Here is a 57,893-nt window from a genome sequence, read left to right as displayed (position 1 = left end):
ATATGGGCATAACTACTGTGAGGGGGCAAATATCTGTCCATAACTACTATGAGGGGGCACATATTTGGGCATAACTACTGTGAGGGGGCAAATATCTGGTCATAACTACTGTGAGGGGGCACATATCTGGCCATAACTACTGTTAGGGGGCACATATCTGGACATAACGACTGTGAGGGGTACATATCTGGACATTACTGTGAGGGGGCACATATCAGGACATATTACTGTGAGGGGGCACATCTGGGAATAGCTACTGTCAGGGGCACATATCTGGACATAACTACAGTGAGGGGGCACATATCTGGGCATAACTACCCTGAGGGGGCGCATATCTGCCCATAACTACTCTGAGGGGGCACATATCTAGGCATAACTACTGTCAGGGGGCACATATCTGGGCATAACTACTTTGAAAAGGGCACATATCTGGGCATAACGACTGTAAAAAGGGCACATATCTTGGCATAACTACTGTGAGGGGCACAAAGAGGGAATAATTACTATGTAGGGTGTGAAAAATACCATGCCTCGTGCCCGCTTGACGTCACCTACGTCGAGCTCACGAGACGCAGTATGGTCACTTGTTACCAAAGCGTGACGTTACGCCCTCCAGAGGAGCAGGTAAGGTCAGATTGGTACAGTTTACACAGACACCTCCTGTCCACGCGGGCACAGAGAGGCAACAAGCTGAGAGAGCCTTTTCATTGCCACAGTGAAAACAGCGCCTCCTCAGCCCGGGAAATCTGCCCCTGCTTCTTGTTTGATATAACCCCGGTCCACTAACTGGATTATATAGGGTGAGAAACCAACCCGCTGTAGCTTATAACTAGGCCGAAGCACGGACATGGGGATTCGTGATCGAGATACAAGATAGCACAAGATGAAATTATATATTTAATCGCCTAAAGGGCACTCTAGATATAACACAATACACACAGAGAATATATACAGTGGTCTGAGGTTACAAATACAGGCGATATAGGTACAACAGGGTTAAGCAGAGCAAGAGTCAGTTACCGGGTAAGATGAAAGTTCCTTTGGGTTATAATGGTGGAATAGTCCTTGGCTGCAGTCACATTGGTGTAATGAGGTCAGCTGGTTCCCGGTCTCTCCAAACACATTGGCACGATGTGACCCCCTTCAGAAAAGACACCGCCCACTGGCTTGTATGGGCTTATGACCTGTAGCCGGCCGCTCCCCTCCCCGCCTATGGATAGGGTCCACCCTTCCTTCTCTGGTGCTGGCAGCAAATGACCCATAAAATCCCTTAGGGCTCATAGCCCCAGACCAGAATGTCACTGGAAGATGGTTCCGGACCCAATTGATCTGCCTGGGTTACAGCTACAACTAGAGTCCAAACATGGTCCCGCTATGTGGTTTCTGTGGGGAGATATGTATATCTCCCCTCCCGGGCATCCTAGCCTCAAGCCAGGACTACGTGGATGTTTTTCAAGTATAGCAGGCATTCCTCATCTAGTTATATAATAAATATATGCATATAAAATTATTATATATTTATTCAACAATATAACATAAAAGCTATATAATAAAAGGTATAAAACTTTGATATAAAATTACAACATAAAATCCATTAGCAGCAGATAGTGGCAGTAATAACGGCAAATAGCGGTAACAATATAGCAGCAGATATAGTTCTAATACAGCAGATATATTAGCCGCAGTTAGTGGCAGCTGGAATACCCTTAAGAAAACAGGTATATTATATGGCAGCAGTTCGGCAGTAACAATGTGGTAGCAGCTGAAAAATATGGTAGCAGCTGAAAAATTGTCATACGTGATATCCTTTTTCCATAGCAGAAGTATTATTGAGGTATCAGCAGTTAAGGTATAAAAACACTGTTAGTCTTGTTGAATAAATGATTCACAGCTTGAGGATGTAGTTTTTGCTACCATCCTTGTTTTAAAATACGTAAATGGCCCCAATGGATATATTGCAATATTAGCAATCACTGTTATTTCTATTCCACTCCCAGTGTTTAGCATCCAAATTCTAATGCATTTGTAGGAGATCTGATTTAAATATTTTAACAGGAGGTTTGGTTTTACTGTTAGTTGTGGTATTGTGTCGATTTGAGTGGCGTCCCACTCCAAATACAGAGCACTCCTTGATCGCGTTGACTTTAGTTGTTTTTTCAGTGGCGTTCACCTGTATGTTTCTGCCGTGACTCGGCCTCCCACGTGGTGACTTTTAGTCCCGTTGTATAATCTCGCGAGATTTCGAATGTTCGTTGAGAATTCGAATTGAATTCAATTTTTTGTCAGCAATATTCGTAATCATGCGATTGCTTATCCAAATACCGTCTGGACAATTTTCAATAATTTTGGTTAGTTTAGTCTTTTTCGGAATATCCTGCTAAACACGTTTTGAGGTTCACACCTCTTCCTCAGTAGCCATATTCGAAATGCCTCAAAATCGATCCATTTATACCAGTCTATATGCTACTTAGTCAGTACTGTGTTGCTCCAAAAACCCGTAAAAATATTATTTTGGAAAAGTATGATTTGCAAGTATAAATACCAGTTCAACAAATACAATTATTTCAATATGAACTTTCAGTAAAATAATCTATTTAGATCTTTTCATGAATTTGCATAACACCTTCCTATGCGATTTTCCTGCGATTTTTGTATATTTTTGTGCGTTTTTCCATAATTGTAACATAGTGTAAATGATAAAATTACACCTTAATACGTATAGTGACTCTAGATAGGACTTCAGTAATTATTGTAATTGTGTATGTACATTTGCTAAAAAAAAAAAATAATAATATGCGTTTTGCATGCTTTTTGCATGCGTTTTTTTCAAATTTAAAACTTCAATACTGGAATTTGATATCTCCGACCTCATTGATTGATATAGTAACACTTAAATTTCTAATATATAGAAAAAACGCATATGCGTTTTTTCTAAATTGCATGCGTTTTTTCTTATTTCAGGTGTAGTTTGCATAACCCTTATTGTTCCATAGATGGTTCGGCAAAATTTGTTTCATAATGTCTTAAATCAGTCATTTTAATGTGGATGTTTTGACGTCTTTAATATATAAATATTTTTGATGTATAGATGTTTTTTTTTAATCAAATCGTTTTTATTAAATCAATAAATGCAGGATATTACAAAAACAATACCTTGTCTTTTCTTACTTTATCCACCATGTGGAATCAGTGTACAGCTATATCCGTAGAAATATCAACATACAGTTATATCATGTATCCAAACATAACAAGTACACTTGTAAAAACAAATATTGAGACAAAAAATTGCATAAGACCTAACAATCTCAGATCCCCTCCCCCCCCACCCTTCCCTACCACCTCCCCACCCTGTAAACTAGTCTTGAACCTACCCGAGCCTATATAACCACATGAGTATGAGATAACCAATCACTCCACATTTTGTCAAACTTCTGAGGACACCCTCTCTTCACATACACCCCTTTTTCCAATATCAGCATGTCATGCACCTTCCGTTCAAACTCACCCAGTGTAGGCGGACTTCCCTGGATCCACCTCATAGCCACCAGCTTCCTGGCCACATACAACAACCTCCCCACAGCAACCTTGACCGATTCAGTCCCTCCAATCTCCGCCACATATCCCAATACACACACCTTGGGATCTTTTTGAATTTTCAACGTCATTTTACTATTAATCATATTCCTTACATCCTCCCAATAATTACCAATTACTGGACAAGACCACAGCATATGTAACAGATCCGCACCATCTTCCATACACTTTGGACACTTGTCATCAATTCTTACTCCAACCTTTTTTAGGAACACCGGTGTTTTGTACACTCTATGTATGATAAATAGTTGGGACAGTTTGCCCTGTTCACTCAAGGACACCTTGGGGACTCCTTCCAATATTTCATCCCACTTATCCTTAGACATTTCCCCCAAGTCAGCCTCCCATTTCTTCATTCTTGAGAGTGGAAACCCCTCCAAGAATTTATCAAGTAGAAGAGCGTACACCTGTGATATCAGCCCTCCCCCCCCCCCCCCCCGTCGGGAGAACAAGCTTATGAACCACCTCCATTTGGGCTATCACACATCCTTTCCGCAGCGTGACCTCAAGGGCATGCCTTATTCGAAGATATTTATAGAACCATCCCCTAGGGATATTGAATTCCTGCTGCAGATTCTGAAATGACTTACATATCTTATCCTCAATTAATTGGCCAATTCTCGTCACTCCATAAGTTTCCCAGTTCCGAAGTCCTGACATGGCAAAAAATTCAGGCAACAGGTGATTATTTCTAATAGGGGAAAGTTCACTGATTCCACCTACACCTCTTAGCTGCTTCACCTTTGCCCAAACCTTATTCATAAGTTCAATAAGAGGGAGTTTTTCCCTCCCAGCATGCATACCTGACCCTTCCAGAATTCCCATGAGATCACGACTGCCCAACCAATGCTGCAATATCTGTCCAGTCATATCCGGCCCTTGGAGACCAATCCACCCCTTGAAATGCTGACATTGGGAAGCCAAAAAATAGATCCATGCATTAGGAACAGCCAAGCCCCCTTCCGACTTAGGGTACTGCAATGTCTCCAGTTTAATCCTAGCCTGACCATATTTCCAAATAAGATCCCTAAATATAGAGTGAATTTTCTTAAATTTATCCAGGGGGATCCATACAGGAGCATTGTTCAATACATAGAGCAGCTGGGGCATCATAACCATTTTTAAGAGGTTCACTCTACCTACCACCGAAAGAAAGAGCCTACACCATGACCTCACCTTTAGCCTGAAAGTAGCCAGCAACGGAAACAAATTAAGGTCCTCAAATTCCGACAATCTAGGTGTTATATACAATCCCAAGTATTTAAATTTATCTACCCAAGGAACCCGACTATCTACTTGTCTGCCTGACAGAGCCTGCCCATCAATTGGCATCAAAGAGGATTTTTGCCAATTTATCTGAAGCCCAGAGAAGCCACCAAATCTGTCAATCAATGCCATGGCCGCATCCAGGGACGCACCAATATCGCCCATAAAAAGCAGAGTATCATCAGCGTACATAGCCACTTTGTTGTGCAGCCCACCGTATCTAAACCCTTCTATATTTGTTGATAAGCGGATATACGCCGCAAGTGGCTCTATTGCAAGGGCAAACAATAAGGGCGACAATGGGCATCCCTGTCTGGTGCCCCTGGCAAGGGCGAAACAATCTGACAACCCTCCATTAGCTCTAATTCTCGCCTTAGGACTAGAATACAGGACCTTTACCCACTGAATGAACCGCGCTCCAAAGCCCATGATTCTCAAGACCCCCCACAAGTAGCTCCACTCCACACTATCAAACGCCTTGGCGGCGTCGAGAGCAAGCAAAGCCCTGTCTCCACGATTATCCACCGGAATATTTAAACTAGCATATAGCCTACGGAGATTAATAGCCGTCGACTTCCCAGGCATAAAACCCGTCTGGTCCGGGTGTACTATGGTCAGAATCACCTTGGACAGCCTGTTCGCCAACACCTTCGCCAGGAGCTTAACATCAGCCGTGAGAAGCGAAATTGGTCTGTAGGAATCCGGTATTTTAGGATCCTTCCCAGGTTTAGGTATAACCACAATTATAGCTTCCTGCATCGAATGTGGTAGCGAACCTGCCTCCAATGAGTGCTCAAGCACCTTAAGTAATTCAGGAAGTAGTATCCCCTGCAGCTTTTTATACACCTCTACTGGGAGGCCATCAGCTCCAGGCGCCTTACCGTTCGCCATATCCCCAAGCGCAGCTTCCAGTTCTTCAAGTGAAATCGGCTCCTCCAGCCTTTCTCTATCCTCCTCTGACAACACCGATAACTGTGCTTCCACTAGGAAATCATTCAGAGCCTCCTCAGAACTAGAGCCAGTGGAAGCATATAGAGATACATAAAAACTTTTTAGAACATCTAATATTCCTTTCGTGTCCTGGCTACTATTCCCCATGTCATCTCTCAGTTCCTGAATACAAGAGGAGCCTCTCTGGGCCTGAGAAACCACCGACAACAGATGACCCACCTTCTCGCCTTCTTCAAAGGATCTCTGACGATAAAAACTTCTCTTTCTTTCTGCAGCCTGCACTAAATGACACCTCAGCTGCTCCTGAGCTACCGCCAGCGCCTCACTATTAATCAGAGTGGGGGATCTACCAAACCCTCTCTCCGCCTCAGCCACTAGGACATGCGCCTTAACATCCGCCTCCCTAGACCTAGATTTATGCTTGCCAATTTCTTTCATCAAGACTCCCCTCAGGAATGCTTTCATGGCGTCCCAGACAACTGGTATTGAAGCCGTCCCTGTATTGATAGCAAAAAATTCCTTAATCTCCAGAGAGATCCCAGATAAGTCACCCGACACATTCAGCCTATGTGAGTTACATTTCCACAGCCTCGGTCCCTGTCTGAGCACCCCCAGGCACAAGTCAATCTGCACCAGAGAACGGTCAGACAACGACCGAGGATGATAGACGACATCCCTGACCAGTGGCAGCATTATATCATTAACAAGGGCCAGATCAATACGCGATAGCGAATGGTGCGTGGCTGATCTGCACGAGAATTCACGCTTATCAGGGTTACGCAGTCTCCATACATCATGTACACCTATTTCACACATAATACTTCTGAGAGCTGCGCTCCCCGGTAAACCACCTGCTCCTTCCACCCGACATCTGTCTAGTGAGTCATTCAGTGCGCAATTGAAGTCTCCAACCAATAGCCACGGCAACCCAGGGAAGTCCGCCACAAAGTCCATAATCTCTCTTATCAATGGGGATGCAAAAGGTGGGGGCACGTACACAGACACCAGCACCACCTGTATTCAGCGTCCACACATTCCTGCATATGTTCATACCTAATACTACTATGCACAATCATGCTTACACCTCTAGAGTGAGAGGAATGAGTTGAATGTAATGCATGGATCACCCAATTTTTACTCATCCAGTGTAAATTATCTCCAATCAGATGCGTTTCCTGAAGGCAACATATAGCCGGCTGAAACCGCCCCAAGTATTGAAAAATACACTGTCTTTTCCGTGCATCTGCCATCCCGCTCACATTACAGCTTAAAACTCTAATCACCTGTGACATGATAAAACATCAAACCATACTTGAATCTCACGACCCACTCAGACACCATTTGCTCATAGTTCAAGACCTTATCCCTTCCCCCCAACTTCCTCCCTGCCCCCCCCACCCCCCTCCCTCTCATAATCAAGTTACTATAACAGGGGATCGCAGTCCCCTTAATATCAACCTCACACATTAAAACAGGGCAATCTGAGAGCAACCTGCCCCCCAACTTACAATAATCATAACAGATTATAACACATTTCCTCAGGTAGAGAATCCTCCCCACATCTGAGAAATACATTTTACTCTCTCAACCACCTACTCCCTCCTCAGGATCTACCATGTGGTAGCATTACATAATACACTCCTTAACTGGTGCAACATTTAAAGCAACCTTAGAGTGCAAATGCATATATAAAGTGAACATAAGAAACCATATCTTGTCTCCTTCAAGTGTCCAGGGCACCACTTCTCAATTGTCGCTCGTGGACGTCCAGCCACTGCGCCGCCTCCTCCGGATCTTCAAAAAATCTGGTGGATCCCAATGCCACCACACGCAGTTTAGCAGGAAACAGCATAGCGTACTGGACTTGTAGACCTCTCAGCCTTTTCTTTATATCCATAAATCTACTTCTCCTCCGCTGCACTTCGTTGGAATAATCCGGGAATATGGACACTTTAACCCCACTCAGGACCATCTCCTCATTGTCCCTTGATTGCCGCAGGATAGTGTCCCGGTCTTTAAAATGCAGGATCTTCGCCAATATAGGACGGGGAGGTCTGCCTGGCGGAAACGGCCGCATTGGCACTCTGTGCGCCCGCTCCACCGCATACAGGGAAGATAGACCTTTCTCATGAAACAATTGATGCAACCATTTTTCCACAAACTCTGTGGCATTATCCCCCTCCTTCTTTTCTGGCATTCCCACAATCCGCAGGTTATTCCTTCTGGACCTGTTCTCCAGATCATCTGTTTTGGCATATAAAGCAGCTATGTCCTTAGCAGTTGTTTTTGCCGCCATTTGCAAAGGCTGAATATCATCTTCTATCGTGGACACCCTCTTCTCCAATTCAGAGGTGCGCTCAGAGATCTTGTGCAGGTCGTGCCTAATTATAGACACATCTGACCTTAGGCTGCCGACTTGTACTGTGAGCACTTTCAGGGTGCTGTTGCAGCTGGCCACAGCGGCCATAATATCTTTCAGTGTGGGCTCTTCATTGGCCGCAGCCTTGGGGCCTACTGTATTTTTAGCTGGCTGTGCAGGGGTCAATGGCGGCCAATTCACCGCATCCAGGGCCTCACCGTCAAGGGATCCGTCCTCCTGTTCAGAGGAGGTATGTGCGTCCGTCTCTTTTCCCTCAGCCCAATCGCCCACACCGCTGTCAGCACGAGCAAACCTGCTCAGTTTTGCAGCCACACTCCGGCTCATCTTTTGCTGTAAGGCCGTCCCCCCTTCTTCCTCGGCGCCATGCTGGCTCACCTGGGGCCTGTCAGACCGCGGCCCTTTGCTGGACTTCCTCGGCATGTCGGAGCTCACCAAGTCACCACCGCACCCTCCGGTCACTTCACTACCACCAGGTAAGGTTGGATCGGTATTTCAAGGAGTGCTACCACTCGATTAAGCAGGATGCTGGCAGGAGCTACGAGCGGTGCGACTTACTCCATGCGCTCTTAGGCCACGCCCCCCGATGTATAGATGTTTTTGATGTGTAGATATTAGGCAGGTACCCTCCACCAAGGGGAGATCGGAGTGCTGGTAAACAGCCTGTCTCCGATCACCCATCGGCAAGGGGCCCCAGCCCAATCTTATAGGAAGCCGAACAATTCAAAATCCAAATTCAAACCGTCCGGTAGTAGAGTGTTGAAATCATAGATTCTTCTGACCTCCTGTCTAGACATTTCCGCAATCTGGTCTCCTCCCCTCCAATATACCTGTACCTTTTCAAAAGCAGCATATTTCATATTACTTGGATCTTTATTATGATGATGATATTTAAAATGTTTAGATAAAGAATGTTTTTTGTAACCATTTCGGATTTTGTTCATATGTTCCGAAATTCGTGTTTTTAGTAATCTTTTAGTTCTGCCTATATACTGCTTTTTGCATGGACATTCTATTACGTAGAGGACATTGGAGGTATTGCAGTAGAGAAAGGTGTCTATTTCATGTGTGAATAAATTACTGGTTGGGAAGATATTTGTTGTTTTTTTTTTTTAATTTTGTATTTTTACAATTATTGCATGTGTTACATCTATAGAACCCCTTTAGGTTAAATAGACTTTGAGTGGGAACTTTTTTTTGTTTGTTTTTCACTAGCGGGGCTATTTTGAGGGATAGATTTAGTGCCTTTTTACAATTTGTGGTAATTCAGTTAGTAATGGACCTATCAATCTATCCCTCAAAATATGGTGCCAGTGTTTTTTTTAAATTATTTTCTCTATTCTTTTGTGTTCCACATTATAGGGTAAAATTTTCCTAATTTTATCTTCATCTGCCTTCTTTTGATTTTTAATTATTGTGTTTTCGGGTTCAAAAAAGGTTTCCCTCTTCATTTTTCGGACATCTGCTAGGGACGACTCTACAAGTTGAGTGGGATATTCCTTTATTAAGAATTGCTCTTTCATAATGGTGTCTTCTTCCTCAAATTCCTTGTCTGTTGTACAATTCCTCCTTAATCTCCTAAATTGTCCTCTTGTACTTTAATGGTTAAATCTAAAAAATTTATTGGTACTTATATTTGAGGTAAATTTTAAGTTGTTCTGGTTTTGATTTATTTCTTCCAGGAACACCCTTAGTTCATTATCAGTTTTTTGCCATATAAAGTGGATGTTTGCCTTTGCCCCAGGATCACAAAAAGATAACCGATATATGCCTGGCATAGACGGACCATTCATAATTCTTTATAAAATATAGGTGCCAACATGTCTGTGAGGCATCATTGATAATGGGCAAGGGCTGAGACCTCCTGCTGGGGGTTTTCCTGCAGGATTAGCTTGCCTCCAAACTGGCTGGTTGAGGTGTGACTTTATCCACCTTGGGCCTCCTTGAAGCCTGGACCCCTGGGGCTTTCTCCCTTGCTAGCTGACAATTAGATGGCTGGGGGGTGGGAACATATTTTACATGTACACAGACTGTGTACATGCCAAAAGGTGAATCAAATGACAATCAGGCTGCCAATAAATGATAATCCATATTCCTCACATAGTGGTATTTAGGGGACTGGGTGGGATTAGGTGTTTTAGTTATGTTTTGGGTGGAGGTAGAGGCATGGCCTAGTGCAGAAAAAATAGCAGGCTCACTGTCCTGACTTGCCCAAACGCGTTTCAGGGTATACACCCCTTCCACACCACTGAGGAAGGGGTGTATACCCTGAAACGCGTTTGGGCAAGTCAGGACAGTGAGCCTTCTCTCTCCCCCAAGTATCGCAAGTGACCGAGCAGTGACTACGTCGGTTGGGGTGATTTGCAGAGCCAGTCTCGTATTGAGGTGTTTGCAAGCATAACAAGATACGCCACTACAGCTTCAGCTGGTGAGTCACGTGAGACGTCACGCTCTGACTCTATACTACGTGGGACGCCGCGTTCAGCTGTGTTTGGCTGTTACCTCACTTTACCATAACGAGCACACTGAAGGCATATGGTAAGAAGCATTCACTGCTATCATTTTTGCTACATTTGAAAAGCGCTACAATCTGCTACATTTGTGCTATATCTGCTAAGTGATTATCTCCAGGACTTGGTCTAACCATCTATTTTCCTGCCCTGGAGGTTTTTGAGGATGGACATTGTGTGGCAATTTATCTCCATTTGGTATAATTTATCCACATGCTCCTGGAACTGCATTACCTGCTGGGACTCATTCTCATTGTGGGCAGTGTCCCATGAACTTTTGAACTTTCATGTGCAACAGTTTTTCAGGATCCCACCCTTTTATCTTCATTGCTATTGATTTGATGTTTTTATGCATGACAATTGGATGTGATGTGTGTTATATGTAATAAATTTTAATTGTTAAATATTTTATCTTAATTACCGCCTTTTGTTCCCTTATCCGGAGTGCCCCTCATTTCTCTATTACTAATTTTAGTGCAGAAAAAAATTTGCGCCGCACATAGTGTTCCTCTTCCTTCTTTTAAAAAATTTGGAGGTATGCACAACCTATTTTGACCACTGCAAATACAGGTGCTGCCTCTCCTTTTTCATTTTGGCCATATTCTACGAGCCACAACATTTTTGTGTTGTATGAGGGCTCGTTTTTTGCAGGATGAGTTGACATTTTCATTGGCACCAATTTCAGATGAAGACATCTTTTGATTGGTTTTTATTCTGGGGTCTGGGGAGGCCAATCAACAAAAAAAAACTAGGGACGGTGATTTAGGAAAGCCTTTATTCACAAAACATTACTATTGAGCAGTTTGGGGACAGTTTAGAGATAGTGTAGGGCAGGCATGCTCAACCTGCGGCCCTCCAGCTGTTGCAAAACTACAACTCCCAGCATGCCCGAACAGCCTACAGCTATCAGCCTACAGCAGGGCATTGTGGGAGTTGTAGTTTTACAACAACTGGAGGGCCACAGATTGAGCATGTCTGGTGTAGGGATATAATAGGGAGGCTTTATCCACACTATAGGGAGAGAGAAGGGGCCAATAGAACAGTGTAAAGCTTGGCTAATAGGAGCTATTCTATTACACCTTGCTGCACTACAAATTTTAGGTTGTTTGGATTCTTTTATACATAAGCAATTCCATTAATCCTCGATTCAGTTATTGGGGTGAAATTGTGGTCTGATACTACAGATTTGGGGCATTCACGTTCTTTTATATATAAGTAAATCCATAAGTAAATTTATACATAAGTAAATCTGTGCACCACCAATCCTCCTGTGCTGACCCAGACTGATCCCTTATTGTACCTTCTCCAGGCTTGGCATCTCATCTAGGATTTGGGGAAGTATAATCATATCCTCCCCTTTCTGTCATAGCGATTATGTTTATTGGCCTATCCTGCTGCAATTTCGACTTTATTGAATGCCATACTTTATCAATATTTAAATGGTGTGTGGTAGAATTTTAAAAGGGTCTCAGTAGTAGTAGCAGCACTGTGGACATTTGGTATGTGATGCAGATGCATTATATTTGGTCCCAAATATGTGGGAATGGTCTTTCTTTATGGCCATGAGATTTACCATTATCATTTGGCATTACTACAAGAATATAATCTGATTCGCACACATATTATTGCATCCATTTCTGTATGGTTTGTTTATTTGGAGTCTTTTTTCTATATGTGGTCCCCTGATGAACTGACCCCAGAGAACGATTCAGAGAAACGCATTGGGACAAAGTTTGCATTCCTGGGACATATGGAATGGTATGTGTTCCTTTTTTCCCCACTGGTGATCAAAACCTGGTCGCCACTGGTTTACTTGGGAGCATATATGTATTATGTGCGATTATTTTTGTTGTAACTTCATTATTTTCTAATACATGCATTGACTTATGACATCACTACTGGACTTTAGTCATACTAGGTCTCTTCTCAGGTGGCAGTATCTATTCCTTGTCAGGGACATATAGGGCCTATCAGGAGGTTCCTGACACATGGGGCACTCATTCAGTTTTGCTAGGCAGGGCCTATAGTTTGATAGGGCAAGTGTGAGGGCGAGTCAATTTTCTCTTCCTTGTCCTGCCCAGTCTCATTGTTAAATGCTTTTTAATGGTACAAATTGGGTGAAACTGACTACATAGGATATCTCGATAGTAGTGGAGTTTATCCTTCTCAGCAGGTGGGGAAAAAAAGCCAGTAGTCCCCCTCTGCCAAATGGTGAGAATACGACGGTCACTCAGCATGCATCTGGCCATTTGCACAAAGGACTCGGAGGGACCTCCTGCCTCCATCTCCACTGCATACTGCCACGGTGTGTCAGGGTTATCTGCCTGGTCTTTCTCATCCTGTAGTCCTGGCAACTGACAAATAAAGTAGCCTTTTCAAAAACCCTGAGCAAACGGCAGGTGTCGCACATGAGCTGCCACTGGCTAACGCCAAAGTTACACTGGGGAGTGCTCCTGTCTGCCTGCATCATCAAAAAATCGTTTATAGCCTTCCACTGCTCATATAGTCGGTCCAACATGTGAAGGGTGGCGTTCCAACGGGTGAAAACATCACATATGAGGCCATTCTGCCTTTGAAGCTCAAGGAGGGCGTGTTTTGCATGCTAAGAGTGGCTGGAGTGCATGCACAGTTTCCTCGCCATTTTCAAGATGTCTTGCAGTTGGATGGAATTCTTTAAGAACTGTTTTACAACCAGGTTAAAGACCTGTGCTAAGCAGTGCAGACACAATGTTCTTCCTATTATTAGTGACCATGGTTCCGATCCATGGCGAGGAGGTAGCCAGGATTTGATTTCCTCTTGAAGGACGTGGAGCAGTTACTCCCCAAGCAAGCCAGGTGCAGAACAGCGTGACACCGCCATACTCTGCATAGGTGGTATGCTGGAGGAGCACTCCCAATTGTGCCTGCAGTGGAGGCTGAGGACAAGATTGAGGATGAAGAGGCAGAGAAGGACATTGGCGCAGGACTCACAGCTTGACGCGGAGGTGGCATTGCTGTCACCTAGCAAAGTTGTTGGTGTGCTTGGGAAAGAATAACATTTACCTAGTGGGCGGTAAAGGACATATATTGTCCTTTACCATAGTCACAGCTCCACACATAAGTGCTGCCGTTAACTTTACCATAGTCACAGCTCCACACATAAGTGCTGCCGTTAACTTTACCAGACACCGACAGGCTCAAGGACTGGCCCACCTTCTGCTCAACTTGCAGAGTCGGTACAGCCTTTTTGGAGAAGTAATGACACCTTGGGACACTCCATCTTGGCTCGGCACAAGCCATCAGTTCTCTGAAAAGTGCAGAGTCAACCACAAGGAAAGGGAGGGACTGTAGTACCAGCAACATGGCCAGGAGCACGTTCAGCTTCTGTGCTGTTGGATGAGTGTGCGCATACTGTTGTCTTTTTGCAATGGCATCAGTGATCGATTGCTGGCGAAATGCTTCAGAGGAGTAGGAGGAGGGGCATCATCAGGACCAGTAGATGATCGGAAGGAAACAGAGCTCCCTTCTGCTGAGGTGGTGGGGCCTTGACAGCTGGAAAAGGGTTGCAGGCCGCTAGAAGATGTCTCAACATTGGCACTCTGGCCACACTTCATCTTCTGCCACAGATTCTAAACACAGTTACGCTGACGTCCTCCTGCGACTTGATGAAAAACTCCCACACTGCTGAAAATGCCATTTTACCCCCACCACTGTCTGCTGCCTGCCTACCTTTTACAGAGTTCAGTAAAAGGTTTTTTATAGTAGAAACTAATTTCTGAAGTTATTACCCAAAGTCTTGCGAGACTTCGCGATGTAATAACTTCGGCTCATAGGAGCTAATGCATTCTAATACTGTATGGAGCGCTCGCTCCGTACAGTATTCTAATGAAGTTTTATGCAAATCGACTTTGGATGTTTCATCCAAAGTCGATTTGCTTATCCCTAATAAACGCCCCAAAAGTAGTATCAGGCCACAATTTCACCCCAGAAACAAGGCTTAATGGAATTATGTAAAAAAACAATGTGAACACCCTAAAATTAGTAGTATCAGACCGCAATTTCACCCCAATTACAGAATCAAGGGTTAATGGAATTCCTTATGTATAAAAGAATGTGATCAACCTAAAATCTGTAATATTAGAACACTTTTTAACCTCAATTAAGTGCAGCAAGGTGTAATAGAATGGCTTCTCTATTAGCCAAGCGTTACACTGTTCTATTGCCCCCTGCACTCTCCCTATAGTGTGGAAAAGTCTCCCTATTATGTCCCTACACTATCTCAGGGCTGTCCCTAAACACTTCCTATCAATTTTTTTTTTTACGAATAAAGTCTTTCCTAATCACTGTCCCTAGTCACATCTCTCCCTGCACTAAGTTCACTATAAAATGGCAGAGACCAGGCAGAATGAGACTTTTTATAGGGCTGTAACATCACAGGGGTTGGCTATCTGCTGATTGGCTGGCTGCATGGAATTATGGGTGATCCCTCGTTCCCAGGCTTCTTACTTTCATTGTGTAACATGTGCAGCAGCTATTTTAGAAAAAATCTGATTGCTAGAAAGCACAAGGAAATTCGGATTTGTGATGAATCGAAGTTTTCCTGAAATTCAGATCGAATTCCACTTTGTTAACTTTGATTCGCTCAACACTATTAGAGGAGCCCAAGCTGAATTCTTAAACCAGGGTCCATGAGCCTCAAGTTATGCCCCGGCAACTGAGGGTTGCTTTCTGTCACACTTACCACTGGATTGGTATCTCAAGGACTCATCCCTTTACCAGGAAATTAAAATGATACTCATTCTTGAGAAACCACCAAGCCCAAAACTTATAGCACAACAACAGAAATTGTTGACAAATTGTTACTTGACAAATAAAACCCCTTTATTGTTAAACAATCGTCGAGGACAAAAATATTCCAGTCTATGACAATTTACCGGTACGCTAAATGGTTAGTTACAGAGAACCTCGAGGAACTCGGAGTGTTCTTAATTTAAATTCTTCCTTCAACACATCTTCAGATGGGAGCACAAGGAACAAGTCCGAGCAGTAGATAGTCACACAGGATTTCACTTCAGGGCAATGCTACATAACCTTATCTTCAATATAATTAAAAAAACAACATTGTTTTATTTTAATTTCAGACAACCAAGATGTGGGTCCCAAGTTTGGGAACTGTATCTGTAAACAGCCAAAGTAGCTGTATTACTGTTTCAACCAAAATAAATGAATGGGAGTTGATGAAACAGAATAACAGTGAGCTTGGCTGTATCTGTACACCATGCCACCTCTCTCAGCCTATGCCATAAAGTTGCAAGATGAGAATACAGCTTTAACTGTAAGATTTAAAATATCATTAAAAATACATATCTTCCTATACAGGATTTACCAGATGTTTCCTAGAAACCATCATGTGGCATCGATGGACCTTTAATATCCAAATATACAACCTGAAAGGAAACCTGTGAATCGTCCATAGTTATATTGTTTGGCTTTACTGTATATAGCTGTATAACTGTATGAATTTTCTCATGTCTAACAAGACTTGATTGATCTATAAAACATTTGCCACATTGTGAACATGAATATGGTTTCTCTCCTGTGTGATATCTCTCATGTCTAACAAGATGTGATTTATTTGTAAAGCACTTTCCACACTCTGAACATGAATGTGGCTTCTCTCCTGTGTGAATTCTCTCATGTGTAACTAGACTTGATTTCTCTGTAAAACATTTCCCACATTCTAGACATGGATATGGTTTCTCTCCTGTGTGACTTTTCTTATGTCTAATAAGATGTGATGTATCTATAAAACATTTCCCACATTCTGAACATGAATATGGCTTCTCTCCGGTGTGAATCCTCACATGTGTAATAAGACTTGGTTTATCTGTAAAACATTTTCCACATTCTGAACATGTATATGGTTTCTCTCCGGTGTGAATTCTCACATGTGTAATCAGTCTTGATTTAAATATAAAACATTTCCCACATTCTGGACATGAATATGGTTTCTCTCCTGTGTGAATTCTCATATGTGTAACAAGACTTGATTTATCTATAAAATATTTCCCACAGTCTGAACATAAATATGGCTTCTCCCCAGTGTGACTTTTCTCATGTTTAACAAGATGTGATTTACTTGTATAACATTTCCCACATTCTGAACATGAATACGGTTTCTCTCCTGTGTGAGTTCTCTTATGTGTAACAAGAAGTGCTTTCTCTGTAAAACATTTCCCACATTCTGAACATGAATATGGCTTCTCCCCTGTGTGACTTCTCTTATGTGTAACAAGATGTGCTTTACTTGTATAACATTTTCCACATTCTGAACATGAATATGGCTTCTCTCCTGTGTGAGTTTTCTCATGTGTAATAAGATGTGATTTATTTGCATAAGATTTCCCACATTCTGAACATGAATATGGCTTCTCCCCTGTGTGAATTCTGTCATGTCTAATAAGACTTGTGTCATCTGCAAAACATTTCCCACATTTTGAACATGAATATGGTTTCTCTCCTGTATGGCGTCTCTGGTGTTTACCAAGATGTCCTTTCTGTTTAAAGCATTTCCCACAATCTGAACAGGAATATGGCTTCTCTCCTGTGTGAATTCTCTTATGTCTACCAATACTTGATTTACGTGTAAAACATTTCCCACATTCTGAACAGGGGTATATCTTCTCCCCTGTGTGAATTCCTCTGTATGTAGAAAGATCTAATCTGTTTGTGAACGCTTTACCACCTCTTTTACCCCCTTTTTGACTGGTACTTCTGGAAACAATCTGCGATTGGTCAGGAGAAGGTTCCTCATGATTAGGAGAATTGTATGACATATCTGTACTGTGAAGTCCTGGATGTACATTATGGTTTACTTTTGAGGAGCACTGCATGATATCTTCATCTTCTGCTTTATAATTTCTTGATAACATTAGTTTTTCCTCAAATTCCTTAATGGCATTCTCTGTGAAGAAATATTGGAATTTGTATTTTTTTTCTAGAGTTGACAAATTTATAAACATTCCTATTAGGCTGAAATAAGATCCAGCAGAACTTAAAAAGTATATGTTATTCATTTTGAACCCTCTCTTGGGTTTTATACAAAAAACTGCACCAAAACCGACGTCTGTGAATCCAACCCTAGCTTATAATACATTGATAAAGTTCAGAATTCTGGTCTACACCCAGTCACGTTTAATATACAAGCATAGCATAAAAATGTCTGGCAATCAAGCCCGCCTTCTGCCAACATTTTTGGTCCTTTAAGATCAAGTGTGCATCACATTAATGCAACAAGTTAATTTAAACAGGATCTGTCGCCACATTCCTCAACACAAACTGCATTCCTTAACTGGATCTCTTAGACCTGATGAAACTGATTGAATCACTAGAAAAATCTATGCTATAATATCCACTTAGACCTTAAATGACAAGCATTTTACCTCACCCCCCTGCTGCTGCTAAAATCTTGCATTTACAATACAAGCTGCAGTCTTCTTGGCTCTGTACTGAAAATTCCCTTTCATAAAGCAGCAGTTTCATCTTCTTATTGCTGCTTTCTTTTGCTGCAGCCTGTAGTGAGTGTGTGTGTGTGTGTGTGTGTGTGTGTGTGTGTGTGTGAGAGATAGCAGCAGAGTAGGAGGTACACTGAAGGACACAGGACTCTTGAGGACACTAACATTGTAGCTGGAGTCATAATATGCTCTTTTTTATATCGGACAAGAACATGTTCAAAAAGGATTGTACAGCCATTCTGACATGGAGCTTTAAAGTAAGTACACCGGCCTCATCAGGTCTAAGAGGTCTAACTAATACTACATGCAAGTTGTATTGTGAAATCTAGCAAGATACACTCTTTATACTGTTATGGACAATCTGGTCATGGCCAAAACCTACATTTAACAAGATAGTGAGCCATGAGGTAAGGCTCACGTCTCAGGATGAATTCATGGACATCACAATGACATCTGTATAGTCTAACTGCTGCACACCGATTGGAAGACTACACCAAAAGGAAGCCAAAACGGACAACAAACATCTTTAACCACTTAGCGAGCAGGCATGGGTGCCAATTATTCATATATATTATACTTTTAAATATAATACTTTTAAATCCTACAATAAACACATGTGTGCCCAGACAATTTGAAGTCCAAACTTAGTCATATAAAAAGGGGCAAGTTGAATCACCAGGGGGCAGGCCTGAATCCTTGGAGCACTACTTTTGTAAAACCCCCGTGCTCTCCACACTACCCACTCCCCTTGATTGACAGGGCTATACATCAGAATTCTGAGGGAAGAGCTGTGTCCTAGAGCATGCAAACTTCATATACACTACTTACTATAGCCTTACCATGCTGAGAATAGTTTTCTAAGTTTAGAAAGCTAATACATATTACTGGTTTATTCACAAACAGAATATTACAAAAAATAACGGAAAATAAAAAAATCTAGCAGTCTTTCCTAGGATTTGAACCCAAGACATCTACATGCAGTGCTGACCACTTACCCCTAGACTACAGCCTCATCATATTGAGAAGCTTGGTTATCTATACTTAGAATGCTAACACATATTACTGGTTTCTTTATAATCATATATTTTACCTGTGAATAAACCAGTAATATGGATTAGCTTTCTGAGCATAGAAAACCTATATTCTTAATAAGGTAAGGCTATAGTAAGTAATTTATATGATATGTACATGCTAAGACACAGCTCTGCACCCAGCATTGTGATGTGTAGTCCTGTCAATCAAGGGATGGTGGAGTGTGAACAGCACAGAGGTGTTACAAAAGCAGTGCTCCAAGGATTGAGCCCCATCCACTAGTGCTCCAACATGCTCATTTGCATATGAATAAAAAAAAGATATCTCTGTAGCTGTTTAACATACAGTCAAAAGAAATGTATTGTTTTAGTCGGCATGATCAAACCTACCAGGCAGTATATCTGGTTTAATAGTGGTGGGAAATTTTTTTATAGATGCAAGGTTAGGCAGAGACACACAGCATTATAAATCAATACCATGCAGTCCTGTGAAAGGAGCAGTGTGCATAAGGGAAAACTGGACATGTCGGACCGCAGAGGTGTTGCAGGGGAGGTGCCACTGAGTGAGTGCAGGTCTGAGACTGGCTGGAGAGTAAGCGTCATAAGGGTGTTAAAAAACTGTGGTTGAGTAGCAACTCACTACCTAAGAGACTAACCCACTGAGGGTGAATGAACCACAGCTCCAGGTTGGGAGGCCTAGAAGATTAAAGTAAGTCACCTGGTCATTCAGTAAAGGTAGAGACAGACGAAGGATCCTCCTATCCCCCTTCCCTAGTAACTGAGCCAAGGAAGTGATGAAGAGTTTAGCAATTATCTGCTGCATCAAAAAGGGGCATCTGCCTCCAGACATCCCAGCAGCTCCTGGAGGAGAATTACTCTAGCAGAAAATGTCCTTAGATCCTTCAGGTCAATGGAGCCCATCAATATGTCTGACTTATAAGGCAAATGCAGAGGCCTAACCTGATGTATAAAGAGTCTAACTTGACATCTCATCACCTGACAATGGCCCCCAGGTCTCTGATCTTAGCGCCAGGTCACTGGACTGACCCCAGCATGGAGTTACAGCGCAGTGATAATAGGTTCTGAGACCGAGCAGAACCCGAGCTTCTCCACACTCATGTAGAGAGGACCTGGCCGCTCCTTATAGAAGCCCCTGGACTGCCCCCTGCAGGTCACTGCTGAATAGCTGGGGGCTGTTACCATAGTAACACATGGCATCGGGGCTCTGTGCACCACGTGTTACTATAGGACTGTAGCACTGACACCTCTGTCTTCTCCAAGTACTGCAGATGCTGTGTATTATAGAGCAGCCATCTATTGTGGGGGTGGGGGAGGGCAGAGATCGTCAGTGTAAGGCCTTGTATACACTGCACATGACGGCTCTTACCTTGTGATATAAGAGGCTGGTGCTCCTCCATTACATGTCACTGCACACACGTGTATACACTGCACATGACGGCTCTTACCTTGTGATATAAGAGGCTGGTGCTCCTCCATTACATGTCACTGCACACACGTGTATACACTGCACATGACGGCTCTTACCCTGTGATATAAGAGGCTGGTGCTCCTCCATTACATGTCACTGCACACACGTGTATACACTGCACATGACGGCTCTTACCCTGTGATATAAGAGGTTGGTGCTCCTCCATCATGGCGTCTTTGTACACATCCTTGTGTCCTTCTATATACTCCGACTCCTCCATGGAGAAATAGACAGTGACATCCTGACACCTTACAGGAACCTGTCAACACAATGACACTGTCATCACCCAGACCCCTCCAGTGCTGTTACTGGAGAATTTACCAGCAGTGTCACCTCTCCAGTCAGCAGCTCCATCATCTTGTGGGTGAGTTCTAGGATCTTCTGCTCATGTATCAGGGGGTGAGGGGGAGGCTCTGTGATGGGGTGAGGGGTCCTGCTCAGCCCTCCTGACTCCTGGAGATGGATGATGGGAGTCACACAGTCCCCCGATGTCTTTTCCACTATTGTGTACTCCTGTGGATGGAGAGTGACAGTTAAGTGAAAAAGATGGATTACACCAATGGAGAGGACTGCCCCTGCTGAACAGGAAACCTACAACATAACAGGGTACAAGCCTCTCCAAAACTCAGTTTTGCAGGAGGAAAGAAAGTCAAGCACTAACATGGCTTCCCTGAAAATAAAGACATGGGAGAGAAGGAGATCCATAGCTTTGCATCTCACCAGTTTCTGCTTTGACAGGTGCAAAAACAAGGTCTAAGAGGAAGAATCCAAAAGTGCTTGAGGGAGTTAGGATTCACTTATTGTAATTTATGTTCCATCCTAGAGAGGAAATATTGTACTCACCACCAGAATTTGAGACTAGTCCTCACCTTGTACTCCATGGCCTTAAAATTCAGGTGGGGAGAAATCTGGCTTCTGGTAGGCGGCAAAATTCCAGGCAGAGCCCCTCTGTAATGGTAGACCAGATCCAGGGACTTGCTGAAATTTCCAACTCTTGAGAAAAGGAAAACAGAAGACCGCCCACCAGACATCTGGCGTCATAACTGAGACTCGTTATTGCAGGATCCACTTTGAGGGGGTGGAACAAAGAACCTTTGGATTTACTGGGGAACCAACAGAAATGAAGAACCGCCCTGACACAGACCGGCAAAACCCTTTTTACTAGCAGCAACCTTTTCTAATATAGAACCAAACAAAATATCTCCTGAGCTGAACCTGAAAAAGCAGCAGCCCTAGCTGAAACCTGACAGAGACAACCAAAACATCAGCCTTGGCCCGAGCTGGAAGGGAGGAGAGGATCTGGTCTCTAGGGGTCTTTTCTCTAAAATGGATGGTTGGCTGAGCAAACCAGAATTTGAGGGAAAGGAAAACACACATGGAATGCTTAAAATAACCTGTAGAAGACTCCCATACATTTCTAAGATATAGCTCAGGCTTGGTCCCGAGTCCTTGAAAGGAAGGGAACTATTTTAACAGTTTTAACAACAGGAGTGTCTACTATAGGGGCTCTATCCCATGTCTAAGTGTCTGCCAAGGGGTATTTTCTCTTAAAAATCCTGGGATTAAAAGATTTTCTGTCTGTGTTCTTCACTCCTTAGATAACACTAACTTGATACTTTTATAGATAGGAACAGAGTGCAGCTTCCTAGGACCTGGTCCCTCAAACCTGACATTCTGCACACTCATGAATTCTTTAATGTCATCAGGGCCCATTGTGGTTCTAACAGTTCTAACTGGTCCACATCTTCTGCTCCAACCAAATACCAACGCCTCAAATATCTTCAAGTTCTTAAAGGGTTTCTACCACCAGAAATACTGTTATGTAGCTGACTGATATAGCGATGCGCCAATGTCAGCACTACATAACAGTATGTTTATAACATTAGTCCCTGCAGCTGTTTTTGTAAAAAAAAGCACTTTTATTATATGCTAATGAGCCCCTAGGTGCTATGTGGGCGTAAAATCAGCACCTAGAGGCTCCATCCACTCACGCTTTATGCCGCCCAGGTCCCCTGTTCTGACCGCCCAGCTCCTCTTGATTAATGTCAGGGTCCGCCGCATCGCTGCCGAAATCCCGCGCCTGTGCCGTTCACTTCTGTCTTCGGCGCAGTGAGTGAATGATGCGATCCTGGTGCCGGATTCCTCACTGCGCCTGCGCCGACTACGTCACAGTGAGGAAGCCGGCATCAGGAGAGCGGCCTTCACTCACTGCGCCTGCGCTAAAGACAGAAGTGAACGGCGCAGGCGCGGGATTTCGCCAACGATGCAGGGAACAGTGGCATCAATCAAGAGGAGCGTGGCGGGCAGAACAGGGGACCTGGGCGGGATAATGGGTGAGTGGACGGAGCCTCTAGGTGCTGATTTTACGCCCACATAGCACCTAGAGGCTCATTAGCATATCATAAAAGTGATTTTTTTTTTAACAAAAACGTCTGCAGGGACTAATGTTAGAAACATACTGTTATGTAGTGATGACATTAGCGCATTGCTATATCAGTCAGCTACATAACGGTATTTCTGGTGGTAGAAACCCTTTAAGGGGAATCCTCCAGAGAAAAATATTCTCCTTTCTCCTGACCCATGTCATCATCACTGGAAAAATATGAGAGGCCCTTGTGATCCAAACATCATACATAGTTTTAAGGCAATGCTTAACTTCAGTCTTAATCATCTGTTTGATACTAGAGGCTAGCGATGAAGACCCCTCCACTATCATTGCAGGAGGAACATAAATTCTTGGGTTGCCTTGCTGCCTTTTTTTTTTTTTTTTACACAGCGTACATTTACTGTGGGATTTGGCAGAGACTTTACTGGGACCCCCCCCCCCTTAGGATTCTGCAACACAAACACCTCCCATTAGAGACCAGTGAAGCCATCCCCTACATGAAGTAGATTCACCAATGTGCCCCCCAAGGGCTGGAAGACCTTGTGTTGCTCCATTCAATTCATCCACCTACCTCTCCTGCGGTCAACGCAGTCTTTGTAGCAAGAGGAAGAATCGTTCAAGATTCCAGCCTAAAATAGGCTGTGGACTGGTGGAGGTGTCGGAAGTTAGTCACTACCACTGCACCCAGCTCTACGAGTTCCTCTGCAGAAAGCAAGGGAGGAATACATCTTTCTCCCTTCCCCTTCCAGTGGATTAAACACAGCCAACCACACTGATGAGGGACATGGAAGTCCAAAATTAGGAATAGACTCTTTGGTCCCTGGGAGAAGCAAGTCCGAGCAATCAAAAAGGTAACCTATCCGTTGGAAAGGAAACCAACACTGGTGGAGAGACATACCATATTTTTCGCCCTATAAGACGCACCAGCACATAAGACGCACCTAGGTTTTAGAGGAGGATAATAAGATTTTTTTTTTTTTCCATTACACCTTAGGTCAGAGCCCCAATGTTAATCAGACCTCAGCTCACAGACCCAATCAGACCCCCAAAGTTAATCAGACCTCAGATCAGCCCCCCAATTCCTCAGATCAGCCCCCCATGTCAGCCATCAGGTTCCCCCATGTCAGCCATCAGGTTCCCCCATGTCAGCCATCATGCCCCCCCATGTCAGCCATCATGCCCCCCCATGTCAGCCATCATGCCCCCCCCAGGTCAGCCATCATGCCCCCCCCAGGTCAGCCATCATGCCCCCCCCCAGGTCAGCCATCATGCCCCCCCCAGGTCAGCCATCATGCCCCCCCCAGGTCAGCCATCATGCCCCCCCCAGGTCAGCCATCATGCCCCCCCCCCAGGTCAGCCATCATGCCCCCCCCAGGTCAGCCATCATGCCCCCCCCCCCCCAGGTCAGCCATCAGCGCAAATAAAATAAATAAATAAATAACTTACCTCTCCTGCTCCTGACGCCGCCGCTCCTCACCACCAGCGCTCTCTCTCTTCTTCCAGGTTCTCGGCTGTCAGCTGTGAAGGCTGCGCACAGTGAGGTCCCATGGTGCGCAGCCCTTTACAGCAGACAGCCGAGCGGGGGACAAGGAAGCGGTGAGTACAGATCCTTCACCACTTCCCATTCCTCCGGTACTAATGAAGCGCTTCCAAAATAGAAGCGCTTAATTAGAATTCGCCCCATAAGACGCAGGGGCATTTCCCCCCCACTTTGGGGGGGAAAAAACTGCGTCTTATGGGGTGAAAAATACGGTATTTTGTTTTTATGTTGCAAGATTCCTGTACAGTAAAGGGAAAGTCACCTCCATGGGTGCTGTTATGAGCAAGAGGGAAAGATTCTTGAAGAACATCTGTCGGCAGGGTCAACCTTAATAATTCAGGAATACAACCTAGCAGGGTTGGTCCTGCAGATTAAAATGATGTATGGGTCAGCAATGGAAAGTGGAGGAGCATAGGGAATAATTTTTTTCCCTCAGGAATAGTGCAACCGATTTTCACAAGGCATACACCATTTTAATCAGCAGGATCAACCCTACCAGACAGTATGCCTCGTTTAATGAAGTTGATCTTGCTATCAGATGCTCCTTAAAAGGGCAGGCCGTTCTCCAGGACCCTGGACTCTTCCTATCACTTCCTATGATGGATTCTCCTTCCCGATATCTGACTTGTTACAGAATACAATAAAGAGGAGAGAAATCTAGAAAAGTTTACCTCTCTGCTCAGCAGGGAGATGATCTCCAAGGTGAGGTCTAATATTCTTCTGCTGATCTCCTTCCTGTCCATCCTTGGTGGCTCATTCAGGAGAAGGGTCGTATTGCTGGTTTTCTTCATGACGCCTCCAAAAAAAAGGAATAAAGGTTAATCAGTGAGTCCCATGTCCCCGATAATGAGGGCGAGAAAAAGTACAACTTATCCCGTAAAACTCAGACCCTCATAAAGCTGCACTGATGGGAAAAACCCTGAGCTCCGTGTGTATCTAAGCTCCTGGCAGTGCAGTGTGTATCTAAGCTCCTGGCAGTGCAGTGTGTATCTAAGCTCCTGGTAGTGCAGTGTGTATCTAAGCTCCTGGCAGTGCAGTGTGTATCTAAGCTCCTGGCAGTGCAGTGTGTGGAGGCAGGAGACTCTAAGCTCCATGTGTATCTAAGCTCCTGGCAGTGCAGTTTGTGGAGACAGGAGACTGAGCTTCATGTGTATCTAAGCTCCTGGCAGTACAGTGTGTATCTAAGCTCTTGGCAGTGCAGTGTGTGGAAGCAGGAGACTCTGATCTCCCTGTGTATCTAAGCTCCTGGCAGTGCAGTGTGTGAAGACAGGAGACTCTGAGCTCCATGTGTATGTAAGCTCCTGGCAGTGCAGTGTGTGGAGGCAGGAGACTCTGAGCTCCATGTGTATCTAAGCTCCTGGCAGTGCAGTGTGTGGAGACAGGAGACTGAGCTCCATGTGTATCTAAGCTCCTGGCAGTACAGTGTGTGGAAGCAGGAGACTCTGAGCTCCATGTGTAAGCTCCTGGCAGTGCAGTGTGTGAAGGCAGGAGACTCTGAGCTCCATGTGTATCTAAGCTCCTGGCAGTGCAGTGTGTGGAGGGAGGAGACTCTGAGCTCCGTGTGTATCTAAACTCCTGGCAGTGCAGTGTGTGGAGGCAGGAGACTCTAAGCGCTCAGTGGATCTAACGTTAAACAGATGGTTTTAAATATGAAGGAAGGTTGGTATACCACCCCTTCTGGAGAGAACAGCAAAGGGAAGTATGACGCAGCTGCAGCCAATCGCTAGTTGCAGTTACCTGCTCCCCTTGCGGCACACAATCATTTGACATGACCCAAGGGGAGCAGGTCACTGATCTGGCCAGAAATTGGTTGCAGTGGCATCAAATATAAACTACCTATCTAAAGAGCACAAGCCATTTAATGTCACTAACTTTTCACACAACTTCAAATCAATCAATAGTACAAGTGACCATAAGAAACTTTGAAATATATTTTATTACAGAGAAATGTCTAGTTCCCCTGTTTTCAGCTCTTCTTAAGTATCAGGTTACATACATGCCAATATAAGTCTATTAAAAGGGGAGGGGGAGGAGTGATCGGGAACAGAGTGACACGGGGCACCACGAGACACCAAAGATTCTTTATACAGTTATGTATTTGTACAGTAGAGGATTGCGTTTGGCTACAATGGATGTTTCAACTGGACTGTTGATTGGATTTGCAATGTTATGTTTAATTCCCTATGGTTCATTACTTGTAAGACAAAAAGTAATCAGTAACCTGCTGAGCATTCGTCTGGTTGTGCGGTAGAAACACAATGGCAACAATGTATGTCTCAACTGGACTGTTGATTGAATTACTTCTCAGGCTGAGGGGATGTGTGGGCTGTAACCAGTCTGTGATTGAAGAATGGATCATTTTCTGTAGGTGTCTCCCTTGCATGGGAGAGTGGCATAAAAGTAGGGTATGTGGCATTAAACAGGGTCCAGCTCCTGATACTGTGTGTCGTCAAGTTATTGGGAAGAGTGATGGGATATTCGTGGATGGTTTTATTTACTACTGATGCTGTGCTTCCTGTGCTAATAACCTGATCCTGAAGTAACCCTTGGAATACCGGCGGAGAAAGCCTATGTCGCACTAACGCTCCGCTACATTTGGTGGCAGCAGTGGGATCCAGAACTCACAAGGGAACAAGTAACAGGGAAGGCAGCAGTACCAATGGATTGCGGATGGAGATCGACTATTCTTCACCTAAGCGGTCCACGTTAAAGGATCTCCTGGAAGCAAAGGGTATTCCGGCCAGCAACAAGAAAAAGGCTGTTCTTGTTACAGAAGTGAGGGCGGAATACCGAATGGAGGGCGGTTTGGTTCCCGAACGGAGTGGTTCGGCTAACGAAGAGGAACAGTCTGAGTTCCAAAGGGAGCTACAATTCAGGCTGTCGTTTTATGGCGAAAACCCACCAACGGATATAATCTCCCGAACCATGACAGAAGTTCAGGAGTTTGTACTGAGACAGAGGAACCAGCAAACCCCAGAAAGAGGCCAAAACAGTGACAATGATACAGGAGGGTAAGCCTAACATACCTTACCAGGCTTTTAAAACATACAGTACAGACCAAAAGTTTGGACACACCTTCTCATTCAAAGAGTTTTCTTTATTTTCATGACTATGAAAATTGTAGATTCACACTGAAGGCATCAAAACTATGAATTAACACATGTGGAATTATATACATAACAAACAAGTGTGAAACAACTGAAAATATGTCATATTCTAGGTTCTTCAAAGTAGCCACCTTTTGCTTTGATTACTGCTTTGCACACTCTTGGCATTCTCTTGATGAGCTTCAAGAGGTAGTCCCCTGAAATGGTTTTCACTTCACAGGTGTGCCCTGTCAGGTTTAATAAGTGGGATTTCTTGCCTTATAAATGGGATTGGGACCATCAGTTGCGTTCAGGAGAAGTCAGGTGGATACACAGCTGATAGTCCTACTGAATAGACTGTTAGAATTTGTATTATGGCAAGAAAAAAGCAGCTAAGTAAAGAAAAACGAGTGGCCATCATTACTTTAAGAAATGAAGGTCAGTCAGTCAGCCGAAAAATTGGGAAAACTTTGAAAGTAAGGGCTATTTGACCATGAAGGAGAGTGATGGGGTGCTGAGCCAGATGACCTGGCCTCCACAGTCACCGGACCTGAACCCAATCGAGATGGTTTGGGGTGAGCTGGACCGCAGAGTGAAGGCAAAAGGGCCAACAAGTGCTAAGCATCTCTGGGAACTCCTTCAAGACTGTTGAAAGACCATTTCAGGGGACTACCTCTTGAAGCTCATCAAAAGAATGCCAAGAGTGTGCAAAGCAGTAATCAAAGCAAAAGGGGGCTACTTTGAAGAACCTAGAATATGACATATTTTCAGTTGTTTCACACTTGTTTGTTATGTATATAATTCCACATGTGTTAATTGATAGTTTTGATGCCTTCATAGTCATGAAAATAAAGAAAACTCTTTGAATGAGAAGGTGTGTCCAAACTTTTGGTCTGTACTGTATGTAGAGGCAGAGGAAGATATAGATGAATTCCTCCAGGAATTTGAGAGACTGTGTGCCCTACATAAAATAAATACGGAAGATTAGGTCCCCATCCTAGCAGGTCGGCTGTCAGAAAGAGCAGCGTAAGGTGTACCGCACAGTCCCCGACGAGGAAATCTGGAACTACAGCCGGATAAAGGAAGTAATACTTGCCCGGTATGCCATAACACCAGAGGCGTACCGGAGGCGGGTCAGAGAGCCTAAAAAGACCGAGAAGGACTCTCACGCTGAAAGGGCCTGCCGACTACACCGAGCGGTCCTGGGATGGGTACAAGCCCCCAAAGCGCGGTCCATGGAGGACCTACTACAGGTGCTGCTGCTGGAATAATTCTATGATGAGCTACCAACAGATATCCAAGAGTGGGTAAGGGACCGCAACCCTACGTCCCTTCCCGAAGCGAACAGGAAAGCAGACGAATATATGGATGCCTGCAGGCAATGGAAACCTGCACCAGCTAGGACAGTAGTAAGACCCATCGTGGGGACTACCTACCCCACCGGCCCAGAGGCACCACCTCGGCAGCTTCCAGCCCCAGCTTCCCCTACAACAGCGTTTCCGGCAACCCAACCCTGCACAGTGCCAGAAATGGGGGCACTACAAGAGAGACTGCCCGCAACTCCGAGACCGACCCCCATGGATCCAGCCAAGAAGTTAGGAAGTACCGCAATACCTGTGACACATGTCAGAGAGTGGGGAAGAGGGGGACTGCCGGAAAGCCAAGTTACACCCCTTACCCATAGCTGAGGACCAGTTCAGCCAAATAGCGGTGGATATAGTGGGTCCCTTAACCAAGCCTAGCCCCTCTGGCTCTGATATCCACGCTGAAACGGTAGCAGAGGCTCTCATGCCGATTTTCTCTAGGATGGGGTTACCCGAAGAGATAATCTCAGATCGGGGGTACTCAGTTCACCACGGAAGTGACCCAGCACCTCTGGAAATTCTGTGGCATTAAGCCAATAGTTAGTGCCCCCTACCATCCCCAGACCAATGGCCTATGCAAAACATTTAACGGAACGCTGAAATAGATGCTCCGAACCTTCGCCGAGACCCACCGGGACTGGGAGCGATTCCTGCCCCATCTCCTCTTTGCATACCGAGAGGTGCCGCAGGAATCCACAGGGTTTGCCCCGTTTGAGTTGTTATTTGGGAGGAGGGTGCAAGGTCCCCTAGATCTTATCAAGGAACATTGGGAGGGAGGCCATAGCACAGACGGTACCCCCGACTGGAGAAATTAACCAGGTCGGTAAGGGAAAACCTTGAGGTGGCCCAGACTCGTCAGCGCACATGGTATGATCGGGGAGCCAGGGACAGTGGCTTTCAGGTCCGGCAGAAAGTTTTAGTCTTAATACAGGTCCGACATGATAGGCTGCATGGCAAGGACCTTATAAAGTGTTGGAACAGAGATGTGACACCACCTACTGTATAAAATCGGTCCATGTGCAGGGTCAGGGGGGCGACACATGCTCCATGTGAACATGATGAAGCCCTACCAGGAGCGCTCCGAGGAGGTGACTGCTATATACATACCCACATCTGAGGAGTTTGACAGCCTTCCCCTTCCAGACCTCCTGGGGGACAGAAGTTTGTCTAGTGACATAGAGGAGGTAAAACTAGGAGATCGGTTGAGCACACAGGAGCGTATTGAGGTACAACAACTGTTAAGAGAGAAGCAAACCACCTTCTCGAATGCACCTGGCTACACTCCTCTGGTCACTCACCAAGTAGAGACACCAGGTCAACCCCCACTGCGGCAGACCCCTTACCGCATCCCTGAGGCGGTACAGGAAAACATGCGTAAGGAGATCAACGAGATGCTCCAACTGGGGGTGACTGAGCCGTCGGACAGCCCCTGGTCCTCCCCAGTAGTCCTCGTACCGAAGCAGGACGGTATGACCCGCTTCTGCGTGAACTACCGGAAGTTAATCGAAAAGACAGTGTCCGACGCCTACCCTATGCCGAGGATAGACAAACTGCTAGACCGGATGGCCAGGGGCCAATACCTCACTACCATTGATCTCTGTAAGGGGTATTGGCAGATTCCCTTGGCCCCAGATGCCATCCCTAAGTCCGCCTTTGACAGCCCATTCGGTTTATACCAATTTAAGGTAATGCCGTTTGGAATGAAAAATGCTACGGCTACCTTCCTAAGGATGGTGGACCGGCTCCTAGATGGGTTCCAGGGCTACACCTGCACCTACTTAGATGACATCGCCATCTTTAGCAATACCTGGCAGGAGCACCTGGCCCATACAGGAGAGGTTCTAGACAGGATTAGGGAAGCAGGCTTAACGCTGAAGCCTGGCAAATGCAACATAGGAATGGCCGAGGTCCAGTACCTCGGGCATCGAGTAGGCTGTGGGAAGCAGAAGCCTGAGCCCACTAAAGTAAAGGCTGTAGCCCAGTGGCCAACCCCCAGAACCAAGACACAGGTTTTAGCTTTTCTAGGGACGACTGGGTATTATAGAAAGTTTGTTCCCAACTATAGCGCCCTGGCCAAACCCCTTACTTATCTTACCCGGAAAAACCTTCCCCACCAAGTAACCTGGACCCCGGAGTGTGAGCAGGCATTCCAACAATTGAAAAATGCAACCAACCAAACGTTTTCTTGTTCACACAGACGCTTCTATGTTTGGATTGGGGGCAGAACTGAGCCAAGTCGGGGCCGATGGTGGAGAACATCACGTGGCTTACATAAGTCGGAAGCTGTTACCCAGAGAAGTAAGCTACGCCGCCATCGAGAAGGAGTGCCTGGCTGTGGTGTGGGCCCTGAAAAAGTTACAACCCTACTTGTATGGACAGCCCTTTTCTTTGCTCACGGATCACAACCCGCTGGTCTGGCTAAACCGGGTGGCTGGGGACATTTGACTTCAACATCCAGTACCGCCCGGGAAAACAAAACAGAAATGCTGACGGGTTGTCTAGACAAACTGACTTTGAAAAATGATCCGTGAGCAACCCAGACATCCCCAAGCCGATCCGTGATGGATCAGACTGTGTATGCCGGCTTGTGGGCAAGGGGGAGCAGTGTAACGGATTGTGTTTGGCTACAATGGATGTTTCAACTGGACTGTTGATTGGATTTGCAATGTTATGTTTAATTCCCTATGGTTCATTACTTGTAAGACAAAAAGTAATCAGTAACCTGCTGAACATTCGTCTGGTTGTGCGGTAGAAACACAATGGCAACAATGTATGTCTCAACTGGACTGTTGATTGAATTACTTCTCAGGCTGAGGGGAGGGGATGTGTGGGCTGTAACCAGTCTGTGATTGAAGAATGGATCATTTTCTGTAGGTGTCTCCCTTGCATGGGAGAGTGGCATAAAAGTAGGGTATGTGGCATTAAACAGGGTCCTGCTCCTGATACTGTGTGTCGTCCAGTTATTGGGAAGAGTTATGTGATATTCGTGGATGGTTTTATTTACTACTGATGCTGTGCTTCCTGTGCTAATAACCTGATCCTGAAGTAACCCTTGGAATACCGGTGGAGAAAGCCTATGTCGCACTAGCGGTCCACTACAGTATTATTCCTTATTTATACTGTTTCTATTGTTTATAGTACGGCACTGGCATTTTTACAGTTTTTGGAAACATTTACTGCCAATATCCAGGATACGGTATAATCATGGTAATAAACATTTGTTATTTTTATTGCTGTGGACCTATATCCATGTATTTTAATTATATGAGATTTTGATCATTTTGTAAATATATAAATTTTTATTTAATTACTGTTTTTTAGCTTTAAAAGAGACACCAGATTATATAACAGATCTAGATTTTAGTGGAGAAAAAAATCAGAAAAAAAATATTTTTCATTAGACCTTAGAACTTGAATCTGTTTTTTTTTTTTTTTAGGTGTTCAGCTCACCTTGCGTCATGTGACTAGTTGCTTTGGTGCGAGAGGCAAGTCACTGCTGCGACCAGCGATTGGCTGCAGCAGTGTCAAAACATAAATTTACATCTAGGGAGCCAAGAGCAGCAGTCGATTCTGAGGAGCGAAATAGTTGGAACCAGCGCTGGGAAGCTGGTAAATATGCTTCCCTTCGCAGGTCTGCCCAGGAGGGGAGGGGCCACCCCAAAATGCACACAACTCTTTTAAGAAGGCAGTTACGGCTTTAAAAACATAGACGAGGTGGAGAAACAATGGTCCTCCAAGCATAAATAATATAGAAATATCCGTGGGCAGCATGGTTGCTCAGTGATTAAACCTGGTGCTTTGTCCTAGGTTCGAATCTGCATGGAGTTTGTATGTTCTCCCTGTGTTTGAAAGGGTTTCCTCCGGGTTCTCTGGTTTCCTCCCACACTCCAAAGACATACTGATAGGGAACTCAGATTGTGAGCTTGTGTGATGATAATGTCTGTACAGCACTGCGGAATGTGTCAGCGCTATATCAGTGAGTAAAATAAAAATTTTAAAAATCTGAAATCATAAAGTCTGAATATTTCCACAAAGCAATAAGAAGTAAAACACATCCCATGTACAAATTAAAAGGGCCTTGGTGTAAAGGGGCCTTTGGTGTAATTTGCTGCAATCTTGTGGCCATTTCTATATTTGGTTTTATGAAGTTATCCATGGCTGTAATTTCCATATACCTGGAGAGAGGATTTTCCTTTAACTTCTATCACATCATTTCTCAAGGTACATTCAATAAATTACTTAAGGGCATATACACTGCATCTCTTTCACTGGAATTTTACATGCAACTGGTGTCACTAGGGGTATGATTCATTATAGTGAGTTCATTATCTTCTATAGCTTGTGGAAAAGATTGCCACTCACACTCATCAGAGACTTCTTTTGCATGCTATATATATAATTCAAGGAATCCAGAAGTATTTCTCTTACACATCTTTAGTTCCCCAGCTTTCCATGGTACAGAAAGGGGGCGGGGCCAACATAGAGTAGAATGACAACTTACTGCAATTATCCTAATCAGTGTGGATACAAAGTGTCTCCCCCAGTTTCCATAGTTCCTGACAATTCATAGTTCCTGACCTCAGTGACTTGCACCCCAGAATTTGGGGGGCACTCTCTCTCCTTGGTAGAGGAGTCTTAGAGACCATCCCTTTTTGCACCCCAGGAGAAACACCACAGTCAGGTGCAATACTAGTATGTGACTACCAGAGGGCAGCCTGATACCGGAAAACCATCACATGCACTCAGCAGTTACTGGAGTTAATGCCCGATAACAGCCACAATCTAACACTGGGAGAAAGAAAAAAATAAAATATTATTAAATAGTAATTATAATTTTCACCCACATCAGGTATAAGTATTCTCATCGCTTAGTAGGAAAATAATTAAGCAGGCACACTCTAATTTGGGTCAATATATTAATTTATTTATATATATATATGGTTGATGTAGGGTATTTTAAAATGGTAAAGATGGGGTAAAAAAATTTCCTTTTAGATAGGTAGAGAAAAAATGAATGTCATTCAATGGTAACCAGCTGGTATTAGAAGTATTGATGTAACAGCGTATAAGAGTGGTAAAAAGTGATAAAAAAGATGAAAAAAGATGAAAAAATTGTATAAAAGTGCGCTAGTATTGCGCTGAAAAAGTTGTCCTTTTATAAAAGAGTGTCTTTTCATAAAATAGTCTCAAGAATCATGCGTTTATATTCCTATATATAGGATAATAATATACTTTTGCATATACTTTATCCTATATATAGGAATATAAACGCATGATTCTTGAGACTATTTTATGAAAAGACACTCTTATAAAAGGACAACTTTTTCAGCGCAATACTAGCGCACTTTTATACTATTTTTACAATTTTTTCATCTTTTTTATCACTTTTTACCACTCTTATACGCTGTTACATCAATACTTCTAATACCAGCTGGTTACCATTGAATGACATTCATTTTTTCTCTACCTATCTAAAAGGAAATTTTTTTACCCCATCTTTACCATTTTAAAATACCCTACATCGACCATATATATATATAAATAAATTAATATATTGACCCAAATTAGAGTGTGCCTGCTTAATTATTTTCCTACTATTTATCCACTCCTGACTGGGTGAGTCAGTTTTAGCAGCCTTGCACCTCGACCATTTGCCTGAGCAGTAGAGCCGTCTACTACCCCTCTTTCTCTTTATTCTCATCGCTTGTCTCTTATTTTATACTCCGTTTATATTTTTATTTGTAATATATTCCTGGCCCCTTTCTGTCCACATGACTCATAGTTAATATCCATGTTCTTCATTTTATTTTTACAGGACTGTCTCCGCAATTCCATTGAGGCCATACGGATGGATGGACTGGAGATCATGGTTGGCCTCATGTCTACAGGAGCCTTCTTTTCTATGGTAGGTAACCAATCGGGATGATATTAATTTCACTCTGATGTTTGTGAGTTCAGTGCCAGGTATTTCTTCTTAATGTCATCTCTCCTGCAGTTCCTGGGTGGTCCTACCGACATATCACATCCCAGTGAATTTAGTTTATTAGACAGATAATCTGATTTATGTCGGCCGTCATTTAATCTGACATTTATTAGTGGTGGTGTGGGAGTGAAATATCTTGGTACCATGCTTAATAATGCGCTGGATGACCGCTAAGAGACTCCACACCGGCAGCTTGCTGGAGTTCGAGTGGAAGCTAAATGCTTCATAGTTATATGCCGTTTTAGCCAACACAGCGTTAGGCCTCATGCACATGACCGTTGTTTTATTCCGTGTCCGTTGCGCCGTTTTTTGTGATTTTCTGTAGACCCAATGATTTTCAATGGGTCCGTTGAAAACTCGGCTAATGCACCGTTTGCCATCTGCGTCCGTGATCCGTGGTTCCAGTCCGTCAAAAAAATATAACCTGTCCTATTATTTTCGCGGAAAACGGTTCATGGACCCATTCAAGTCAATGGGACCACTAAAAAACGCGGAGGCACACAAGATCGTCATCCGCGTCCGCTTTTTTTTCTATCATTTGCATGGCAAACCTGTCTTAGACTTTTTTTTACTTTCCTTTATGTCTGGTGGTCCTCCAAAAATAAAGGAAGACACACGGAAACAAAAACGGAAACGGATCACGGAACAACGGAACTCCATTTTGCGGAAAGGAACACAACAACGGTCGTGTGCATGAGGCCTTAGGAGGTTTTCATGGTAGGTGCCTCCTATAGGCAACCACTGGGTGGTCAGGAATTGTTTCCAGATGGGGATCTCTCAGAAGCAGCGGCCAATGTTTCTATACAATATAATCTGCTGATATGGAGTCAGTGGTAAAACAATTGTTCCTCGTCTCCTTTGCTTTTCTTCTTGTCTTCTTTGGTTGGACGCATTCTACCTGGCTTAGACCTTTCCTTCTCTCTCAATTTTTGGGGTGACCCTTTTCTCAGAATCTCACTTTCAGTATTTTCAGCCTGCTGGTTGAAGGCGGCGTCCTCAGTGCAATTCTTCCTGATTCTATGGACAGTTATGCTGAGCAGCCATTTTATATAGTGGTCGCTGGTGAAATGGAAATAACTATTGCTATCCAGCTGCTGGAAATATGTTGAGGTAATAAAATGGGAGATAACGATATTCAAAAAGTCAATTTGTAATTTCTTGACATTACGTGAGATGTGAATATCCCAGGTGCTGTTATTGAGCTCAATGCAGATTCTGCTGGCGGAGTCAGCATCGCCCACCACACAAAGAATAGATCATCTACGTATCTTCTATATAAGATAACATTTTCCTTGTAGAGACAATCATTATAGATATTTTTTTACTCAAAGACCCCCATAAAGAGGCTGTGATAGGACGGGGCCAACTTACTGCCCATTGCACTGCCGGGGCATTGATGAAGAATTTCTCTATACGTGAAATAATTATAAGAATGAGATCGAAGCTTTTCATAAAGAAACATTGGAGGGGCAGGACATGGAACTAACAAAGACTTTCTCTCTCCTTTATTCAGAGGATGCGTCGTTGATAAGATCCTCAAATCTTTTCTATACATTGGGAAAGGGAACCCTTGGATTTTGATGAAATATTTCTGATTCAATGATGGAATATTTCTGATCCAATAAGATACTAAAAGCTTCCATCTGATCGCCGCCCCCCCCCCCCCCCTTCCCCAATCAGCCGCAGGAAGAACTAGCTCTTCATTATCTCGCAGTGTCTTTGGGGCCTTCTCTTCAGGTGTAAGGTTGTTCCTTATAAAAGTAATGTGCCACTGATGAGCTGAAGTCAATTACAACCATATCACACAATGTTTGTCACAGGTGACCCTGACGTTCAAACGGGTGGACTCTAGATGAAGGCCTCACTCCTGGGTGAACATATTGGTCAGTGGAGGTCCCCTGAGCAGTGGACTGCCTTCTATCCTCTACTTGATTCGCCTCCATAATAAAGGATGTCTACATAGAGCTAAGTTACATGAACTTCTGTAATTCACGGAACAACTCAAAATGATTTACTTGATTCTGGGGATAAAAGGGTAGACTATAAAGTTGGGACTATATACGGGACTGCCTCTATTATGGGCCTAAGGCTACCTCTGCCTACAAGCAGTGCACCCGCCCCAAAAGGGGTGCCCCAACTTCTCGGTGGCCAAAGCCTCTACCATCACCTGTGCGAACTGATAACTCTTCAATAACCTTGTATAGAGTACCAACGCGTTTCCCCAGTCAAGATAAACTGTTCTTCAGGGGATCAAAGTTTGAAGAGAATCATGAAAAGATGAGGACAGTATTCTGATAACATGGACTGCTCCCCCAAAAAAAACATTTATCTTGATTGCCAAATCCCAATGTCCTCTAGATGCAGCAATCTGTGTCTCCAGAAACAACTCCCCACATAGCAATTCCCTGCTCTGCAGTTCTCAGCTGAGAGGAGCACAAATATCTACTATTACCTGCAGCTCTAGCGGTGAGGAGCAGAACTCCAAATCACAGGCAGCTATGGCAGCTGCAGAAGATCCTGAGGCGGGAAAGAAGCCTCAGGCCTGGTCCATGCTATGAGGCCATAAACTGAGTGTCCTCTCCTCACAGGTCATCACAAGTCATCTCCACTGCACTTTGCTCTCAGCTGAACACACTGGAAGCAATGGCTGAGCTTAGGCTCCTTTATCTCCACCTCCTTCCAGAAGCCTCCCAGCAGAGGTTCAATAGAAACCTGTTCAAGCCACAGCCATCCACATCCAGCAAGTAATTTCAGACCACAGAGCAGAAGACACATAAACCAGCCAAATCATTAACACTTTATACACCAAGTGTCCTAGCAGAGACTACAGACGTCCTGTCTTCTCCTGTCCCCCGACCAGATCAACCCCAAAAAGATAACAATTTAACCCCTTACATGCCTTATAGTCACATTCCACACCCTGCACACGCCATCCTGGCCATTAAAGTTACCTTTACAAAGATTTTTCCTGGTAAAAACAACAAATGGATATTAACCCCTTCATTACTGTAAGAGCCTGTCCCATCAGACGCCCTGATAATCATTGTATCCGTGACCGGTCTCCACAATCCGAGGGGGCACCATCATTTCAACCTCTTACCTAGGGGGCGTATATCCACCTGTACACACAGGACAGAGCGTCTCCTGTACACAACTTCTAGACTCACAGGTGCCTTCCACCGAACCCATAAAGTAGGGCTCTCCCTTATAAAGAGGTGCACATACACTGCACATGACGGGTCTTACCTTGTGATATAAGAAGCTGGTGCTCCTCCATTACATGTCACTGCACACACATGTATACACTGCACATGATGGATCTTACCTTGTGATATAAGAGGCTGTTGCTCCTCCATTAAATGTCACTGCACACACGTGTATACACTGCACATGACGGGTCTTACCTTGTGATATAAGATGCTGGTGCTCCTCCATCATGGCCTCCTTGTACAGATCCTTGTGTCCTTCTATATACTCCCACTCCTCCATGGAGAAGTAGACCGTGATATCCTGACACCTTATAGGAACCTGACAACACAATGACACCGTCATCACCCAGACCCCTCCAGTGCGGTTACTGGAAAATTTCCCAGCATTCCCAGCAGTGTCACCTCTCCAGTCAGCAGCTCCATCATCTTGTGGGTGAGTTCTAGGATCTTCTGCTCATGTATCAGGGGGTGTGGGGGAGGCTCTGTGATGGGGTGAGGGGTCCTGCTCCACCCTCCTGACTCCTGGAGATGGATGATGGGAGTCACACAGTCCCCAGATGTCTTCTTCACTATTGTGTACTCCTGTGGATGAAGAGAGACACTTAGGGAATAAACCCTTCAGGGGCCATGTGCTCTCCTACGGCCCTTTCCTCCAGGTACAACGTGCCTACTTACCTTCTCATGGCTCCTACAACATGACTATTGGTCACTGGTCAAATGATACATCACTCACCATATTGGGGCCTGACCTTCAGGTTCTCTGTCACTTGGAAGGTCTGGAGGCCGTTTTACAGGACCCTGGACTCTTCCTATCACTCCCTATGATGGATTCTCCTTCCCGATGTCTGACTGGTTACAGAATACAATAAAGAGGAGAGAAATCTAGAAAAGTTTACCTCTCCGCTCAGCAGGGAGATGATCTCCACGGTGAGGTCTAATATTCTTCTGCTGATCTCCTTCCTGTCCATCCTTGGTGGTCATTCAGGAGAAGAGAAGAGGAGAGAACTGGAGGTGCTGGAGGCTTCTAGTACTGCAGGCGCCTTTATGAGAAGAGGAGAGGAAATCATCCAGGGGACAAGACCAGATGTCACCTCCAGAACCGCACTTCCTGAGCCTGGAGGGGCCCCGCTTCTCAGAGCCCCCACCACATGGATTCCAGGGGCCCAAACATAGAGATTTCTGGTGGATCCACAGGAGATAAATGTCTGATAGATGCAGGTCTGTTAAATAATATGTGATATAATATTAATTGGTATTTAATATAAAGTATGCATTACATTACACACCATTTATAGTAATGTTCATGGACGATGGGAGGTCTGTAGGAGGACGTCAAGACTCAAGACCTATATTTAAAAAGTCTCTATGTAGAAGCACATACATTGGTTAAGACACGCCTGTATCTATGGTATAAATGACTGACAGAGACAGACAAGTGGTCATATTCTCACTCTCACACTCTGTTGAGGGTATTTGTTGCTGAGCATGATTGAAGACACATGGAGCGTGAAGAGGATTCGTGATCTTCAACAATGATACTTTAAGGACATTCATATTCTTACATGGACAATAGAATAAGACTTTTCCTAAACTATTTCTGTAAGTAATCAACTCTTATGAGGGCGCATTATAAATTTTTTATATAACTCTTATTGAATCCTGGTGATGAGTCCTTCGGGTGTTCTTTACTCCAAATAACCCATACACTATATTTGGAGAGGATTACCACATCAGTGAGGAGCGTATTGGCTTGCTCAACCGAGAGTTTGAATGATCAAATTTAATAAGTCAGAGAATCTAAGAAGAGCCTTGAATCTACTGACGTTGTGAAATAATACATTCTCTGGCTGATCAGAGTAGATTACAATTTACGTTTATTCCTAGTGAACAGTTAGATCTGCAGAAGATATAGTTTGATTTACCGTATTTTTTGCCCTATAAGACGCACTTTCCCTCCCCCCCCCCAAAAAAAAAGTGTGTGGGGGGGGGGGGGAATGGCAGCGCGTCTTATGGGGTGAATGCTGCCATTTACCACTGATACATCGCCGGCTGCGATCTATCAGCGAGGAGGGGCTGGGGGCCGGCAACTGATATTGGAATGGCAGCGGGCCCGGTGCAGTCATTGTATTCTATTACACCGGGCCCCACTCACTGTAGTATTCATATCTAACATGTAGACATGGGCGCTCTGTTAAACTATAGCAATTCTTTCAGCAGTAGAGAAATCCACTGTAGTACTCACTTGAAATTCCCGTAGCAGGCAGGCCAGGCGGCAGGGTAACATCACTCACAACGTCACGCGCCTGCTCCTCCTACTTTATGAATGAAGCAGGTGGAGCAGGCGCGTGACGTAGTGAGTGATGTTACGCTGCCGCCCGGCCTGCCTGCTATGGGAGTTTCAAGTGAGTACTACGAGAATTTCTCTACTGCTGCAAAGAATTGCAATAGTTTAACAAAGCTCCCATGCCTACACGTTAGAAATGAATACAACAGTGAGTGGGACCCGGTGTAATAGAATACAGTGACTGCAACGGGCCCCGCTGCCATTCCAATATCAGTTGCCGGCCCCCATCCCCTGTATTGGGGGTCATTCACTATTTACACAGGGACACTTATGGGGGGATCTGTGGATGACACATATATAGCATAAGATGCTATATATGTGTCATCCACAGATACCCCCCATAACATTGCCATCTACAGATCCTCCATAACAGTACCATCCAGATCCCCAATAACAGTGCCATCCACAGATCCCCATAACAGATCCATCCACAGATCCCCATAACAGCGCCATCCACAGATCCCCCATAATAGTGCGTCATCTACAGATCCCCCATAATAGTGTTTTCCACAGACCACCATTAGTTCAAAACCCATCAAAAGCACACCTTTTGGTTCAAAATATTTATTTTCTTATTTTCCTCCTTAAAAACCTAGGTGCGTCTTATGGGCAGGTGCGTCTTATAGGGCAAAAAATATGACTGGTATATGCAGAATGTAAAAAGGAAAACAAGAAGAAAGACTACTGTAAGCGTATTTTAGTCAGAAAAGAGACAGAGAAAATAAGGAATATTTTTCATATTGTGAAGGTCTTTCACAGATTAGTGTCATATAGATCCATGTGGTTCAAATAAAAGAAAAGGTATCCCGCGGCGCAAAAACCACCCAATAGTTGGAGTGATATTGGTTATTATTTATTTGAGCAAGTGGTACAACGCGTTTCGCATACATTTAAATACAGTAAAAAACCGCCAAAAACACACAGGGGGCGGGGTAGGGGCGGGTCAGTAGGCGTACTGAACAGGCTCTCAGAGCTGTGTGAACAAAGGGGTTAAAATACTTTACTACCTATCAAACTTTATTTTGATATATAGACTTGGTGTCCCTGTTCAAGGGCAGATCATTCCTAGTGTTGCGATTTCTACTTATTAATTAGGGTACAGGGGAAGTTAAAAGAAAGTTTGAAGTGGTGCAGGACCTTGTATTGTCATGTGATCCGATCACATGACTATACCATGTGACCGCCGTCAGGGTTGGATCGTGGGCGTTCCTGCAAGCCCTGGTGATGTCATGACTATGCCATGTGACCGCCGTCAGGGTTGGATCGTGGGCGTTCCTGCAAGCCCTGGTGATGTCATGCAAAGCGGTCACATGGCTGTACCATGTGACCGCCATCTGAGGAAGATCGTGGGTATGAGGGGGAGGCGGCCGCTGGGAGCGAAGGCGGTCGCATAAGGCAGCGGCCGGTCACATGCTGGGAGACGTCACACTCCGTCTCATAGCAACCAGACGCTGCTGTTGCATCAGAGAGAGGGAGTGTCGGATCGAGCTGTAGCGTCAGAGAGGGGGAGTGTCGGATCGGGCTGGCTGAAGAGCAGTGCATTCGTACTGCACAGACTGGAATACAATGGAACCTTTGTAGAGAACCTGGTTTCGGACTAAAATGAGATAAATAGATGGATGGAATTTGTTATATGTGTAAATAGCTAATAGAACTTATATTGGGCTATATTATGGAAATAAATAATCAATGGGTAGGAGGGTGAAAGTCCAAGGGTTGAAATAAATAATCAGTGGGTCAGATAGTAAAATAAGATAAATAGTTGGATTAAATGGATGAATGAATAAATAAATGGCTTTTAAAATTAATTTAAAACTAATGTGTGAATAGCATTTAAAACTAATGGAACTTATATTGGGCTATATTATGGAAATAAATAATCAATCAGTGGGTCAGAGAGTGAAAGTCACATTAGAAATGGGCTGGATTGTTCGAAATGTGTAATATTTGATGTATGTGACATTTCTATTCATTACTTGGGGATGGCGACAGAAGCAGGGTATATGAAAAGGATACTAAATGGGATTGCTACGTCGCTAAAATGTCTGATTTAAAGGATGGCAGAATTTTAATGACTAATGGAGGGTCCTTGGAGGGACCTCTATGGACAAGGGATGTTGAGGGTGGGGGGGATGGGACATGATAGGGGAAGGGGGGGGGTTTTGTTGGGGCTGGGGTATTTGCATGAACTGGACACGGAGTGGTGGATTTTATAAATTGATTTCGAAAGCCTCATTCAGGCCATATGGATTGAGGCAGTTTAATTTGTATATCCAGTACATCTCGCGTTTCCTCAATGTCTGGATAATGTTGTATCCGTTGGATCGGACTTGCTCGATCGGGGTAACCGTGAATCCCAAAAAAGAGCCTTGGTGGTGGACGGTAGCATGTCTGGAGATACTATGCTGGAGAAATTTTTTCTTCACATTGGATCTGTGTTTGTTAAGTCGATTGCGCAAGGTCTGTATGGTGCGCCCTACATAACGGAGATTACAGGGACACGTGATGAGATAGATGATGTTGGATGATCCACAGTTTAGTTCGTCCTTGATTTTAAAAAGTTCGTCATTTCGGCCCATGAAAGAAGTGGTATTATTCATAGATCTGCAGCAGAGACATCTTGGTTGGTTACATCTATAGCTCCCCGGAGTTTTAATATTAGCTTGGCTGCCTACTTCTTCACGTTTGTTCTTCAATTTACTGGGGGCTAGCATATTTTTTAATGTTTTTGCTCGTCTGAATACTAGAGACGGTTGTTTTGTTATCTCAGAGTTCAGGAAGGGATCTTTTCTTAGGATATACCAATGTCTAGACAGAATTTTACGGATATCTATGTGGTTGCTATTATAGGTGGTTAAAAAGTTGGTATTGTGGTATTTGGTATCGTTTTGTTTCTTGCTTCCTGCCAGACATTCTGCTTGTGTAAGTGCTTGTGCCTTATTGAAAGCTGTATCTATTACATCCGTCGGATAGCCCTTTTGTAGGAATCTGGACCGAATTATATTACTTTGTGTGACAAAATCTTCGTCCTTGGAGCAATTACGCCTAATTCGCTTAAATTGACTATACGGAATATTTTTCTTCCACTTCTTGAAATGTTCACTTGAATAGTCCAAATAACTGTTGCAGTCCACTTCTTTGAAAAATGTTCGTGTATTAACGGATCCATCATTTATATGTAGCTCTAGGTCAAGATATTCAGCTTTGGATTTGTCACTTGAGCCTGAGAAGGTGAGACCCCAATTGGTGGAGTTTAGGTCCTTGATAAAATCCTTTATTGTTAAAATGTCGCCTTCCCAAATTAAAATCAAATCGTCGATGTAGCGACGATAAAAAATTATATTTTGTGTCCAAAATTTTGATTTATATATAAAAGTGTCCTCGAAAGCCCCCATAAAAAGATTAGCGAAACTGGGCGCGAAACGCGTACCCATCGCGGTTCCTTTAGTCTGTAGATATAGATTATCTTCAAACTTAAAAATATTATGAGTCAAAATAAAATCAATACTTCTTAGGATAAAATCATTTTGTTCCGCTGGTAATTGCTCGTCGGTATCTAAAAAGCTTTTTACGCATTTGATACCCAGTCCGTGCTTAATATTCGAGTAGAGTGATGTAACGTCTAGGGTCAGCCAATGGTATGTTTCTTTCCATTTGATATTCCGTAAGAGCTGTATTAGGGTAGTAGAATCTCTCAGATAGGATGGTAATTGTACTACATATTTTTGTAGGAGGATATCGACGTAGTGGGATAGGTTACACGTGAGTGATGAAATTCCTGAAATAATAGGACGGCCAGGGGGATTAGAGGTGCTCTTGTGGATTTTGGGTAAATGATAGAAGGTGGCAATAACTGGGTTTGTAATAAGAATGTAATTATGTTCCTTTTTACTCAGGATATGGGATGCTGAGTTGATAAGAGCTTTGAACGACTGTTGATGTTCCATAAGAGGATTTTCGGTCAACTGTTGATAATATTCAGTGTCGGACAAAATCCGATTCGCCTCCTTGATATAGTCATTCCTATCCTGGAGGACAATGCCACCTCCTTTGTCCGCATTGCGGATTATTAGATCCGGATTATCCTGGAGCTGTTTGATAGCCAATTTCTCTTTGGCACTGAGATTGTGTTTCTCAATTTGTAATTTGTCGACTGATCTAAAATAGTCTAAAACCAGATCATAAAAAGTTTCTATAAAATTCCCCTTATGATGTAGGGGGTAAAAATTAGACCGTGGTCTCAGATCAGTATTGATAAAACGTTCTTGAGGTGTAGATTCTGCTAGTGCTTCCATTTGGTCTGCCTCTTTTTTATTTTTCGCTATGATGTTAAAATGTCTCTTTAGAGTGAGGTTTCTAATAAAATTGTGTAAATCGAGGAAAAGGTTGAATCCATCCACTTTCGCAGATGGGCAAAAAGAGAGGCCTTTGGATAGAACCTTAGTTTCTTCATGGTCCAATAGATGGCTAGAAAGGTTGAAGATCTTTATATCTTTCTTTTGGTTGCGTGCTGACTTCAGATTCTTCTTTTGGGCTTGGCCCCCCCTACTTCCTCTCCTACATTTTTTCTTTTTAGATTTCTGGTTCCCAACGGACGGAAATAGTTGGTAATTGTAACCGTGGTTGGGCTTTTCAATATTGGGTAGGCTGAGATTGGTGTAAGTAGGGGGGGTAGGGATAAAAAAGAAGAGAGCTGGCCTTTTGGTATCTGTAGGGAAAAATCAGAGAGGGCCGTGACTCCAAGGTCCAGATCTATAGCTGGACAGGTTTGGCCTGTTGGTGGTGTCGTCATTCCTATGGGGGCGGTGCCTAGTTGGGTAGGGGACTCGGTGTGTAATGTAAGCAGTGAATCCAATTCTACTGATGTGGACGGGGATGCTGAGGTGGTGGATTATCTAGGCAGCGATTTGTGTGTGGAACTCTTGATGAAAGAGGTAGGTGGTAAATTCAGGGGTGCACAGTTGGAGAGCACTTCTTGACTGAAACAGCTTGGGGTTGGGATGGCAGTGTGGGGGAGGGGAGGGGGGATCCTCTCACATTGGTCATTTTGGAGATGTGGGCAGTCCTAGGGGATAATTCTATTACTGTGGAAGGGGTATCTACTGTTATATTTGAATAAATAGTATCACATGGAATTGGCGAGTGATGTAGATTGGATGCATGTTGGCTAAACCGTTGGTGCTGCTTCCCTGGGTGTGCTTGATATCTGGTGGTGTCTTGTTTCCTAGGAGGTGGGGCATGTCTGCTACTATGGACATATGTGCTTCTATGCTTCAAATTGTACCAGTGAAGTTCCAACCACAGATGCAGTGATCTGTAAAGATGCATCAACTGAGGGTGGAAATGGCAATAAAGTAGAGGAAAGTAAGAATAATGGCAATTTGAGAACTCAGCAGAATGAGATGAAACATATATGTATGATCTCTTCTGAAGGTGACCTTAACTGTATAGATGAGGAAGGGTCAGTACAACAAGAGAAGACATTGCAGATCTCTGATGAAGGTGACCTTGTGTCAGTAGACAATGACAAGTCTATACATCAGCAGACATGGCATATTAAAGAGGCCAGCTTACAATCAAAATTGCAGAAGCAATTAATGAAAATATGCAAAGAAATCCCTACATATGATGCAAACCTCCATGTGTGCAGGAATTCAGAGATTTTTGAGAGCCACGCAGACAGATTTAAATTATCAAATAAACAAAGGAATCGATTATTTAGATTGTGGCTTCCTGTGAATTTTTCTAGGAGTCTAGCAATGAAACAGGTGGATGATAATGATTCAAAAGAATGGATTTTTCATAATGATGTTCAAAGATTAAAAGAGCTGATTTGGTGCACTAGAAGTGACAGCATGCCCACATATGAAATTCTAAAGGAATTTAAAATAGGCAGAAAGGAATCCACATTTGGATTTATGTCCATGTTTGAACGGACATAAAAAGCGGTTATTGAGAATGCCAAACCTTCACATATCATTCACATGTTTGTAAGAAAGTTCACATTTTTAGAGCCTTCTGTATTAGTGTTGGCATCAGAGAAACAAACATTATTTCAGGCTACAAAGTTTCTGGACATTGTGACGAAGCAAATGAAACAGAAAATGTCTCCATCACACATATGTGTAGAGAGAACACAGGCAGATGTAAAAATAGACAGAATCTGGCCTAAGAAGACCCAAATAGCATATACATGTAAAAGAAGCAAAGATAATCTTTATGAGGAACGCAGAAAATTACATGTAACGTTTAGACCCTATCATATGATAAAACCAGTCACACACACAAATACACAGACACCAATTGTCACGGAACAGATTTCTGAGGTAGATATAAATAGAAGGACTCCACTGCTTGATCTACAGAGGGAACAAGCTCAGATTTCTAAGTCAGATGCCAGTCTAGAGGACAAAGGCATAGACATTCGAAACCAGATGGGTTTTAAATGTAATTATCCTGTTATTATTAATGAAAAACTTAAGAAAAAGCAGTCAACGGATTTCTTAAATGAACTAAAAGATTTTGACATTTCTAAACCAGTCACACTGAGCAGGATATTCCAGGATCTCATCAATAGAGAGGTTATGGTTATGAGAAGAGGTTTAAGTATTAGCTAGAACTAAGTCTATTGAGGACAGACATATTGGTAATGGTTTTGGCCTGGATAAGGATAAGATTTAGTTTTTCCCATTAAAATTAGCTAAATAAAAGTTTGAGCATGCCTGGTATAGGAGACGGAAGCTATAGTTGTAAAAGTAACAGGATCCTATTCTCGTATGTCTTGAGTCTAGAGACATTTCTCTCTATACCATAGGAGGTCAGAGAATAGAAGAATATGATTTTTGTATAATTTTTATACAGATAATATTGAGGGGAAATATTTTTCTGTTGTGTCTAATATTTTCTATTTTTCTAATTTTCTCCAGTATAAATTTTCTTAAGAAGCAGCATTTGACCGAAATGAGCAAAATTTTCCAATTTTCTCCACATTACTAAATAAGTTCCATAATTGCGTGGAATGTCTAGTAATCAAACTGTTAATCTATGTAACAATGTTTGACTAACAGAATAATACTAAATGTAAGATATTAAAGATGTAACTTACTTTTGGAAAAGCATGAAGCATGGTTCTTGTGTTCAGCCATGGTGATTAAAGCATGAGGTCAGTTGATTGACAGGGGCACATGATGACATTTGAGATCTTTTGTCTAACAATAGGTTAATGGTGTGGAAAGACCAAAATTCTAGAAATTCAAAGATCTTAAGTTTATGCAAAATACCAAATTATTGTTTATTTGTGGTCCACAAATGAAGTATTTCAGGTTTACAACTGAAATGTCTTTTAAAATGCGCATTACAAAATATACACACGTATGGGTTCTATTACATCATTTTATTAATTAAAGTTAATTGGCTACATGAGCGTGTGATGATGTAAGAGTGATGTGAGCAGCTGCTGTGCCATTTGAGTAGATGCATATGAGTACAGTGTGTATGAATGCTATTCTAAGACTAGCATAAAATATTTGAGTTAGAAATGAGTAAACAATACGTAAAGAGGTCATATAACTTAGAATGACATATCAGATATATTGTAGGATTATACAACATACTTCATTATTTGTATTACCAATTCTATATCTAACATTTATACTGGAAATGAGATAAAAGTAATTTGTCTAAATTGTGTTAAGAATATAGAGAATATTGAGGCCTTATAATAGTAATGTGACACATACAGTCAGGTCCATAAATATTGGGACATCAACACAATTCTAACATTTATGGCTCTATACACCACCACAATGGATTTGAAATGAAACGGACAAGATGTGCTTTACCTGCAGACTGTCCGCTTTAATTTGAGGGTATTTACATCCAAATCAGGTGAACGGTGTAGGAATTACAACAGTTTGCATATGTGCCTCCCACTTGTTAAGGGACCAAAAGTAATGGGACAATTGGATTCTCAGCTGTTCCATGGCCAGGTGTGTGTTATTCCCTCGTTATCCCAATTACAATGAGCAGATAAAAGGTCCAGAGTTCATTTCCAGTCTGCTATTTGCATTTGGAATCTGTTGCTGTCAACTCTCAAGATGAGATCCAAAGAGCTGTCACTATCAGTGAAGCAAGCCATCATTAGGCTGAAAAAACACAACAAACCCATCAGAGAGATAGCAAAAACATTAGGCGTGGCCAAAACAACTGTTCGGAACATTCTTAAAAAGAAGGAACGCGTCGGTGAGCTCAGCAACACCAGAAGACCCGGAAGACCACGGAAAACAACTGTGGTGGATGACCGAAGAATTCTTTCCCTGGTGAAGAAAACACCCTTCACAACAGTTGGCCAGATCAAGAACACTCTCCAGGAGGTAGGTGTATGTGTGTCAAAGTCAACAATCAAGAGAAGACTTCACCAGAGTGAATACAGAGGGTTCACCACAAGATTTAAACCATTGGTGAGCCTCAAAAACAGGAAGGCCAGATTAGAGGTTGCCAAACGACATCTAAAAAAGCCTTTACAGTTCTGGAACAACATCCTATCGACAGATGAGACCAATATCAACTTGTACCAGAGTGATGGGAAGAGAAGAGAATGGAGAAGGAAAGGAACTGCTCATGATCCTAAGCATACCACCTCATCAGTGAAGCATGGTGGTGGTAGTGTCATGGCGTGGGCATGTATGGCTGCCAATGGAACTGGTAATCTTGTATTTATTGATGATGTGACTGCTGACAAAAGCAGCAGGATGAATTCTGAAGTGTTTCGGGCAATATTATCTGCTCATATTCAGCCAAATGCTTCAGAAATCATTGGACGGCGCTTCACAGTGCAGATGGACAATGACCCAAAGCATACTGCAAAAGCAACCAAAGAGTTTTTTAAGGGAAAGAAGTGGAATGTTATGCAATGGCCAAGTCAACCACCTGACCTGAATCCGATTGAGAATGCATTTCACTTGCTGAAGACAAAACTGAAGGGAAAATGCCCCAAGAACAAGCAGGAACTGAAGACAGTTGCAGTTAGAGGCCTGGCAGAGCATCACCAGGGATGAACCCCAGCATTGATCACTTGCTAGAATGCCGGCGTTAATTTACATTGAAGTGTATTAGTGCCGTATCCAATGTTCTGCCAGATTCCTATACCTGGCAGAATGCTATACCCGGAAGTGACGCGGCTGCACCGGAAGTGACGTGGCCGCATTGGAATCTGCTGGAGGAGGGTGTGTCTAGACTGGATTCGTAAAAATAATTGCACCGCCGCGGGAGAAGCACCTACTTAATTTGCATGAGCGAAACCGTACACCGCGCGTGCGCACTCAGGTTGTCCCCAATATCCTGCACTCAGCTCTGCTATGTGCTGTCCCCAATATCCTGCACTCAGCTCTGCTATGTGGTGTCCCCAATATCCTGCACTCAGCTCTGCTATGTGGTGTCCCCAATATCCTGCACTCAGCTCTGCTATGTGGTGAGGCTGAACTGCTCCAGATGATGTGTCTGCGCGTGCGCACTCAGTGGTAGGGAGATCTGATGGAACATTTTGCACTGAAAAATCTACCTACCCCCGAGTGCTCACGCACGGTGTACGGTTTCGCGCATGCAAATGAAGTAGGTGCTCCTCCCGCGGTGGTGCAATTATCTTTACGAATCCAGTGGCTCTGCGCTTGCGCAGATCCACAAACACCCTCCTCCAGCTGATTCTGGTGCGGCCGTGTCACTTCCGTGTATAGCATTCTGACAAGGTATAGGAATCTGGCAGAACACCGGCATTAAGTGTTCTGGCAAAACGGATTCGGCTTTCCGGTCTGCGCATGCGCAGACCTTTAAGAATGCAAAAAATAAAAAATACTGGATCGGTTTTTCCAGATGACACCGGAGAGACGGATCTGGTATTTCAATGCATTTGTCAGATGGATCCGCATCCGGATCCGTCTGACAAATGCCATCAGTTTGCGTCTGGATTAGTTCCTCTTCCTCTGCCACAAGTGTGAAAGTACCCTAAGATTGTTTTATTTTAATAGAGTAATATCTCATATCTCATGCAGAATATTACTTTATTAAAAAAGGTAAAGATTTGGTTTTACTGTAGAAAGATATATTTTGTGTGATCAATTAAATTAATCAATATAATTTATATTTATAAAAATTCCACAAACATACACAAATATATATGACTGAATGAATAAAGATAAAAAGGCTACACTTACATAAAGGATTTTGTATTAGGATAATATTTTCAATAATATATAAACATCTATATTATGTTGAAATATAATATGGTAATACATGAATGGTATGGTACACTGTGATACTACAGGTTAGCTATAATCACCAACTTTAGTGTAGTAATAGGAAAGAAGAAGATATCTTCAATCAAGACTAAAGTCAACAGGAAATGTAATGTTTTCTAGAGACTGTGATATTCATGAAGCCTATAAACATAAAGACTGATGAGCACAGAGTCCCAGGAAAAGACTTGGAGGTAAACAAATCTGTGTTATATTCTGTTAAAGGTGTGAAGATAAGGGGCACTGGAGAGTGACCCAAGACAAGGGTGAAGAGCACCTGGAGCACACCTGTCCATAGACAACTCCAGAGGTAAAGTTCATAGAAAGAAAGTTCTGTCCACACAGAAAGGAGGTCTGTGACAGAAGGACTGGCATCCAAAATGGAGAATTGAGCTCAAGAAGAGCGAGTGCTGAAGAGCTTCACTAAGTGATTTAGAGTTAGAATAGTTAGGGTTCAAGAAGTGAGATATTTAGCGCCTATGTACGGCCTAGGGTGTTTGCTATTCCATTGGATTGCCATAAACACCTGTGAAGTTCAGGAAACTGCTACTTGTGGTACTAAAGCTAAATGCTTTGTTAAAGGATTACATTCATTTCACTTGATTGTCAACAATCATGCTGAGAGCGTGAAATTCTCCATATGAGGCTGAATGGACAGTTCCTTAAAATTCCTTATAAAGTTCTACCAAATTATAACTGGTGAGAAAGAAGGGGAATGACAAAGAAGTTACAGCTGTTCACAGACACTTCTGAAGAGGACTAGTGTTGAGCGAACTTCTGTTCTAAGTTCGGCGTCTAAAGTTCGGCTTCCGGTTAGCGGAGAATCCCGATATGGATTCCGAATTCCATTGGGGTCCGTGGTAGCGGAATCAATAATGGCCGATTTCTACCACCACATTTTGACCTAATTAGCTGTCGGACACCAGCGATCTGCCAGTGTCTGCTGTACCTAACCATGCTATTGTAATTCCTTTCTCTGCAGCCGTTACCCATAAAAACGTATTTTTATTAGTATGCAAATGAGCCTCTAGGTGCTATGGGGGCGTCTTTTCAGCACCTAGAGGCTCCGTCCACTCACCATTTCTGCCGCCCAGCGCGCTCCAGCCCGCCCCTCTGCTCTAGATTGACAGCCTACTCGCGCCTGCGCCGTGTCTGTTGGACTGCTCCCTGCGCCGTAATCGGCGCAGGCGCAGTGAAGATGCCGGCGCAGGGAGACAGTCACTGCGCCGAATACAGAAGCACACGGCGCAGGCGCGAGAATTCGGCCAAGATGGAGAGAAGTAGGCTGTCAATCTAGAGGAGAGGGGCGGGCTGGAGCGCGCTGGTCGGCAGAAATGGTGAGTGGACGGAGCCTCTAGGTCAGGGATGGCCGACCTGAGGCTCTCCAGCTGTTGCAAAACTACAACTCCCATCATGCCCGGACAGTCTACAGCTATCAGCCTACAGCTGGGCATGGTGGGAGTTGTAGTTTTACAACAGCTGGAGAGCCGCAGGTTGGCCATGCCTGCTCTAGGTGCTGAAAAGACGCCCCCATAGCACCTAGAGGCTCATTTGCATAGCAATAAAACTATGTTTTTTAGGGTAACCACTGCAGAGAAAGGAATTACAATAGCATGGTTAGGTAGAGCAGACACCAGCAGATCGCTAGTGTCTGACAGCTAATTAGGTCAAAATGTGGTGGTAGAAACCCTTTAAGACACGCCTGTATCTATGGTATAAAAGACTGACAGAGACAGACAAGGGGGTTGTCCTCTTACACTCACTCTGCTGGGGGTGTTTGCTGGCTAGAGATGAAGACACATGGAGCCTGAAGATTCCTAACCTTCAACAATGATACTTCAAGGACATTAGACTTTTCCTAAACTATTTCTGTAAGTAATCAACTCTTATAAAGACTGAAAATAAATCGCATTATTCATTTTTTATATAACTCTTGTTGAATCCTGGTGATGAATCCTCCGGGTGTTCTTTACTCCAAATAAGCATACACTAGATTTGGAGAGGATTACCAAATCAGGTTGATATATTTTTCATACATTAATATAATACACATTGGAGACATATTACAAGGTCCCACCTCTGGGCTGTGCTCAGCTGTGTCCAGAACTCCTAGAGAAGAGACTGGAGAGAGCTGAGCTCAGGCCGGGCCCCCGCTCCATTCATTCTCCTCCTGGAGGCAGGGGCCCCTCACCAGGACAGTCAGGGGCCAGAGAATGATGACAACCCCCACTATCCCCACTACTCCTCCCCCATCATAATATATATATATATTATATTGTGTGTAATGGAGGAGAATCTCCAGAGGTGACATGTCTGAGCTCTCCACCACACTGTCTCCTCACAGCTCATCTTACCTGCAGGCTGGAGGAATGGCTGATACCAGAGAGAACAAAGGCCCTGAATACCGACCAGGACCTGCCCAGTATCTGCTGCACGGCCAGAGCTGAAGGACCTGGGGTGACGTCACCATCATGTGATCAGAAAAGGGGGCAGTGCTCAGAAGTAGAAGATACTTGTGGTAAAGGTCATGTGACAGGAAAGGGGCGGCTCACCATCACAGGTCCTTCCCCACCTCTTCACTCCTAACCCCGCCCCCTGCATGGATCACATGATAGTGACATCACCCCAGGTCCTTCATCACCTCTTATACTCACCACTGCAGAGCCCCGCCCCATTCACTAATCACATGACAGTGACGTCACCGCAGGTCCTTTAGCTCTGGCAGTGCAGCAGATACTGGGCAGGTCCTGGTCGGTAGTCAGGGCTCTTGTTCTCTCTGGTATCAGCCATTCCTCAAGCCTGCAGGTAAGATGAGCTGTGAGGAGACAGTGTGGTACTATGAAGTTTTCTATTTTTTATAATTTTAAAAAAAAATAAAACTAAACTGTCCTCACTATTGGTCATTAATATCACATACTCTGGGGTCTGACTCTTAGAACCCCCACCGATGCATGATTACCTGGCGCAATGTAATTACAATACACTCACATGACGGGTACGTCGTCTGCTTGTAGCGGTGGTGCAGTGTAAATACAGTGCAGTCACATGACCGGTACGTCGTCTGTTTGTAGCGGTGGTGCAGTGTAAATACAGTATAGTCACATGACCGGTACGTCATCTGCTTGTAGCGGTGGTGCAGTGTGATTACAGTACAGTCACATGACCGGTACGTCGTCTGCTTGTAGCGGTGGTGCAGTGTGATTACAGTACAGTCACATGATCGGTACGTCGTCTGCTTGTAGCGGTGGTGCAGTGTGATTACAGTACAGTCACATGACCGGTACGTCGTCTGCTTGTAGCGGTGGTGCAGTGTGATTACAGGACAGTCACATGACCGGTACGTCGTCTGCTTGTAGCGGTGGTGCAGTGTGATTACAGTACAGTCACATGATCGGTACGTCGTCTGCTTGTAGCGGTGGTGCAGTGTGATTACAGTACAGTCACATGACCGGTACGTCGTCTGCTTGTAGCGGTGGTGCAGTGTGATTACAGTACAGTCACATGACCGGTACGTCGTCTGCTTGTAGCGGTGGTGCAGTGTGATTACAGTACAGTCACATGACCGGTACGTCGTCTGCTTGTAGCGGTGGTGCAGTGTGATTACAGTACAGTCACATGACCGGTACGTCGTCTGCTTGTAGCGGTGGTGCAGTGTGATTACAGTACAGTCACATGACTGGTACGTCGTCTGCTTGTAGCGGTGGTGCAGTGTAATTACAGTACAGTCACATGACCGGTACGTCGTCTGCTTGTAGCGGTGGTGCAGTGTGATTACAGTACAGTCACATGACCGGTACGTCGTCTGCTTGTAGCGGTGGTGCAGTGTGATTACAGTACAGTCACATGACCGATACGTCGTCTGCTTGTAGCGGTGGTGCAGTGTGATTACAGTACAGTCACATGACCGGTATGTCGTCTGCTTGTAGCGGTGGTGCAGTGTGATTACAGTACAGTCACATGACCGGTATGTCGTCTGCTTGTAGCGGTGGTGCAGTGTGATTACAGTACAGTCACATGACCGGTACGTCGTCTGCTTGTAGCGGTGGTGCAGTGTAATTACAGTACAGTCACATGACCGGTACGTCGTCTGCTTGTAGCGGTGGTGCAGTGTGATTACAGTACAGTCACATGACCGGTACGTCGTCTGCTTGTAGCGGTGGTGCAGTGTGATTACAGTACAGTCACATGACCGGTACGTCGTCTGCTTGTAGCGGTGGTGCAGTGTGATTACAGTACAGTCACATGACCGGTACGTCGTCTGCTTGTAGCGGTGGTGCAGTGTAATTACAGTACAGTCACATGACCGATACGTCGTCTGCTTGTAGCGGTGGTGCAGTGTAATTACAGTACAGTCACATGACCGGTACGTCGTCTGCTTGTAGCGGTGGTGCAGTGTGATTACAGTACAGTCACATGACCGGTATGTCGTCTGCTTGTAGCGGTGGTGCAGTGTGATTACAGTACAGTCACATGACCGGTACGTCGTCTGCTTGTAGCGGTGGTGCAGTGTAATTACAGTACAGTCACATGACCGGTACGTCGTCTGCTTGTAGCGGTGGTGCAGTGTGATTACAGTACAGTCACATGACCGGTACGTCGTCTGCTTGTAGCGGTGGTGCAGTGTGATTACAGTACAGTCACATGACCGGTACGTCGTCTGCTTGTAGCGGTGGTGCAGTGTGATTACAGTACAGTCACATGACCGGTACGTCGTCTGCTTGTAGCGGTGGTGCAGTGTAATTACAGTACAGTCACATGACCGGTACGTCGTCTGCTTGTAGCGGTGGTGCAGTGTGATTACAGTACAGTCACATGACCGGTACGTCGTCTGCTTGTAGCGGTGGTGCAGTGTAATTACAGTACAGTCACATGACCGGTATGTCGTCTGCTTGTAGCGGTGGTGCAGTGTGATTACAGTACAGTCACATGACCGGTACGTCGTCTGCTTGTAGCGGTGGTGCAGTGTAATTACAGTACAGTCACATGACCGGTATGTCGTCTGCTTGTAGCGGTGGTGCAGTGTGATTACAGTACAGTCAGATCAGACACTAGTGTTGAGTAAATCGAGATTTGGATCCTGGATCTGAAGTTGATTTGTTCAATCATTTCAATGTTGTCTCCATACAGCATTAAAATGTATTGGCTCCGCGGAGTTAACCATCGGTGAATTGATTCGATAGTTATTTCTGAATCTTTAAGAACATTTTACATTAGTAATCCGAAGTCGGGTTTGGTATTAGTTGGTGCCTCGGAGCTGAACCCGACTTCGGATTACTAATGTAAAATGTTCTTAAAGATTCAGAAATAACTATCGAATCAATTCACCGATGGTTAACTCCGCGGAGCCAATGGAGACAATCAACTTCGGATTGAGGATCTGAAGCTCAAGTCACTGAACGCTACTGATGACCTTTACTGAGGAGGGGTCATCAGAAGAAAAATCTCAGAAAACAACAGAATAAAGTTAGTTTAAAAAATGCAGAAAACTTTATATCTCCTCACAGCTCATCTTACCTGCAGGCTGGAGGAATGGCTGATACCAGAGAGAACAACAGCCCTGACTACCGACCAGGACCTGCCCAGTATCTGCTGCATGGCCAGAGCTGAAGGACCTGGGTGATGTCACCATCATGTGATCAGTGCAGGGGGCGGGGCTCAGAAGTAGAATGAACATATAGTAAAGGTCATGTGACAGGAGGGGCGGCTTTGTACACAAAAGGAGAGCGACTGTATGTATCACCATCACAGGTCCTTCACCACCTCTTCTCCTCTTTATTGCTAACCCCGCCCCCTACAGTGATCACATGATGGTGACATCACCCCAGGTCCTTCACCACCTCTTCTCATCACCACTGCTCAGCCCGGCCCCCTGCACTGGTCACATGACAGTGACGTCACCGCAGGTCCTTCACCACCTCTTCTCCTCTACACTGCTCAGCCCCGCCCCCTGCACTGGTCACATGACAGTGACGTCACCCCAGGTCCTTCAGCTCTGGCAGTGCAGCAGATACTGGGCAGGTCCTGGTCGGTAGTCAGGGCTCTTGTTCTCTCTGGTATCAGCCATTCCTCCAGCCTGCAGGTAAGATGAGCTGTGAGGAGACAGTGTGGTGGAGAGCTCAGACATGTCACCTCTGGAGATTCTCCTCCATTACACACAAGGAATCCTTCTCCGCTCCTCAGCTTAGTATGATGGGGGAGGAGTAGTGGGGATAGTGGGGGTTGTCATCATTCGCTGGCCCCTGACTGTCCTGGTGAGGGGCCCCTGCCTCCAGGAGGAGAATGAATGGAGCGGGGCCCGGCCTGAGCTCAGCTCTCTCCAGTCTCTTCTCTAGGAGCTCTGGACACAGCTGAGCACAGCCCAGAGGTGGGACCCAGTGGCCCAATGCATGGCTACACTCACCCAGTCCTACCTCATCCAGGGTGTCGCTGATGTCCGCTGGATCCAGAACAAGGTCTCTGTGCTGATAGAGAAAAAAATAATATTCACATAAAGAAGGGATGGTGACTGCCCCAGTGAAATCACCGACAGGGGGCGCTGTGCTGGCCTGGAAGACTGAGCCATGCCAATGTATAGCAGGGTAATCTAGGACATTTCCCCTAAGTGCTACCACACAGTACTAAAGCCCACATTGTGGCCCCTTCACAAAAGTTATGTTCTCCTTGTGGCCCCTCACAGCAGTTATACTCGCCTTTGTTCCTGTCAAAGTAGTAATGCCCAGATATGTGCCCCCTCACAGTAGTTATGTCCAGATATGTGCCCCCTCACAGTAGTTATGCCCAGATATGTGCCCCCTCACAGTAGTTATGCCCAGATATGTGCCCCCTCACAGTAGTTATACTCAGATATGTGCCCTCTCAGTGTTATGTCCAGATATGTGCCCCCTCAGTGTTATGTCCAGATATGTGCCCCTTACAGTGTTATGCCCAGATATGTGCCCCCCTTCACAGTATTACACCCAGATATGTGCCCCCTCAGAGTAG

At 44.2% G+C, this 57,893-nt stretch overlaps 1 protein-coding gene and 1 long non-coding RNA gene across 4 annotated transcripts; both read right to left on the bottom strand.

The window, feature by feature from the left end:
• Positions 1 to 15,548: 15,548 nt before the first annotated feature.
• Positions 15,549 to 38,524, bottom strand: LOC120991136 (gastrula zinc finger protein XlCGF57.1-like). 2 transcript variants are annotated; one of them, XM_040420040.1, is made up of 2 exons: positions 38,475 to 38,524; positions 15,549 to 17,641 (listed from the first exon to the last, which is right to left on the bottom strand). In XM_040420040.1, exons 1-2 carry the CDS (start codon positions 38,506 to 38,508, stop codon positions 16,074 to 16,076), a joined length of 1,602 nt encoding a protein of 533 aa, XP_040275974.1. In that variant the 5' UTR covers positions 38,509 to 38,524; the 3' UTR covers positions 15,549 to 16,073. The 2 variants fall into 2 exon arrangements, with proteins under 2 accessions (XP_040275974.1, XP_040275973.1); XM_040420039.1 differs by lacking the exon at positions 38,475 to 38,524 and adding an exon at positions 20,847 to 20,903.
• An 815-nt stretch (positions 38,525 to 39,339) lies between these two features.
• On the bottom strand, positions 39,340 to 56,448 carry LOC120991214. Of its 2 annotated transcripts, none has more exons than XR_005776568.1 (3): positions 56,427 to 56,448; positions 47,729 to 47,831; positions 39,340 to 39,499 (listed from the first exon to the last, which is right to left on the bottom strand). It is a non-coding gene; the product is annotated as an uncharacterized LOC120991214 (long non-coding RNA). The 2 variants fall into 2 exon arrangements; XR_005776567.1 differs by lacking the exon at positions 56,427 to 56,448 and adding an exon at positions 53,267 to 53,324.
• Between the last annotated feature and the right edge of the window lie 1,445 nt (positions 56,449 to 57,893).

The sequence above is a fragment of the Bufo bufo genome, chromosome 2 (assembly GCF_905171765.1).
Source record: "Bufo bufo chromosome 2, aBufBuf1.1, whole genome shotgun sequence".
Taxonomy (NCBI): Eukaryota; Metazoa; Chordata; class Amphibia; order Anura; family Bufonidae; genus Bufo; species Bufo bufo.
Note: the sequence above shows the minus strand (reverse complement) of the source record. Positions and strands in the feature narration are given on the sequence as shown.

What these genes read in the sequence shown, in the direction of transcription:
- LOC120991136 (XM_040420040.1), bottom strand. Translation starts at nt 38,508, where the DNA reads ATGATGGAGGAGCACCAGCATCTTATATCACAAG. An exon ending in CCAGCATCTTATATCACAAG is followed by an intron (nt 17,642 to 38,474) that starts GTAAGACCCGTC and finishes ATTTCTTCACAG; the next exon opens with AGAATGCCATTAAGGAATTT.